Source organism: Spermophilus citellus (assembly GCF_964194105.1).
Source record: "Spermophilus citellus genome assembly, chromosome: 2".
In the NCBI taxonomy this organism is placed as follows: Eukaryota; Metazoa; Chordata; class Mammalia; order Rodentia; family Sciuridae; genus Spermophilus; species Spermophilus citellus.
This window is the reverse complement of record NC_138183.1, coordinates 55447829-55519917: the sequence shown is the minus strand read 5'-3', so window position 1 is coordinate 55519917 and position 72089 is coordinate 55447829.

Sequence of the window (72089 nt, the reverse complement as noted above, 5' to 3'; positions counted from 1 at the left end):
GACAATCCATGGCAGATCAGTGGGGAAGATACTCTGGGAAATGTGACAGCCCTGCCATGTGATCTGACTGTTGATACCACTAGATTTGTAAGAAACTTTGGAACTTACAGAGCAATATCTCATAAACATTTCATTACATTTTCTTCCCAGGAGTTCTATGGGACTGTAGGGCAGATAATGTTTTTCCCAATTGAAAGATGAGAAGACTCAGGCTCAGAGTTTCAAATTTCAACTGGCTAGTATGTGATCAATCCAGGATTTGAATTGAGGTCTATATGATCCCATGTCTGGGTTTCACCATGCCTCCTTCAAGTGATGCCATTTCCATCATGTGGGTCAGTTAAATTCAATTCAATGTATTTAAACTTGAGAGAGAATATTTACCGAGTGGTTGGTGCATGGTAAAGTACTTGTTAAATGGTAGCTAGTACTATTATTATGTTTACCATATATCAAGTACTGGGAATACAGAGCTGAACAAGACTACACCTTTTCTCCTAAGGAACTGGGGAATAAAGTACATCTTGCTGAGGGAGATGCTTCAAGGATTGCCTTGAAAAGTCAGCCGCTTTGATTAAACAAAAAAAAAAAAAAAAAAGAAGAAAGAAAAAAAGATTACTTCTTGAAGTACGCATAGGTGTGGCAAACTAAGGCCAGGAGTGGGTGGGATGCCCAAGGCTATTCACAGGACAAAGTACTGTCCCTTCTCAGATTTATGGGTGAAGTCTGTCACCTCAGTGGAACCTACTCAGAGCTGGCACCCACAGCATGAGTTACTTGAGTCCTTATCAGGAACATCCTACTCTTAGTTTAGGCCACGGAGTAGTTTCCCCTCTTATCTGAGAGGAGTATATTCCATGACCTTCCACAGATGCCTGAAACTGCAGGGGGTACCAAACCCTATATACACTGTGTTTTTTCCTATACATACCTATGATAAGATTTCACTTATAAATTAGACATAGTAAAATGTTAAAATAATAGCAACTGGTGAAATTGAACAATTATAAAAATTATACTATAAAAAGTTCTTTAAAACTTATGAATTGCTTATTCCTGTAATTTTCCATTTCATATTTTATGGACCTCCATCAACTGCTGGTGATTAAAACCATGGAAAGTGAAACTGTGAATAAGGGGGCCTCCTGTATTTATTAGGCCGCCTTTCCTTGAGTCTAACGTGATTTACTGAGTGTAAGAATCAGCCAGGGCATTTTAGGAGAAAACACCCTGGGATGAGATCTTCTCTCAGCAGGAATGATTCAGGAAATGACTCCATTAAAATAACTTCCCAGAGTTCACAGGGCAGAGGAAAGGAATCGTCAGGGGTAGAAGGAGGCTTGTGGGAGAGGTGGGATGAAATAACCCACCTGGCCCATGGAGAGAGGGTGAGGACCTTGGCATTAGAGAATGGTTTCTGTGACAGTGAACACCCTGATGATAGGTAGCCATAAATTCCCTGGTGCCCCCAAAGGCTTTCCTGAGGGAGGGATGAGAACCAGTCCTCCTGGCTGGTCCTGTACAAGCACTGAGAATGGCCTGCTTTTGTCCGAAATTTCTCTTCTCTTGTTTTATTTTGTTTTTTGATAATCACTAGATTCCTGACATTCTTTGTATGCAACACCCATTAAACCTAACCCATTCTCCAAGACAAAGAAAACACCAGGTCTGGGGACACTGGCCAATAAGAAGTCCACGACCTTCCCTTTCTGGGGCACTGGTATTTTTAAGGCAACAAATGCATGATATCGAGTGTCCCATCAAGGCTCCCTAACTGGGCAGATCCAGCAGTTGTCCCAGAGAGGAAACAAACGGAGAAATGCCCCTATGTGATTATGGGATGCTCACAAAAACAGATCATGGAATTCCTCGCCCTAGTCAGGAAGGTGTGTGTGTGTGTGTGTGTGTGTGTGTGTGTGTGTGTGGGCAGGGAGAATGGGCATTGTTTGTCACAATGCTGGGAGCTCATCATTGTCTCCTTCAGGACACAGATGAGGGTGGTTGGACCTTTTGCTTGCCCTTGTGAAAATACAAGACACAACAGATTTCTCTTCAAGGACAGATTCCAACCAGAAGTCTTTGCCTCAAGGCAAAAACATGCACTATTTTGGCCCCACACAGGCTTTTTCTCTGCTGACCCCTACTCTGGCTGTGTGCACACTGAGCTGATGGCCAGGCCTAGGGTCAGAAGGAGCATGACCTGAGCAGGTGCTTCCAGGCCTGCCCAGATCCCACTGCCACCCTCTTCAGCTCCTCTGTGGGCCAGAACTGCGGCAGCCTGCTTTGGGTTCTTTGTCTTTTAGCAAATGAAGGCAAAGGCTGAGGAAAGGGAAATGTGATCTCCAGTGAATTGCAGTATTTTGCTTTCTCTAATCCTATTCAGGTGGTGACTGTAGCAAAAAGGGAAACCAGGCTAATATGCAGGATGGATAAAAACCCTGATTATTACCCCGATGAATGTGCGTTGGCTGAATTGAACTTGAGTCCCAGTGATGCATTATTAATGGGCCTCCAGTTCCAACCTGAGCTTGGAGATGGGGCTTATGTGAAGTGGGAGGGTCTCTCCCTGGAGGGGGCTGGTCGAGGGAGCAGCAGCCTCCCAGCCTGGCCCCACCTCCTGGCCACGTGCCAGCGGCATCCTCCAGGACTGCTTGCCTTGCACCTGCACCTGCACCTCCACTTCTTTGCTCTCTGAGAAGCTGCAGGTAATTTATTCTCCCTTGGAGCCTTCCTGAGGCCAGACTTGGGGAAAGAGTATGTGGAGAGGGTGTGGGAGGATCATGCTCATCTTCTCCATTCCCTAGAGAAGCGCTCCCCAGTGAGGAGGGTGGAAAACATTGTCATGCACGAATAATACACTTTTTCCTTTGCTTTCTTCGAAGAGTTCAGAGCACCTAGCAAATAGGATGTTCTTTACCCTCCACAACCCCCCCCCCCCCCCCCGAGGACGCATCAGGTTTTGATCCCCTCTCCCATTTTTCATTAACGGATAAGGAAATGACAACCCAGAGCAGACAGAGTCTGCGAACCAGCCAGTCAGCAGACTGCAGCCAGGAGCTGTACCCAGTTTTTATCCATCCTGCATATTAGCCTGTTTCCCTTTTTGTGTTGAGCAGAGCAGAGTTGGAGAGTCCTCACAAGGGCAGGACTCTCTGGGTTGACCCCATGCCTACTCACTACAGGCTCCTGAAAGAGATCCCAACAAATCTAAAGCCCAGGCGCAGGCAAAGCTTGTCCCACAAGCTGGTCAGCTAAAAGGGTTTAGTTGTTGTAATTAGCGAAGGGGTTCTCTTCTAAGAGGATGCTGCTAGGTCATGTAGAAATATCATGAAAACTCTACCAGAGCAGTCGCAAGGTGGGAAAGTGTTGCTTCTTTCAAAATGTAATCCTGTTGAGTCTCAAAATGAAGGCAAAAATTCCCTCTCAGATATCGCCAGGAGATGATTCCCAGGTTTTCCTGCTAAACGAATTCAACAAGAGGAGAGACCCAGTTTTCCGTGTTAAGGTTTTCTATGTGGAGGACTTGCCATTGAGTGACAGTGACTAGCTCCTAATTCTCTTTTGCCTTTATTTTTGTATAGACTCTTGTTAACACATCTCACTGTCTCCACTCTTCCTTCTGCAATATGACAGTAACAGTGATCTTTAAAATAAAACAAAGTCTGGGGCTGGGGGTATAGCTCTGTGGTAGAGTGCCAACTTAAGCATGTGTAAGTCCCTGGGTTTGATCCCAGCACCAAACAAACAGAACACCAAACACTGATCAGGCCACTCCAGTGCTGAAAACGCAATGACCTTTGTAAAAAAGGCAAACTACTTAGCACAGCATGAAAGGCCCCTGTCTATCCCACCAGACATCGGAAATTGCCTCCTTTTTTTCTCCATCCCAAGCTCATAATTCATTCATTTGTTCAAACATTAAACTGAAATTTATTGAGTGGTGACTATTTCCCAGCCAGTTTGCCAGGCTCCTGGGAACATATTGCTCCTGACAGTGCCCAGAGCATGAGCTGACCAGGACTCATGGAATCTTCCTCTATCCTTAGAATTCATTTCTCTCTCTGCCTATAACATCCTCCTTCCCCTTTTCATCGGCTGTCTTTACTTGCTCATGCCTCTCGTCCCTCTTAAATGATACTCTTGAGTGTTCTGATAGCACACGGTACAAGAATTGGGTGTTATTTTCTATTTCTCTACTTTATCTATGTGCTCTTTGAAGGCCAGGACTTTGTTTTATTCATGGCACCTGGCACAGACCCAGCTCTGTGACTGTCGAGGTCATGATTCCACTGGTCTGTTGGCTTTGGCCAATGATACTTAAGGAAAAGTCATCTGGGAGCTTCTAGGACAGACTCCTTTAAAAAGTAACCATGCCTTGTTTTCTCTAGGGTGTCAGATCTAAAAGTAATGCCTGAACCAACTGCATCCCTCTTGTTATCCAAATGGAAGTAGCTTTAGAATGAAGCCAGTAAAGAGGATAACAGGGCAGAGAGAAGGAAGGAGTCCAGTCCTAGAGTTTCCACCTCTGTACTTAAGTGATGAGAATAGCAAAGTTCTCATGGTTTAGCCATTTTGACTCAAGGTAAAGACCCAAATGTCTCCTTGTCTTTTTCCTCTCCCTTTTTCTTTTCCCTCCTTCTTCTCCTCCTTATTTTTCTTCCCAAATCTCCTGACTTGAAGCTCAATATCTGTCTTTTATAGGGCCCAGCATCTGAGTCCAATTGACAGCGTCTGGAATTGTCCTCTTTGCTAATAAACTATAGACTCTTTTTAAAGAGGAGGAAATCTATTTTGATCAAAATTGTCCTATTTTTCCCTTCTCCCAAGGGATACCCAATATCTTTTACATAATAAGGAGCTACATAAATGTTTGTTGAATGGAACTGAATTCTTCAACTACTCCCCGCCTCCTTTTCTTAATTCCAATTCATCACTTACTTTAGCACCACATACTTTTATTCTGTTATGTTATTCTTACACTGTTCCCCACTGAAAGTCTTGCATTCCTTAAGATATTAAGGTCCAAGAGAACAGCACTTGAGTCTTATCCCTTATGTCTTTGGTATCCCACATAGCTCTCAGTGTTTGTAGGGCTCATAAGAAGCACCCACTGACTTCCTGATGAATTTGTTCACTGAAACCTGAATAACACAGACAGTGCATCCAAGTTCATAATTATGCACCATGTGCCTGCACGAACCACTATTGCATGCTTGTCTCAGTTCCTTGATAGCAGAAGCTCTTACCTTTTACTTTCTGCTATACTTTGGCAGTCACCAGCATCAATAAAGACCCTGTGGTTAATGTATGAGAATATTAAGCTACCGTCTCCCCACAAATCACAACCTCCCTCACAGGCTATTTTGATTCAGTTAATCTCTCAAGGACTGATGTGATGAGGGTGGAACTAACATTTTCAAATATCTAAATTTTAGGAGGGCTGTTTTTGGAAGTGACACCATTCATTGATATCCTTGTCCAGCCATTAGGCCACTTAGATGTTGTTTGGGCAGGGATGGAGCCCAGTTTTCTTTCTCGCTCCGCCAGGCATTACTATTTTTTAAAGCTCTACCTCTTAGGCACATCCCTCTGTGTCTGCAAAGAATTGTGTAACCACAGCTGCTGTTTGCCGGGAGGACCCTTGGCACCTTGAGTTCTGTCCTTAAGAAGGTCTGCTGATGAGACTGCTGCTGTGCTCACGCCTGACCACGTGACATATTCAAGAACAAAACCCAGCACTTTAAATTATTTACACCAACTCCCAACCAACAACCGGCCAGGGAGAGGTAAATACAGGGCTTTCCTATTCCTTCACTGCTACTTTTAGCAGAGTTTCTCCTGTCCTGATGATGGATTTTGAGCCTGGTTATAATACAGTATCTCTCAGAGACAAGATTTTAAAATCTTAAAACCAAGAGAAAGTAGGGATTGGCTGTGAGTCAACAAATCTGTCTTCAGTTTTCTTCTCCCTATTTTATTATCTGAGTGGTCTAGCTTCTCTCTCTAAATCTGAAGAACAGTTAGACAATCTCTGCTTTTTGTCCCCTGGCACTCAGAGATAGTGGTGGTGGCGAGGCGGTGAGCTACCTGTTTGTTTCTGCATCAGGAGCATCTGTGATACAGAGAAGGGGATGCAATATCAGTGCTCTATGACCAATGAAAACATCCCAATTTAAGATGACACTTGACATGAGAGGTAGCATATGGCCTGCCCTGCCAGATGCAAAGGTGCGTAGGATATTTAGACCCTCTAGGAACACATTGAAAAAGAGGGGAAAATATCTTTTCTTTTTTTAAAATTTAGTATTTTTATAAAATAATTTGTGGTCATAAAGTTGATAAAAAGTAGCAATGTATTTAGTAAAGAGAGTACAATTTCCCTTCCCTATCTCTGATTCCAGAGATAGGTATTATTAAGAATTCTGTTGTGTGGCTGGGGATGTGGCTCAAGCGGTAGCGCGCTGGACTGGCATGCGTGCGGCCCGGGTTCGATCCTCAGCACCACATACCAACAAAGATGTTGTGTCCGCCGAGAACTAAAAAATAAATATTAAAAAAAATTCTCTCTCCCCTCTCTCTCCCCTCTCTCACTCTCTCTTTAAAAAAAAAAAGAATTCTGTTGTAAACTTTCAGAATTTTTACACTTATAGAAATAGGCATTCTTATGCAGTTGGGTCATATCATACGCACTCTTCTCTGACTCTTATCATCACACTCAGATACATCTTATCCTTTTTGTATACTTTGTTGGCTGCATAGTATTCACATAGTGTTTCCCAAATGTCACATAGTGTTCTCCATTGGGTGGACAAGGATTTTTACTCCCTTAGTCCCAGTATTTCAGTGAATATCCTTGTTCATTTATTTTTGTGCACTTGATGAAACAGGTTCTGCTTAGGGAGATTAAGGAAAATTTCAGAGAAAAGGCAGAATGTTATTAATGCCTAGGAGAGGGAATGACATGAGGGTCAAAGTACAAAATATATTCCGAGCTCTGCAAATGGAAACTTTAGGTGGATATGTTAGTTGGATGGTCTCATCTTGAATAACTCATTCAAAAGGAAGGATTTGGGATGAAGGGACACTTTGCAAAGGACCATAGTTCAGGCTTAGACATTTCAAGATGGTGATGATGTCATAATATCAATGTTTATCTGGGAATCCAGGGTTCGGGATGGGTGGAAACTTCCAGAATATTGAAGGCACCCGACTTTCCAGGAAGCATTAAGAAAGCTCAGACACATGAAAGAGGCATTGTGAAAGATGACTTGACAGGGCTTGGCGACCGACTGTGCGAAGGAGTGCAGGCGCCCATCCAAACCTAGGAACCATCCCCACACCCTGGTGTTGTTAGGAACGTCAAGCAAAATGATGTGTGGACTTTTGCTATGTAGCAACTACCACCATAATATTATTTAATTTGATTAGGAATGTTTTCTGTAGTTTCTGAGGTATCGGTCATCCCAACATGGCTTTCAGAGTTGCTAGTTTATGGCGGGAAGAGGGTGGATTACAATGACCTTTTCAAGCAACCACTGTGAAGTCACCAAGGGGGGTTAGCTGTGTGTTTTTTCAGTGATTCAGTGGAAACTGAAGAGTTACCTCCAAAGATGTGTATCTGAACTAAATGGTTTGAGGCACTTTCACATCTGTGGTTACTGAGTTAGATTTTTTTCTCTTATCTAAGTCAAGCCTCAACCCCCTTAAATTACAGAGACCTGTTTTTGCTTTTAGAGCAGAAAGAAAGGATAGGAAGACACACTCCAAATATTTAGTTAGTTTCAAAAGTATGTGTTATGCAAAGCACCTTCAAGTACTGGGTTTCTTGAAATAAGAAACTATCATCTTGCTCTGTGTGTTCCCTTTGGCAGAAGCTTCAACGTTAACCATCTACTTCAAGAGCATAACACTCAGCTCTTTGCAGGGAAAGAAAAACAACTGAGAGTCAGGAGAGCTAAATCCTGGGCTCAGCTCTCCCTCTACCCATCTGTCATGACTTCTCTGGGCCTCATGTTATTTACTGGTAAAATGAGAGTTGAACATGATGTCATTGGTTTCTTGTTTGTAGAACATCGCAAAGTCCCTGTGAGGTTTATGGGACAGTATCCTGAGACTCACTCTGCAGATTTGGATATGGAGAACCAAAGAGGTGAGTGGTCTGGCTAAACTCAATGTGTTTCTCCAAAGATGAGACCAGAATCAAGGTCTGCTAGCTGCTTTCTGACAGGTAACACTGGCTTCTACGAGTCCTGTGTGAGCTAGGCTGGGAGAGATCAGTCAGGTATCCAGCTTCCTTCCACCCCTTGGTACCTCAGCTCTCAGGCAGCCCACGGAGAACTCTTCACTTCTTAGTGCCTCTTCACAATCCTCCCAGAGGTCTGAGCCCCATTGCCTCTCTTAACTCAGGGTCTTTGCCTAAAGTGAGTTTATTTGCAGGGGCAGGGCTTGGAAAACTCTTCCACTTTAATCCTTTCCCCTGGTTACCCTTATGCCTACTTTGAGATTTCATTTCATTGTTGCTTTTTTCAGATACCTTTCCCTGACCCTCTCTGTCAGCTGGGTTAGAGACAATGTCTCTGGACTCCTCCAAATTCTGTAGGTCCTCAGTCATTGTGATAATAGTATTTACCAGCCCACATGGTAAATGCCTGTTCACTCATGGCACAAATAATATACTTGATGATGGTTCCCAAATTGCAGTGATTTAAACAAGATAAATGTTTAATTTCTTTCAGAAAACATGAACTTGGGGATTGGCTGTCTAGAGCTGCTGTGGTATCTTTACCAACAGAAACTTAGGTTCTTAAAGCTTTTCCTCCAATATCTTTAGTCTTACCTCACGGTTACAGAATGGCTGTTGGCATGCAAGCTATCATATCCTCAAAAGGGGCAGGAGCAAAAGGGAATGTCTCTTAGATGACTCAGCCTCCTTTAGGAAACTAAGCTCTACCAAAATGCATCCACTTGACTCTCCTCAGCTGATAACTGTGGTCTTTTAGTGCCCTAAAAAACACTGAATGCTCTTGGTAAAGTAGAAAGAGAAAGGGCTGGGATTGTAGCTCAGTGGTAGAGCACTTGCCTTGCATGTGTGAGGTACTGGATTCAATCCTCAGCACCACATAAAAATAAATAAATAAGTGAAATAAAGGTATTGTGTTCAACTACAACTAAAAAATAAATATTAAAAAAAATAAGGAGAGGGAGAGTAGCTGTTGGGTAGGCAACCAGCACTCTTTGTCTCTCAAGCTAACTGAGGTGTGGTAGGCAGTCCCTGGCAGCCCGTAAGCAGATAACTCAAGGACTGTACATGTTTAGAGATGTTTATAGCAGCTAGACATTCCTGTGGCAGGCATCAGACCTCAGCGGATAGGAAATAAAACAACCATTTATCTCTGCTGCAGAGTATGGAGAGCCCTGTCTGCTAGGGTCCTGTGTCTTCTGCACAAGACTGCAAGCATCATGAGGGCAGGCCAGCTTTGCTCCCTGATGTGTGCACAGGTCCTCTGGCACTTGGTGAAGAGGTTCTTGATGAGCGTTGGCATCAGTGTCAGCAGCCCAGGTCCTGGTCACCACAGGGCCTTTGCTCTGCTCGCCTTCTCTGATGTGTTTGTCTCCTCTCCTGTATCCCTTCATCGCCTCCCTTTATTGCTTTTCTCTTTTCCTCCTGTCAGCATCTCTGTGGCTCCTTTCTCTCCCTTCCCTTGAGTGTGTCAATTCCCCGGCCTCAGCCCTGAGCCCTGGGTTGCTCTCTTCTGCATCCTTTCCCTCGGGGGTGGCCCACTTCAGCAGAAGGGCTTCAGCGTCCCAGCCTGGCGGGGCTCTCTCCTGGCCCCAGGTATTTCCCAGGTGCTTGCTGGAATGCATCCAAAATGGACCTCCCCTCCTCCCCTAGGCCAGCTGCTGCCTGACTCTTCCCTTTCCCAGAAGGGAACCACAGCTCTGGCCTGAATGGGACAGTGCTTGGCTCTTTCTGTGGCCTCTTCCTCCTTCCCTTCTACTTGGTTTCCCAGGGCCACTGTGGGAAAGTACCAAAGGCTGGATGACTTGGAGTGACAGAAGTTTCTTCTCTCGTGGCTCTGGAGGGTAGAGGTCTGCTTCGAAGCCAGGAGGCTCCCAGGGAGGACGTTCCTTGCCTCTTCCAACTTCTAGTAGCTCAGGCCATCCTGGGCATGAGGTAGAGAAACTCGGACCTCTGCCGTCTTCACAGAGCCCTCTTTTATACTCCTTCATGTGCCTTGGCCCTCTGTGTCTCTTCTTAAAAATACCCAGCCATACTGGGTTAGGGGCCCCCCTTATTCCAGGATGACCTTAACTAGTATATCTACAAAGTCCTTATTTCCAAAGTCCCCATTCATAGTACCACATTTTGGGGTATAACATTCCCCTTCCTTTCTCTCTCTCTCTCTCTCTCTCTCTCTCTCTCTCTCTCTCTCTCTCTCTTTTAAAAATAGTTATTACTGAACAGAAACATCAGTTGGGGCCTTCAGGATGCAGACTCTGAAGTGGAGATCGAGGTCTTCATGGGAGGGGGGTTGTCTTTAGGATCAACAGCCCCCAGGGCAGGGAGGGCCAGAAACCAGTGGCTGCCTCACAGGAGCAAAAGTGGCCCTAGAGAGTCTCAAGTGGAGGCTTAGTGGCTATGCCTACTATGACCAGAGAAGCCGATTTGCCAGGCTTAAGAGAATGTCAGCTAAGACTGGGTGACAGGGATAGTTGTCACCCTTCCTTGTGCATCGCTCAGTCCTGGGTGGGAGAGATAGAGGCTGCCAACTGCAGATGTCGTTGATGCACCTCCTTCATAACAGTGAAGGGAGAATCTGATACAGATTTAATAATCTCCAAGAGCTTCCCACTGATACTTTTTAACAGGAGAATGACAGCATTTTCATCATCACACTCCTCTGAAAACTCTCCCCTTGTCCCTGCGTGGCTCCACATCCCAGCCCTCCACAGTCTGTGCCGGCCCTGGGAACGCTGGCATAGTGATCCTGCATGGAGGGATTTCTGTGCTCTTATTTCTTCGCCTCTGTCACAGGATTGCCCTGTGGAACTCGTATCCATTTCCCCAACTGTTCAGAGGGTCCCAGACCAAGACCCAGCCCCTCTTGGGACTGTGTTGAACCCCACCAGATTTGTGGGCCTGGTCTCTCTGAAGATATGCCAGTCCTGCACCCTGATACCAGGCCAGGACGGGTTTTCTGCATTTGAAGGAGGTTTGGGAAATCCCTCCAGCAAGGATGCACTCAGGGTCACTTGGGCATTTGCTCTTCCCTGGGTACCAGTCCCACTCCCCCCAACTGTGAGCTCACTCCCCAGACCCCAGTCAGGACTCACTGGCCTTCTCAGCTTGCTTCAGAATCAATGGCAGTTTTACTCACTGAAGTCACAGATCAATGAAACCAGATTTGCATATGAGCTGAGTATATAAATTCTGGGGTGAGGTAATCCTTTGTCTGCCCTGCTCCCTCCTCATTTCCCCTCCCTCCAGCTCATTCTCCCTGCTACTCTTTGGTCCTGCTCTTGACTGATGATGCCCTTTTCCTGCAGACTACCCCTTTCCCCCAAGCCCCTTAATCCCAGTGTGGGAATGCACCCGGTAGATACTCCTAACAGGGCAGGGCAATTGTCTGTTAATTCACTTCCCTCCAGGCAATCCCATCACTCTATGAACAACTCCAGTGCAGATGGCATTTCTCTTGGGGTCCCCAAAATGTGACAGAGGGCCTGCCTCCTGACTGAGTCTTTGGCCCCCTTTTCTGCTGTTCTCTACCCTCCTCTGGTTTCATTTACTTTCCTTAGGGAAAATCTCAAAAGATGCCTGGAAAAAGAAGAGCTAGTGCCTTACCACAGTTGTGACTTCCCAGATCCCAGAGGTCAAGGTGCTACGTGGGGTGATTTGGAACTTCTTATTTATTTATTTTTTTTGGCATGGCCACATCATCTGCTAGAGGTGCCCAGTGTGCATACACACCCCCGTGGGACTTTTGGAACATGAAAATCACTTGTGCCCTTCTCTTGATTAAGGCGTTTGAGCCTCATTTGGAAACAGAGGCAGAGCGTTTGCCCAAAATGGTGTTGGAGAAACAACGAGAACCTGTCTGCTGTCGACCTCTCCAGGAGATGGTGCCTATGGGCTTCCTCTATTTTTATTTTCTATCTTGATTAAAAATTTGTGATGCTTGTGCTGTTTCAAAACAGACATGACTTTGGGGTTTATTTTTGGCAGTTCTATCCTGTTTCCTACTGTTCTTTCTTAAACTTGCTCTGGGATATTGAAAAAAGTAGCACCGGCACAGATGGGAGCTTCTCCTCCAGTCTACTTTCTATTTAGAGATAGGTCATCTTTTTTTTAAAAAAAGAAACAATTGGCATGGATAACTGCCAAGTCAACTTCCTATATTATTAGGGATCAGAAAGCAGCCTCAGAGGCTATCTTGTCCTCTAGGCAGTGGAGATTAGCACCCAGGGGCTGTGTCATTGTTGCTTATAATCACAGCAGCTGCTGACCTTCCCGCAGCATGTCACAGTGTGCCTCCATAAAGAATCTTATTTGAGTCTTACATCAATTCTCAGGAGGTTATAGTCGTAGCCATCACAGGTGAGTGAATCAGGACCCCCAGATACTACACAGCTTTCTTGCAAATCCACAGTCAGGAAGCAGCACCCAGAGCTCCAACTAAATTCCCTGCTCTTCCCATAGGGCCACGGGGTTCAGGAATGATCATGTTCCAGAGTGATGAGCACCACTGGAAGGCGCTTGGCTAGGGGCAAGTGTTACTTTCCTAGAATGTGGGAACTGTCCCATGATGAAGTCCACTCTTCCTTGGACAGAAAGCCAGCCTCTTGGTGAAAGTCGTGCAAGCAACTGAGCAACTCTCAACTTTGACTTTCCAGAAAAGCTTCAAGGGGGCACCCACAGCACCACCTCAAAATTACCCAAGCCTTCCTTCTTCTGAGCATATCCCCTCTTTCCCCAGACCTCTCAATTCAGTCTCCCTGCTTCCTTCTGCCCTCCGACCAACCAAAGCCCATTAATACCCGTTGTCTTGCTTTAAAATATTGTGCAGTTACTCTCCTGTCCCAACATTTGCTGAAAGAGAATCTGGTTAATTAACATTGATTACAGTCCACCAACTGCAAGCCAAATCGATTCCCAGGGTCCCTAATTTGAATGCCCTTCTCTCTCCTTATCTCCTGCTAGAAGGAAAGAGACAGAGAGTGTGAGGAAGAGAAGAGGTGAGAGGATGGAGGATATTTTTTAAGCCGTGCAATTTCCAGAGTCCCTGGTGAGGGACATTAGTGATGTGCTGGTCCTTAGATCTCACGCTCTCTCCTTCAGCGTGGCTATTTTTCAGAGTGACGTCTAATTGCTGCAAATAGTCATTGTGCACATTTGGGCCTTGTCCACAGCTCCCTTTTTTATTGAGAGAGGAGTGATGGTATTGATTCTGGATGGCCAGGGAGAATGCCAGAGAATATTAGTAAGGAGCGGAGAGAACACAGTACATAAACTTTTATGACACAATGTCAAGCTGGATTGTGAAGACATAAATGAAAAGGACAACACGGTCTGTAATTACCACAAGCCCCCCCCTTTCTGCTGCTGGGGCTGGCAGCCTGAGTTGTCCAGGGTGAGTGGCAGAGGGGATGAGTGTGCAGCTCACAGGAATGGTGGCCTGTAGTTGTTGCTCCTCATTGTTGAGAAGGAGTAGATCGGACATAAAAAAGCACTTGTCCTGGAGGGCAGCATGGCCTCCCAAAGAGTGCATGGATTCTAACACCACAACCACTGCCGCTAGCCACGTGATGTGGGGGATGGTCACGTCAGTGATCTCAAATACAGTTTCCTCCTTGCAGGATTGATGTTAGGATTCGGTGACAAGGTGCATGCAGACCCTGGATGCCTGGAAAATAGTTGGCTCTTGGTAGACAGTAGATATGATAATCATTGTTCAGGGTTTTTTTGGATGCCATGAATATTTATGAAGTGCCTGCTAGGTGCTAGCAAAGGGCTGGATTCTGGGGGTGGAGCAGTCCCTCAGCCTCATGGATCTAACAGCTCTGTGGGGAAACACTTTGATCAATCCAAATAAATGTGAAAACACTGTGATGTAGGCACTGGAAAGGAGGGACACGATGCTTACCAGTGACTCACACAGGAATTTCTATTGTTTGTGCTTTTTCGAGTACATTTATTTATTATTTGACTCTTCTACTCTCATGTTTTCTGGGGACCAGGGACTAGGTCTCTTGGATTTACTACTCTGTCTCCAGTGCCTAGAATAGTGAATGGCACATAGTAGGCACTCAGTAAATACAGACTAGATGAATGAATAGGCACACACTTAGGGTATAAAGGAAAAATGAATACCCAGCTTTTAAGAACTTACAGTAGAGGGCTGGAGTTGTGGCTCAGTGGTAGAGTGCTTGCCTAGCAGGTATGAGGTGCTGGGTTCGATCCTCAGCACCACATTACAAAAATTCAAAAAAAATAAAGGTATTGTGTCCATCTATAATTAATAAAATATTTAAATAAAAATTAAAAAGAACTTATAGGGGAATTGGGTGCAGAATAAATATGTAACATTTAAAAGTTCATGGAATCATGAGCATATTTAGCCACAAAATCAGTTCAACTTATTCCTTGTAAACTTTACCTAGACACTAGCTTCACAGAGCCACCTGGAGACTGCCATACAGCGGACATCTCATGGCCAGTAACGGAAGGAAATGGGCGGACAAGAGAGGGGACTGCTCCTCCTCCCTTTGCTTTGGTTCACACAACATGAGTGTTTTAGAAGGAGCAGGGTACCCGACTGGACAAGGTCCATGTCTCGGCAGTGAGGGCGGCAGAGGGGCTCTCTCTACACAGTCTGCAGGCAGGTGCCCTGTTGGAGGGGCTGGGCTCCTCCACTGCACCCCCACAGGCAGCTGGCAGGTGAGGGGAAACCTCGAGTGTGGGGTCTACACCCACTCCCTACCACATCAGCCTGGTGGCTAATGTTGCAGAGAATAAGCCACACGGCCTCGCCTGGGTGCTGGGGATCTGGGGGATGTAGACAAGTGGTGTGCTCCCAGGGAGAGTTGGTGGGCACCACCTTCTGCACCCCAGGGAAATCAGCAAACACCCTGGAGACTCCAGTGTGCCAACCCCAGGATCCAAACTGACCAGCACTCAGAGCCCTCTAGGAGATCGCCATCTAGTGGATGAAACATGTAACACATAAATGACTCTCCTGAGGGGCACAGTAGGTGGACTGAGCAGATGGAGGTGAAGAAGAAGCAGGAGGAATTCATTCCTCAGACTGCAGGACTCTGTGCCACGGGCACAGTCAGCTTGGATGGGAGGGCGGGCATGCCGTTGCCTTTAGATGTGACTGAGATGGCCAGCTGCACACCAAAGCCTGGGCACCCCTTCCCATCCTCTGGGCTTGTGGTAGGCTGTTGAGGTGTTGAACGGACAACTCTGCCTTGTGTTGAGGTGAGACATGGGATCAGTTCTCAATGGGAAGTGTGGGTCAAGGGGATGACGGTGACCTCTGGGCCATCTGAACAAAAAGAGGTGTCTTCATCCTCTCCTTCCCCTGCCATTGGCTAAACGTTGGTGCTCAGGGTTACCTTCAAGCCTTGTCTGGCTTGGCAGAATTGCTGTCTCTAAATGTCTGGAATAAACCCACTTCTTCCAACACCCAGCTAACAGGGAACTCCCTTGGATGCTATGTGAACGAGAAGGAAACTTCCGCTAGTATGAAGTATTAAGTATCTTGGGTCTATTTGTTATAGACATTGGCTGGCTTAATACAGATGGCTAAGTTGAAGCATCAGGCAGTATCCAGGGGGCTTTTCATGTTTGGGAAACAGTTTAAACAAAGACCTAGAGGCAGGAAAATAGTGCCTTCAATGTTATATTGTGGGTGGAACTGTAAAATGGGACAAATGACAGTGTGAAGATTTCTTAGAAAGTTAAAAAAGCACCTATCCTGTGTTCCATCAATTCCACTCCTGGGAATTTACCTAAAAAAAAAAACCCAAAACATATGTCTACAAAATGATTTGTACTAGGGTATTCATAGAAGCATTATTGGTAATAGTTAAAAACTGTGAACAGTTCAATTTTCTACCAGCAAAGGTATAGATAAAAATATTATGGTGTATTCATGTTATGGAATACTATTTAACAATGAAAAAGAATTGCCAATCATGTGACAACATGTATAAACATCATTTATATTGTATGAAATGAGCCAGATACGAAAGAGAATATACTTTAAGATTCCTTTATATAAATTTCAATTTACTCTATGATGATAGAATCAGATAGTGGCTTCTCATAGGGGAGAGGATTGACTAGAAAGAGATGAGGAAATTTTCTAAGATATGAGATACTGAGGGAGCAGCTATGTGTTGTATATACGTATTAAAACTCATCAAAGTATATGCTTGAGATCCAGGCATTTCACTGTGTATAAATTTTCCTTTATTGGAAAGAAAACAATAAAAGTATGTTCAGGAAAATGTACAGGTAATTTTTACTGGAGCATGAAGTTTTAGACAGGGTAATAGGTGTAGAAATCAGTAGTATATAAGACTGGTATAGAGTTTGGGCTTTTAATGCTAAAGAAATTTGGGTTTGTGACTTAAACAGTGGGGAACCATCCAAAGCTTTGAACAGAGGAGAAACAAGGTCGTATGCAAGCTTGGGGACTGTGTGCGGTGGCAGAATGGAGGAAGGAGGGGGAAAGGTGACGAGTTTCCATCCGGGCAGGGCCCCTGCAAGCAATGCATAGGCAGGAATTTCCCTATCCCTGTCTGCAAAGGCCAGCCCAGGGGCCGCTGGGACCAGTAGCCGTGTTTGCCAAAGGTCGAATCATGAAACAAGCAGTTTCTTTCATACGGAGAATATTTTAATCCTTCTGACTCTATAGTAAGATTTGCCCCGTGTTATTATTGGAAGTGGTGTCTATTATTAGTTACTGTTACTCCTCCTGGACTGTGGGATGCCAAGGCTTGGGAGGAGCTGGGCAGGACCCAGAGAAAGAAATGGTCTGTGAAGTCTGCATTTTCCAGAGCTCAGCAGACAGGCGCTCAGCCTTGCAGCTACTTATTTTATGTCCGTCCACTCACACCTCGGGCTGTGTTCCTCAGTCTGCATCAGAAGCCTGGAGAACCTGGGAGTCACCGTGGATGGTGGTGAGGGGTGGGCTGGGCTGCCAAGAGGGGCCTGCTCCCCAGGGCTGCTGGGAGGGCAGAGCACAGGGCACCGGCTCAGGGGGTGCTGCTTTCTCAGGCACGCTCTTGAGCAGCCAGTGTGCTTCTCACATATTCTGGGAAAGACCGTGACAGAAATGCCCCTGCACCACCCTGATTTAGCATGTAGATTAACTCCACTGATTCTAGGGAACCTGATAGAAAAGATGAGAGATACCAAAGTAGCTCAGAAAACTCTTGTCTGTGAAGCCCAACATTTCAAGGACATTTTCTGAGCGTGGGCTCCCCATCGGTGCTGGGACAGAGTGGACAGGACAGGCAATGTCCCCTCCTGGTCTTCTGTCTCATTGAATCACCCAGCAGCATTTCCATGAGGGTGTTTTCCAAAACAGTCCTGATTTATGTTGTTTCTTTTTCTTTTATAGCAAGGATGATTCATTAAATGTTAAGCTAAGTGTGGCCTTACTTGAATATTTTTGTCAGACTTTTAAAAATACAACCAGAAAGCAGAACAACAAATTCTTTGTCCGTCTCTGAAACAGAGCATACTAAGTAGTAGTTAGTCATGGTACTTGTATGTACATAACAGGTGCCCAGTTAGTTCTCAAAAAGGGCCTAACCTAAGCCCCATGAGACCTTCTAGAAGTTAAAACCAGGCTGCTGCCTCCCAGGGTCCTTGTCATCCTGGCTGTGAACCCCTAGGAGTTCCCACCCTGCTGGGGTCTGCGGGTGCTCAGCCATTTCACGGTGATAAGTTGCTACTGAACTGTTGCAATGTTTGCAATCCCACGGTGGCGGGTCTCTCAAAGGCCGCGGGGCCCAGCCCTCACTCAGTCCACCAGCTGTCCTAACCACGTGATGCTCGTCAGGCTAAGGGCTCTTCAGGGGAGCCTTGCACAGCAGCGTCTCGCACTCCATGACTCAATCTTCTGGGAAGTGCAGATGACCCAACTTCCTTCCAGAGAGGCTGATTAGCAAAGACAACTGTTCTTCTCTGGCAGGGAGACCTTGTTCCCACTCTGGGAAAACCTGTGGACCTCAGAACTCTTGCCACACGTGGGCCTTGGTGGGGAAGAGTCAGGGACACAGAGGGAGAAGCTTTGGAGGCCAACAGGCCTAGGTTTGAATTCTGGCTGTACCCTGTACAAGCATTGATGCCTAATCCATGAGCCTCCAAACCTCAGTTTCCTCATCAATAGGTGAACGTAAGAATGTGACTGCCTGCATTATTCAGGGTCAGTAATGCTAACCAAGTGAGTGTCATTGTCCCACCAGGAGAGAACTTTCTTTCTCCTTTATGCAAACTCTAGTGTGGAGTTTTTGATCAGTGGCTCTTCTAGGAGGAGTGATTCCTTCCATTGTGCGTGTTTCCCATCTTCTAGGGACCTGGAGTCTATGTTTCCTGACGTGGAAGAGAGAAGAGGGGAAGAAAGGGGATGAGAAAGACAGAGACAGGCAGAAGAGAGCCAGTGTCCTTGCAGAGATAGTCCAGAAGAATGGCTGTCAGCCGCTCTGCTCTGAGATGCACAGAAAAGCAAGAGACCAATAAAGAATTGTCTCCTGACCTTTGATGGCTTTGAATTGGCCATGACAGGAGTATCCACACCACAGAAATGAACAAGTGTTACACATCAGAAAGCAGATGCTATTCCCCGCCAGAGAGTGGGTTGGTTGACATTCTAAGAATGTCACTGATCCCTTGTGGTTCTGAGTGGGGGGGCATCCCTGGGATTGGGCTCTTTCCTTGGTGGGAAATGATGTCAAAACAGGAAGTGAGCCTATTCCTGATGCTTCCATAGAAGTGGGACTTGTGGAAATCATTAGAGTATGTGTCCTCTGCCAGGAATCACACTCTGTTCTGCTAGTCTTACAGGCTGGGTGCTTTTTGCTAAGTTCCATTTGTCTCAGAACTTTGCCCGTGATGAGAGACATACCATCTCAGATTCTCAACAGGGACAGAAATGTTTGGGTAGGTCAGGAGGAGTGATTCCTTCCATTGTGCGTTCCTTTCCATTGCTCCCAGTTCTCCCTAATCCTGCATCAAATTTTCCCCGTTACTGACCCCTTCCTTAAATGTACTTTGTGCAACCAGAATCAAGAGATCTCGTGGAGCTGGGAGGGGGAATCGCTCTCCAACAGCCACAGAAAGAAGAGCCATCACCTAAAGTGATTATTAATCACTCTGGCGTGTACCTACACATCTGCCCTGTTTCCTAATATTCACATTTCCCACTTTTGCCATTTTCTTTTCTGGTGCCTCTGGGAACCGTTAACAGGGTTTTCCTCCTACCCCAGATTTGCAGGAGAATGCAGATGGGCCCAGAGTGACCCAAGTGACGTCTGGAAGGATGTGACAGAATTTGCTACTGGAACTTCTGCTTTTCTTACCTGAGGCAACCATTAGTCATCATTTCCCTCAAATTGTGCAGACAGAAAAAAGGCTTCTCTGGGTCTGTGGGCCAGCCGTGGCCCAGGTCTGTATCCCCTGGAGGAGTGGGCTGGGCAGAGGGGACAGGAGGTAGCCACACTCATCATTCCGATGCAGGAAAGGCATGGTTCAGTGCGGCTTTGTTTGTTTTTACAAATCCAATGGGACCACCTCCATCCCCACCACCACCCAATTTGCAATTGGATCTTCCCCAGACTCTGGAACACAGCCTCGCATGGCCACAAGCTCCAAGCGGCAGTGGATGAGTGGCAAAGCCTGAGATGACGTCGACGGCGTGTGCTGAAGCCAAGGAAAATATGCGGGGGCCCTGGGTGGCTTCATCCCTGTGCTTGTAGCAGTGCAGCTGCGAGTCATAAGTTTTCCTTCTGAGCCGAGCGCAGCACATCTGAATCAGACCCTGAACCTCGCAGACCCTCCCAGGCCTCTTGCATCCTCCCCTGCTCCCCGCCCTCCTTGAAGAACTACAGTTCTCTAAGCCAGTCCAAGAGGGGCATGGGGCAGAATGGGAGCAGGCAGGCGAGACCCAGCAGTATTTGGGGGAAGAGCTTAATGTCCACATGGTGTAGCAGTAGGGATGGGGAAGGCATGAGCAGACCGGGGCGGGGGGTGGGGGAAGTGGAGGGAATTCCATCACCAAAGTGGGAAGGAGGAGACAGCTGTCCTGATCCCTCAAGTCAGGGCACCCACTTCTCCTGATACGCAGAAGGGCTTGCATTTTATTTTGTGCTTTGACGAGGCGGGGGCTTGAGTGCCTACAATCACCGTTCCCATCTTCCCCTTGAACCTACCCATGAAAAATAGCAGAGGGTCTCTGAGAACTGCTACCCACGGACCCATGGCTGGAGGGTTCAGAGAGCCCGGTTCATCCTTCAGGCCACTTGATGGTAGAGACGTCTCCGAGGTCAGGAATGCTGCCTGTGAATCTGAAGCACACAGATGCGGCCCCAGGGGGATCTCTTAAGTACCCCAGAAGTGCATTTTATGGATCGGATGACAAGTCAGTGGAAGCTATATTATTTTTCTGAGTCCAGCAAGACCCTGGAGCCTGGGAGAGGGAGCAGTTAAGCATGACTCCCTGCTGCTGCCTCCTCCTCCTCCTCCCAGCTGCCTCCTCCTCCCTTGACCCTCTCTGAGTTGCTCCAGCCAAGTGAGGTTTGGGAAAAGTCAGGCGGTGAGGCCTGACAGTGTGATGGGATGCAGGGCCTCTCCTCCTCCACACTGACCGCGGGGGCTGGGCTGGGCGCGACTGGCCATCGCCGACACTTGGCTTTCATTTTATGATGGTGTTTATACAGCAAACATACTTTGGAAAAAGAGGAACTCTTCCATGGCTGCCGGCCATACCACCTTGTGATTGCAGAAGTGAAGAAGGGCTGGCCGGCTTGCTGGGGGCTGCAGAGCCCACCCACAGGGACTCACGTCCTGGCATCCCCTCTCCTGAGTCACTTGCCCCTGTGAGAAAGAGACCGGGGACTCAAGTCCCCCAGGAAGGTGTAAAGCTGAGCCACAAAGTCATAATGCATATATGAACCTCGAACATCCATTCTCTTTCATCAACTATAAAAACAAAACTTAATACCATCGGCTTAGAAGAACACAGTGAGTGAGGCCCCCCCAAACTTCAGCTGCTGTCATTCTTATTAATGGACTGCTCTTTGTCACTGTCCTGGTACTTTACATATTTCTCTATTCCTTACACCAGACTAGCAAGAAGATACCATTATTACATCTTAAAGATCGGGCTCAGAGAAGTTAAGTAACTTGCTCAAAGTTACAGAGCAAGGTGGTGCTAGCAGTTCTCTAACCACTAAAGTCTAAACTCATAACTTCCTAGTACTTATTGTCTATCCTCATTTTCCTGTTTCTACGGACTATATAAGTAGTGCTAGATCTTCTGGGTCCTCTGGGCTCTTGGCCTCTTCCTGGAGAGAAACTTCTTCCTCCCTTCTGCTTTCAGCCTGTGCACTGGCATCTGGGACTCTGTGGGGACCCCTTGACATGTGTCTGAGCAGCAGTGCTGGGAAGAGTAGTAGTCTTCTGGCCAAGTGCCTTTTCCGTGCTCTGCATGGAATTGTTGAACATTTCACTCAGGGGTGAGGCCGACTTGGACCTCCGAGTGCTGCCTCCCAGGAGGGAGCGCCTGCTCACCAAGCTGACTGCACCTCCCTGTCCTCCCCACCACTGCGGGGAGGTGAGACCCCGAGCTCTCACAGCTGTGAGATGAGGGGACATGGCCAGGAAGGAGGCAGAGGCTGTTCACTTAGGAGGCAGATGGAGGGAGGGAGGAAGCGAGAAGAATGGTGCCCACACAGAGTGCAGCCAGGATCCCTGAAGCTAGAGCTGCCGCAACCAGTGCACCTCAGGCTTAGTGGTCCACGGAGAGGAGAGGGAGAGAGAGAAGCCTGTGAGCCTGTAGCTCCAAGATCCTGGGAAGAAGCGAAGCCCTCACCTGCAGCAGACCATCAACCCTGATATTCTCTTCTTCAGGGTGTGGGTTTCATCTGGCAAGGCAGGGTTGTGTGTGTGTGTGTGTGTGTGTGTGTGTGTGTGTGTGTGTGTGTGTGCTGTCACCATTCTCAGGACTCAGGCTTCTCAGGCCTGGAGTGTGGGGTCAGGAGGTCTGCAGGGTAGAACCCATGATACTCTTTGATGGCGCTAGATACAGCATCCCCAAGGACCCATCACATAATTAAAGTTTGACTCATGAAGGAAGGAATGGAAAGATGAGACAGGAGCACATGTCAGTCTGTCCTAGCCTTCCCTCTCCTTTCTCTTTCTCTGTGCATACAGATTCCACAGGCTACCAGGTATCCCTGACTCCTAATTTCTGGTTGAACAAAAATGGAATCAATCTATTACTGACCCTCTGATATGATATCCAGAGTGAATGCTCATGGTGAACACCGGTTCCATGGTCCATTCTGTACCCTCTATGGGTGCCATAGACTGGAATCAGGGGCCCACATTCAAATGACCCCAGTTAGTCATGTGACCACATTTAGTTCTCTTCCCTTATCTGGACATTTGCTGCTACCTCTGTGGAAGGAAGCATGGTCCTGTTAAGGTGACTATTATCAAAATGATGATAATAACCTTGCATAGCATATGTGAGGCCTTGGGTTTGATTCCCCAGCAATGAAAAAAAAGCGCCCTAAATTATAACTAAATCATATGAGTGAGCTGTCCCTTACTGGCTATGTAGCCAAAGAATATGACATCAGTAGGCAGAAGAGGCATCTGCACTCCTGTGCTTACTGTGGCACTAGTCACAGTAACCAAGATACAGAACCAATCCAAGTGCCAAGAATGGATGAATAGATAAAGAGAATGTGGAATGTTTATACAAAACGAAATACTATTCATCCTTACAAAAGAAGGAATTCTTGTCTTTCGCAATAACCCAGGTGGACATGAAAGACATCATGTTAAGTGAACTAAGCCAGGCACAGAAAGACCAATGCATGTGATCTTACTTATATGTGAAAATCTTAAGAAGTCAAACTCATAGAAGCAGAACAGGTGTTACCAGTGGCTGGTGGGAGGGGAGCATGGGGGAGATGTTGGTCACAGGATACAAAATTTCAGTTAGGAGAAATGAATTCCAGAGATCTATAGTCACATCTGACCTCAGTTAATAACAAAATATTGCATACTTGAAAATTGCTCAGGGTTCCCACCATGAAAAATAATGAAGAGGCGAGATAAGGCCTATGCTCATCATCCCCATTTAGCTATTCCACTATGCCCACGTGTATTAAAACTTTATGTTTTTGAATGACACGAATATTCTGAGTTAAAAAGTTGAATATTGCTCAAAACCAGGTGTGATATAATAAATTTATTTTTATAAATAAAAAAAGTCCTTCATGTGGTACGTTAAATGCACACAATTTTTACTAGTGAATTTAAAGAATATTTTAAAAAGCAGGGTGTGGCCGTAGGGTCTGTGGGTGGCCTCTGAAGTTGCCCACAAGCATCACACATTTGCCTTCCTGTGGAGGGCCACTGTCCCTGGAAGCCACAGACTCTGCAGAAGGGACAGATGAATTCCCAAGGGTCTGATGCTCAGATCTAATGTCTTCCGGCTCATGGCCTTGAGGCCCTGAGGGAGCCTGGCAGGGCAGCTTCCGGTCCCGTGGGCAGGGCTGTGCTGGAACCATCATCAGAAAGCTGGCAGGGAGGCATGGAGACCAAGGGGGACCGCCCCCAGAGGTGAGCTACAGGGTAGGGGTCTGCTCAGATGAGCAAGGAGAGCCACGGGAGAGAGGGGAGAGGGAAAGCAGCTTTCCTGGGCTCGGGAACAGAAAACAGCAGGCTTTTGAGTGCTATGGGGTCCCCCTCTCCCGGACCCTTCACTTGTGGTAATGACCCCAGCAGGGAGGGGGAGTCTGGGGAGCGGGCCTCTGTCCCGTGTCGGCACTCCTCCTGAGCTGACGATTCCCATGATTTAGTGATGACAACAGAGTCAGAGAGACTCTGGGGTGAAGGCAGGGCTTCCCAAAAAGCCTCCCTGGGAGTTTGGGTCAGAGAAGGGAACAGAGACTGCAGGGATCAAGGCCAGGAGGAAACATCTGCAGGCTGGCTGGTGACACGGGAGGAGAAGTCAGCATCCATGGGCAGCGGCCAAGGAGCCCACACCGCAAATCATCTCCTGGGGAGGCCTGGACGGGGAGGGAGGCCTGGATGGCCTGGGGACCTACAGGCAGCTTCTGTCCCCCCAGATAGCAGGCTTCAGCCCAGGTCCATTCCCAGCACTGGTGCACTCTGAATTGTGCACTGCAGGACAACGAACAGGGCTCCTGACCTCTCAGTCCCTGCCCGCTCATTAACCTCCTGCAGGCCCCTGAAATTTCATCCAGGTACGGAAAGCTTTATTATTTGGGGAATTAATGATAATAACAGCAAAGATTTATTGAGTACAGACGATGCCAGGAATTGTGCTCCCTTGGTATTTCGTATCCTCTGCATTAGGATTCTCGGTAGAAACATAACCAGTGGGGTCAGAGGAAGGGGCTTTTAAGGAATTGACTCAAGATGGTGGGGACTGACAAGCCCCAAATCTGCAGGGCAGGAAGCCAGACAGGAGACTCAGGGAAGAGTGGATGTTGCAGTCTGAAGGAGTCTACGTATGGTCTGGTGGCAGTATTTCTTCCTCTTCAAGGGTCTTTTAAGGCCTTCAACTGATTGGACGAGGCCCACCCACATTATATGTATTATCTGCTTTACTCAGTCTGATTTAAATGGTAATCACACCTTCACAGCAAACATCTAGACTAGTGATTGACTAAAACAACTAGGCACTATAACCCAGCCAGTTGGATGCATAAAATTAGCCAGCACACATATTTTACCTCTTTGAGTCTTTGCAAGAACCCTGTGAAGTAGGTGCTGGCAGAGTCCCCATGTGTGGGCGAGGGAACTGAGAATAGAGTGTTAACAACTAGTAAGTGGCAGAGCAGGGATGTGGATTCAAGATCACTTGATTCTGGAGACCGCCCTCAGCCATCCCGCTGCACCGCCTCCTGGCTTTATTTCCAGAGACCTTACTTCAAACCCTCAGGCCTGGGAGGGCAGCAGGTCAGGTGATGATCAGGGAATCCTTGCTGGGCCATCGTTCAGATATATTGGAGGTATCTGAGATGAGCGGCTGCGTTGGTGAATCAGTCCAACTGTCTTTGGCCTCCTGGGTCAGCAGCTTCCGGCACTTCCCGTCTGGAGCACCCACGTCCGTCCAGCATTACTGCACACACCCTGCATTAGGGACAATGCCCAGGGCACTTGTGGTTTCTCCACTCGTTCGTGTTGCACTTCAAAAGCACTTTGATTCCCAGATCACAGCCTCTCTGAGACCCTTCCCAGAAGTTCATTCACTCAGAAATCTCCAAAGGGCGTCAATTGGGGTGACGGTTTTCCCAGACCAATCACGGCAGTTGTCTGAGAGTCTGGTTCCCAGGAACTGCAAACCAGGGTGCCTGTACAGCTCCAGAGGACCACTGTTATGATCAGGACCAGGACCCCATTACTCTCCTGCCTGCTCTCACGAACATGGGCATCCTTCTAACTCCAAGTTAGAAAAGAGAGAAAAGGAAGAGAAATTTAAGTTCTCGTGAAAAAAAATCTGAGAAATAGTGAGCCTGAATTTGAAGGCAAAATTTTCTTCCAGTTTCAGGTTCCCTAGAGAAAGGTGACAAACCCCAGCAAATGGAGCAAGATTGGGCTCATTGGCTGAGTGCCTCCTCTGCTGGCGGCCCTTCACCCGGCTAGGCCTTCAGGCTTCTCTCTCTCTCTCTCTCTCTCTCTCTCTCTCTCTCTCTCTCTTCTCAGTCTCCACTTCTGCATTAAAGCCAGATGAAAAGGGTCAGGAAAATGACCACCTAATTCCTATTAACCACTGTCCCTCAGACTGTGTGCAAACACAAGACAAATGGTTCAGTCACCAGGAATCACAGTCCTGACATGTTATGGACCAAAAGTCGAGTGTGTACCCATTGCTGAGAGTCCCATGTCATCTCTACGGTGGGAGAAATTTTCCTAATACATTTCCTCCCCACTGTGTGAAGGGAAAGGAAAGGGAAGCCAGGCCCTTGGACACGGGTCCCGCCTGCTGGGGCATGGTGTTCTCTGCCTTGCTGGGTCTCCCCATTGCAGGTAGCAGCTTCTGGGACTGACTCTGCTCCCTGGTAGTGCCACAGAATGGTGTAGGAGAAGAAGAAAAGCAGACTGACTTCGCATCTAGGTTTCAGAGTTTTAGGAACCACTGGCTCCGTGAGCTTCAAATGCTATAGGTGTTTCATGACTGGAGCCAAGAGGGTCAAGTTACACAGGGCGCTGGAAGCTCATCAGCGTCAGAGACGTGCTGTGTGGGTATCTCAAAGTTCCTAATTAGGTCCTATAAGTCAATTGATGAGTCTCATCTTCTGTATAGAAACTTTGGTTTCCTTTCTACTTTCTTTTTTTTTTTAAGTTTTAATTCCAACATTTTATTTAGCATTTTTGTTTCCAGGGAAGGGATGTTCAGAGTAAATAATTTGCTATACTGAAGAACAGAGAAGTCCTGTTATATTAATTATTAGGTTTTGTATGCTTGAAGTATTTCATATTTATTTATTTATTTTAAATTTTATTTATTTTTTTTACATGAGCTTTATTATTATTATTATTTATTGGAGAACTAGTTAATATAGCCTTTGATCCCAGTAATGACATCCCAAGAGGATCCCTCAGATCACCAGATCCCCTCTCCAGGAGTTCTAGTTAAGGGTAAGACAAACAGAATAGCTGGAGGGCTTCCCGTGGTGACATGGGGAAAGAGCATTTTGCATGTGATGATCCACTGAAGAAGTGAGCCCTTTCCCCATGTTGAAGAAAACACAAAGCAAAAATAAAGAAGGTTCCCAAACAGCTATTCCTGTGGGCAGAGAGGCTGATACAATGGTCAAGGCCACGAAGTGTCCCAAACCCTCAATACACAGGGTATACTGGAGGACAGCAGAAACTGGTATTTCTCCTGATTATAGGAAAAGAAGGCTGTCCTCTATCTAGTGAATAGCAATTGCCTTGTTTTAGATCCATCCCTACTTTTCTTCCCTCTTTCCTTCCTTTCTTCTAATTTTATGTCTTCATTTCCTTGATGAAAATAGAACAATATCTGCAATAAACTAGGTGAACAATAGGCAAAAATTATTCAAATTAAATCTTGGAATTCATGCTTGAATTTCTATGTTGTGAAACTAGTCCACTGATCTTAGAATTTATTGGTGTGGATTCTCTCTGTGTGTGTTCTAAGAAACACATTTGAAGCTAAATTGATCATGATAATTTATCTACTCCAACCCACTTTTATTTTAACAAACAAGGAAACGAAGATCACAGAAGTTAGAATTCTTAAACACCAGCACACGACCAAGATAAGTCCTGAAGTCTGAGTTTGGGAAAGATGCCAGTTGCATCTTTTGTTTGGGAATTAGCTCTTCCTTTTCCTGGTGGGGCAACATAAATGCCTTCAGAGGCCACAACCAGTTCCATGCATTAGCCCGCTTTTTGTTACTGTGACAAAATACCTAAGAAAAACAGTTTAAAGGAGGAAAGGTTTATTTTGGCTCAAGGTTGCAGTGGTTTCAATCCAAGGCTACTGGCTCCATTGCTTTGAGTCTGAGATAAGGCAGAACATCATGACAGTGAGGGTATGGGGCAAAAAAGGGTGTTTATCTCATGGCAGCCAGGAAAAGGGGTGAGCAGGGACCAGGGCATGTTCCCAAGGATCCACTCCTTTCAACTGGGCTCTATTTTCTATAGTTCCCACCACCTTGCAATTGAATCCATTCAGCTTTGAATCCATCAATGGACTGATACACTGATGAGGTTAGTGCCCTCATGATTCAATTACTTCCCCATGTCTCACCTCTGAATATTGCTGCATGGGACCATGCTTGCACACAGAAGCCTCTATGGTACATTCTAGATTGAAACTGAAACATCCATGGACTCACTTCCTTTCACGAGTTGCTTCCTTTCCCCTCCAACTCTTGGTCTCTCTCACTCCAGCCTTGTGCTCTAAAAACAAAGTATCTGGGGATCTCTTATATTTTGCAAAAGACTGCAAATTTATGCCAATATGGCAAACTATCCTGTGAGGTTCTTAGTGACAGAAGAAAAATTTTAACAGGGAATGCCCTCAGAAACATTTTATCCATCCTTTGAAAATGGCTTGGCACCCACTCAGACTGGTAAGGAGCCAAAATATCAGAAGTCTCCCTTGGTGAAAGCCCCCAACTGGAGATTCTGTAAACCTGGACCTTATTCTGTGTCCTTGTTTTCCAGAGCTGAGAATGATTAGATATAGCATTTAGGGAGGAAGAACTAGGAGAGTGACACAAATTCTACTCTTATCCCCCTTCCTGGGAGCCCAGAAATTCCCTCCACATATTCTTAAACCCATATGGAATTATTTTTGGTAGACTGGCTCTGTGATCTTATTGCAGTATTCCCATGGTGAGATTCTGAGACAAAAAGATGGTCATACGAAGGCAAGAATCCACTTGAAAACTCAACACGTAGGAGCCTGAGGATCACCCTGACTTGAAATAAAATTCTGTCCATACTCTCAATCATGAAGGATGGAACCCAATATAACCAGGAATAGCTGGCCCGTGCAACCTGCAGGAAATTCTCCATTCTCTAGCAAGAATACTTTTTGCAAAATTTAAGTTGGATCACATCATTCTCTTGTTCAAATTCTTCTAATGGCTTTCCTTCTCTCTCTGAACAAAGTTCTTACCATGACATTCAAGGCACTCCATGATCTTGCCCCTGCCCACCATCATGGACTTTCCACCTTCCAATCTTCATCCTTCATTTTGTTCCAATCACTTTGGTATCTTTGATTCTATAAAACACAAAACATCTCCTGCCTCAGGGCCTTTGTACTTTCTGTTTCATCTTCCTATAATGCTTTCTGCATAAATAACCCTAGACCTAACTTTGATTTAGTTATATATCTGTTCAAAGAGATTTCTTTGGCCCTCCTGTGCATCCCATTGATTGTTCTCCATTCCCTTATCTGGCTTTGTTTTTATTAGAATATTAATCTGCTTATTAATCATTTATTTTCTGCCTTCTTCATTCAAATATAGATAACATGAGGCTAGTAATTTTGTTTGTATTCCCAGACTGGTCCCTAGCACATAGTAGGTATTCAGTAGATATTTGAAGAAGAAATGAATGAATACATTCATATACATTCTCTCTCTCCCCCAAGTACACACACCAACCCTCTACTCACCTAAATACATATACACACACAAACCACATCACATCATACATCACAAAACCTTATGCATGAGGTCAAATTCATTAAATTCAAATTCATTATGCATTAATTGAATGCCCTCCTAATGCGAAACCAGGTGCAGGTGCAAGAGGAAAGACCTATAAAAGGGAATAAGACTGGTTTACACCCTCTAGCAAAGCCATCTTTCCACCACCTCTTAACTAATTCTGTTTTATTTATTGTAACAAAAATTTTATATTGGAAATTATTCACATTTACATGTTCTGAAACCTCACTTTGTGTTTAAGCATGCGCACGTCTTTAAAGTTTTCCTTTTTTATGTCATCATGTCTTTGGGATTATAATTATCCTTTTACAGTGAGTTGCAATTTTGGAATTCTTGATGAGGAATAATCCCGGTACTGATATGGCACAATTAATTCTTCAAAATAAGATTAAAAACTCTGCATTCAGGATGGAAGGCTCTGTCTGGTGATTAGTTGCGGGGAAGAGCTTGTTACAAGCCAAATAGAAGGAGCTGTCATCCTGTTGATGGTTTCCAGGGACTAAGGCTCCAGGACCTGCGGTAATTTCATTTGTCATCATTGCAAAACCAGATAGTCACGTGAGCTGCCAGAGTCTGCATCGGAGGAGATTCACTTGCCAACTGTCCTTAAGAATCAGAACACAAGGTAGACAAGGCAATGGCTGGAAATGAATTATTTCTAGCAGTTATATTACCATCATTGTGGAAAAAATGAAGAAGCAGGGCGGTTGGATATACTTGTAATAATTTCCCAACTTCAGGCAAAATCTTCCAGTGATGAGGACGGCTCTAGAAATTGTGATGGTAACTATTCATGGTCTCTGTGCCGTTGTGAGAACAGGCTCCGAGGGAGCTTTGATCAGACAGAAAAGCAACATTGGGCCAGAAGGAGGAAAATGTGTAACCCGGCAGAGCCTCCCCACCAGAGGAGGTGTGAGCTGGAGGAAATGCACCTAGTAGGACAGGCAGTAAGACAGACAGGGGCACAGGTCCCCAGGGTATCAGAATACATGTGACATGGAGTCAAGCAGGAGGGCTGGTCAAGGTGGGGAGAACCATGACCCCCAACAGGCAGGCAGGGCTGTTCTTACTGTGATCAGTCTATCTGTTGAGTCAGGGAAGTTTCTCAGATGATTGCTTGAGATTAAAGGAAAGAACTCAAGTCCCAGAAAAGGAGATGGCTCACGCCATGTGCATTGTACATCGGCAGAGGGCTCAGCTCATCATTGTGGCTCAGAAACACAGGCTGGTGGGACAGCCACCATCCCACATAACGGCAGTCACCCCCTGCCAGGGAGGAAAGAACGCTCTGGGCGTCTTGCATGTGCAATTAAATGTTCTAGCCCAGAAGTGACCCACATAAATCACAAGGGTCCATGAGAAGAGGAAAACTGGAAACAATTGGGAAAGAGCATGGGTGGCTGGCACAGCCCCCTCCTGGGCCGACAGGGTTCTCAGACCCTAATGAGGAGACTGCTGTCCAAGTCAGGGGCCCAAGACATGGGGCTCTGAAGATAGCTATCTCCATGACCATTGTGAGAACAGGCTCTGAGGAGCTTTGCTCTGATGGCTAAGGAGAATTCAGGGAGCCATAGCAGAAGCCCCAAATTTGAGGTGGCAGAGGCAGGTTACAGGTCAGCAGTCATGCCTATCTCAGGGGGACCCTGGGAGTCAGGATGGATGGCAGATAACTTAATTCCAAACCCATCCTCTCCTAGTGTGTGATGAGGAGATGGAGACCATGGACATCCCCTTTCCTGCAGTCCTGATTGGCTATAGTTCCTCCAGATCTGGCAGGAGGTTTCCATCAAATGATATACCTATGAGAAAACAGGTTTGGAAAGTTGAGGAGGGTGGCCAGGGGCTGACACCTGGCTCTTATCTTCCCCTGACTTACATGCATTTATTTTCTTTTCAAGCAGTGTCATCATGAGTCTCAGACACCCACAGGAATAATAACTAAAAGGGAAATTTTTCTGAAGCTTTTGAAAGTCCTGGACAGGTTCCTAAGGGAGGTGGCAGACTTTTGTTTGTTTAAGATACTAAAGCAGAGTTTCACAGAATGTAGTTCAAGGCCACCTGCGTCTGACTCACGGGGGAGCTTGTCAAACATGTAGTTCCTGGGCTTCTCCCAGATTTGCTGAGTCAGAACTTCTGGGGTTGGAGTACCATACATTTGCATATTTGACAAGTTCCCCTGATGCAAATTAAACTTGGAGAATCATTGCCTTATAGGGAATAAGATCTCCCTCCAGGAGGCACAGGTTGGTCCTCCCTAGAAAGGGAAGAGGAAACCTTCCTAGCCCCATGGTCTAATACTCCAGTGGAGCAGTTTGAAGACTCCAATGGATGTCACTAATTGGCTCTGTTTTTATTGTGGTTCGTCACTTGATTCTGACTCCAATCTCTAAAACGGCTTCAACTTTCCACAGTGTTTGTTGGAGTCTGAGCTACCAGTTGCTGAGATGAGAAAGGCAGGTGGGGTAGGGGGCTGCTCTCCCCAGGAGACAATTACATGCTCAGCAAAGGACGACCGTGGCTTGTCCCAGGCAACAGAGGGGAACTCTTGTCAGCATTTTGAAAGGCTGGCGCCATGCTTGAAAGGGGTTGACGGGAGCCACTGATGGGCTCTGGCTAGAAAACAATTGCTTATGAGGAGGATCAGTGTCAACTTTGAAGTGAGCCATGCTCGAATTAGCACCGTCGTGGTAACAAGCAGAATGAGCAGGGCTGAAATGACATATTTAGTCAGGAAAGAGGCCTGTGTTGAACGGAAGGACTCTTTCAAAAGGAAAACAGGAGCCTTGGATGAGAAGCTGCTGGCTCCTTTTTTGTCTGGCTTGTAAAATCTCAGGAAAATTGACATTTAGTTGAGTGGCCTTTCCCTGAATGGAGTTACGTGTGTGGCTTCCGTACTCCTCTAGCATATGTGACCCATTCTTTCTGGATTGTTGTGCTGGGCCCATCATTTACACGTGGGGTGTCCTCGGGAGTCATGCGGCCTTTATGTGCTCCAACGCTGGGCTGCTCTGCCTGCCCTGCTGAACTCTGGGAACTTGGGGAAGGAAACGTGGTGTCATTCTCCTTCCACCTCTGTGCCTCTCCTCGGCCCATTCCTTTGACTCTGCTGTGACCCACCATGCACTCAACTTTTGACCTCGGCTCTAAACGCCCAGACTGCTGATCACTTCATCTGAGGTTTTTCTCTCTCCTCTTTGCAGAGGCCCCCAAGCAAAACTCATCATGGCCGAATTGAAGTCCTTGGACTAGGTTTTCCTCCTCGCTCTGGGTGGATAAGGAAATGGAGCAGGAAGTTGGTTATTCTTCTGATCAGACCTTCAGAAGCCTTGACTTGAATCTCTAAAAAGCCTAGCTCCATGCTTGACCCCTCCTTCCCCCAAATCAGCATGCAACATGCATTTCTTGAATTAATTGGACTATTTTTATTAATATTGCAAATGATACTATTATGATAGTTGCTTCATATTTTGAGGCAGCGTTGGTTCAGGCTCCTACATCAGTCACATTACAGATGCCACAAAAGGCAGCATTTTAATTCTCTCTGTGGCATACAAAGCGAACAGCTATCTTTGTCTTCATTTAGGAGCAAAGTGTTTTTGCCTCTTTTCTCTTGAAAGCATTCTTTAACAGAGCTCAAAGTGTGCAGCTGGAATGCATTGTCCAGTTTGTGACTGGAAGTGGGAGTCTATTGCTAGTTCCCTGTGCACACACAGACACTAGTCATGTGACACTTTCTTCACCCTGGCCTTCCCTTCTGTAAAAGAGGACAGTGTTCACCTCCTGAAGGTCATTTGTTTCTGTGTTGCAAAAATGTATAAAATAAGATCCTTCAAAGGCTTTCAAGTCCTCAAAAGAAAAAGTCGCTTCAGTAACCTAAAGTGTGACTCAAGGAATAGTTTTTGAATAGGGGAAAAAGGCATCAAATGAAAACTCATCCCTTTAGTAACACCTGGAAATTGCATACAGATGTGGAATCACTTCTGGAAGGTTAGATTGTACTTACGCTTAGGAGTAAGTTGCAGCAAAGAAAAAGCTGAGCACAGGCCTTTGCGGCTCAGCCATCTGGTGACCTCCTGCCCCACCTCATCCTCACCTGGTGGTGCTACTCCAGGTGATGGAGAGGGGTGGGTTTGCTGCTCCACACCAGGCTGGTGTTGCAGCAGCCAGCACAGCAATCCAGCCACGAGACAGGAGAGCCCATTAATTGGCTAATTCTGCTTATAATGTTTGGGCACTGGTTGGCAGGCCCCAGCTGCCTGTCGGGTGGTGTTTACATGGACTCATTTGGAGAACTGGCCTGGATGGAATGATTTTTTTGAATGGATGATGACATCTTCTAATGGCCCCACTCCTTTGCTTCACTCTTAACACCAATTCTGGCTCAAGGAAATCTAGAAAAGCCTGTTGAGGGGTGAATCTCAGTGAATTTTTGCTCTTCCCTAACCTCAGACTCTCATTTCAGGTAGAGGAGAAGACTGGGAACTTTGACCAGGATTCCCTGGGTGCCTTGGGTGTTAAGGGGTTAACACCAGCTGCTTTAGTCAGATGCATTAGTACCCTGTGGACACCTCAGGTGTCTAATAAAATTATCCTGGGTCTCTAACCCCAAAAGAAAGTTCTCTGGGGGGGCTTACTAGAATCTGAATTTCAGCACTGAGGTGTATGTGTGTTCCTAAACTATTTGTGGATCTTAGTGAAAATTTACTAGAAACTGCTGAATGGAGATGAGCACCCCTGGCCCCAGCATTTATTTTAGTTCAGTGCCAGTTACCCCTAGATGTGCTTCCTATTTGTTTAGGGCTTAGTTTTTCAAACTTCTCACAGGCCTTTTAAATCTCTTCAAGAGAGCTTCATCCCATGTTCCACTGGCAAGTTCTCTCTCCTTTAGACCCAGCGAGGTAGCAAGTTTTCCATCATCAGCTTTAAAACCTTTAAGAACCTCCTATCCTCATGCTTCCATCCCACTCCCTAAGAAAAGGGCATTACCTCTCTCCTCCCCTATGCTGGAAATGACTTTGTAATCTCACAATTTGCTTAGTTCCCTCTTTTGCTTGTCAAAATTTTCTGAAATCGATTTCCTTCCTGATGACCACTCTGCCATTGGAGGAGTGTGAGACTTAACGCAGACACTAACGCACAGGTATCTGCTCGTCCTTCCAGCCCCCTCTGCCTTCACACAGTGGAGATTGTTCAGCTTTCCTGTTTTCCCAGTGCCTGCAACTTGGTGTGACTCTCCATCCTTTTGGGTTTCCAGGGTGTGGAATCATCGGTGTCAGAGGTTTTCTTTACCTAACTTGGTCGTCTCACTGCTCTGGCTTCAGGTACCTGGGATAATTTAACTTTCTGGCAAAGCGATGAGGAACTCTGGTTTACAGAGGGGGAAATGAAGTAAGGATAGATTGCTTGCTCAGAACAAATTAGTGGGCTGATCTGATGTAGAGTTCATGTCCCAGTGCACGAGTTATTTGGCCACATTCTCTAGAGCCTTCATTTCTTCTGGATCCCACAGTGTCTGGGCACCCAAGAGAGAAGCATTCTTCCAGCCTGCGCTTTGCTCCATTTCCCTGACACTTGGTGGACATTTTATAAATGCTATTTGATGAAAATGGAAAACTTACATTTCAAAAAACAACATTTGAGCCTTTATCATATTTTAAAATTTCTAATAAGCCCTCAGAATGCAACTTGTTTTTCTTAGGGAAATAATTCAGTTAACAGTTACGGTTCTTCTCAAGGGTAAGATGGAGTCATTGAAGCCCAATTCCTTTTGAAGTTTTTCTTTTTAATGAAATTGTGATGCTGGGGCTGCTCTGTGTGGGGGGGTGGGGTGGGGTGGGGTGGGGGTGGTGGCGGAGAATGTGTCTTGGGGTCCTGGCAAAGAGAACAAACTGTAAGCATCTTGGAGGAATGTCCATATCGAAATTTGAAGTTAAGAGCTCTTCCCGGAGCTCAGGTTTCACTGCACACCCAAAGCATGGGCCAAATTCAGCAAAAGGCTGATTTGCGGTTGTGACCCTTGAGGACTGGGCAAATTTGATAGTTCATCAGGATTGGTTTCTTGGGGACCCAGGTCAATTTGTGGGAGAGAGTCTGTGTCCAATTAGGACTTGGTGTATGAAGAGGGTTTATTTCTCTGCTCTAAGGAACAATTTGGGGTTCCTCTAAAGTGAAGCCACACACACATGTGCACACGCATACAAACACACACGGTAACCCCAGAGTCACAATTTCATTAAAAAGGAAAACTTCAAAAGGAATTGGGTTTCAATGACCATCTTATCTGGCTTTTATAAGCTTTGCATATGACTCTTCTGACTATACTGAGCTTTGATACTTTTGAGACTCAGAGAACTATACCAAAAAAATAAAAATAAAAAATAAAAGAGAGAAAGAAAGAAAGAAAGAAGAAAGAAAGAAAGAAAGAAAGAAAGAAAGAAAGAAAGAAAGAAAGAAAGAAAGAGGAAACAGTCTGTGTAAGAAACTCAGAAACCTGAAACAAGGGGGAGGGCTGTACACTGTCCATGGGTGGTGTTGGTCCATCTTGACACCTTTCACCAGGCCCCTCTGGGATGGACAGTGATAATCACTAGCCCTCACTTGGGACTTCAGCTTTAAAGGAACATTTCTGACACACAAATAATTTGCAAATGCTGGAGCTGGAAAAGCCTGGTGTAGCTTCCCACTTACTAAGCACAGATTGACACTCCTGCATGCTTTACTCCCTGGGAATCTTTGTACATAAAACAATTATATCTGCCTACGTATCTTGTCACCAATCAAGTCATTGCTCTGTGCTAAAGCAAGACAAATGCAAGCCTGCATTCCATGTGCAGGGAAATAGCCTAAGTGAATTATTTTGAAAATTTGATTGTGAGATATGTCTGTTCCCTGTAAGGGAGGGAGGGAGGGAGAGGGGGAGAGAAAGAGGGAGGAGGGAGGGGGGAGAGAAAGAGGAGGAATGCATGAAAGGACAGAGTTGAATGGCCATCCTTGTCCCATAAAACCCCAGCTGTAGTGAAATAAGCTTCTCATGTTTGCTGACACATGATGATAGAAAACAATTAGGCAATTGCTGCTTTTTTGAAATACTGTGAAAAATAATACAAAAAAAAAAAAAGCCAGTGGGAGAAAATAAAATAAAATCACTCTTAGGTAACACTTGGAAAAGAAATACAAAGAGTAGCATCTTTCTCCCTGAGTTTTTCTCTTTGTTGTCTCTCTGTCCTTTCCCACCTCTGGTCTGATAAAGAGCAAGAAGATCCATTCTGCCACATGGCTGACATCTTAAGGGAAGTTTCAGTTGCATGGCAGGAGTTTAGAAGAGCTTTTTGTTATACAGAGGGGAGATGGGGGAAAGCCTGTGTGTTTGGGGTGTGTCTGCTCTGCAGAATTTTTATTTAAAAACAAAATCCTGTATATCTGGAAAGAATTGTGGGCCTCAAAGAATATATAAATCAATGAAGGAAAATGTATAAACAATCCAGACAGCAACCAAGAAATGGATTAACATAAGATAATACAGTTCTGTAGCATGTTGGCTTCTGCCTTCTTTTTAGGTAGTGAAAACGTATGCTTGTGGAGACTGGTTTCTAGGACCTTCCCTTTAAAACGTCTTCAAAAGCATTATCTTATCTCTGGCACACTCCAGCCTTAACCCTGTGTCCAGTGTGTCTGGGATAATGATGGTGAATGCTCTTGAGATCCAGAAAGCAATATGTTAGCCATACGGTGCTCCACACTGTTCGTCAGAGGGAGACACCAGAACGTGCATTTCTGCAGAGCAACAGCAGAAAGGACGAAGCGCCTTTATGTTGTCTGATAATGCAGCTCTTTGAAACATTGCTGGCGGACTCTCTTCACATCATGTCACACAGGACAAGAAATGGGACAGGCCCTCTCTGCTTCTCGATTCATCGACCTGCCATACAATACAACAAACCAGCTTTTTCAAGGCCCCCTGAATGAAGGCCTGTGCCTGCAAGGGAAATTTAATTGGATTTCTTTATGGGTTGCAACAATCCAATGAAAAATTATGTAAGAATGGCATGATTCAGTTTCAGCATGCGCTTGAATAATAATAATTTTTTTTATTTATAACAAGAATTCTTTAAAAAATAATAAGGAGAATTTTTAAATGAAAACACCCTGCAACAGCACTTTTCAGCTCAACTAGACCAGGCAGCCCAATTTTATCCACAGCAGCTTGTGTTGTAGGGATGTTTGTGTCATTGTCCCAGCTTAGAAAATGATTTTAAATGCATAGATTGCAAAGCATTCAGAATGAAGTCAGAAGCTTTCAAAAGCACTTGGTTTGGCTTTCTGAAAGAATAATGTTGTCTTTAACAATGTCCCCTGCTTTGAACCAAAGTGCATTTGTGCATCTCGGAGAGTAGGAAAAATGTCTATCACTCCATCCATTCTTAGGAACATATTTGTCACATACGAAGATTAAGTCCTCTGTTTTGACGTTTCTAAATTGGTTAAAATAACACTGAAGACTATTTCTCATCCTTCTCTTGGAGATGGGCATATGGCTAGTAGGTGCCTAAAACGCTTTTCTTGGTGTGCCTTTGCTAAGACCCTTCTTCTTGATTCCATAATTCCAGGTGTCCTTTGCTGTCTTCTTGGGTGCATAGGAGTTAAAAGGAGTTAAAAGCACCCACCTCCACTCACCAAGATCCACCCAATTGAAATCCAAGGTGGCAGATAATTTAGGTTTATCTCCTTTGTGACCTCAGCTTTCCTTTCACTCATTCATCCTCCTTTATTCAGCAAATCATACGCTCTTCCCAATATCTGAATCCATCGTTTTCATCTGGTCCAGCTGGGAAATTTGCACTCATCCATCAAGATGGGGTTCAGATGTCATCTGCTCTGAACGGCATCTCACAGCACTCCACCCCTCTCCACAGGCAGTGCTTCCTCCTGATGCTCCTGTTGTCCCTTGCCTCTGTGAGCCTCTCCACTGCTGTCCACATTGCATTGCTTCAGCTGTGCCCCCAGGAGACAGTGAGCCGAGTACAGGGTCACTGCACATATTTGTCATTTTGTCCTCAGCACTTAATACAGTGCCTCCCTCAAAACAGGCATTCAGTTAAAAGCTCTTAAGTGTATGAAGAAGTTGACGGATGGATAGAAGAAGATAAAATCCAGGTATCCCTCACATATAAGGGCTCAGAAAGTCTTCTTCTTTTTTTTTTTAAACAGGATATAGAATTTATTAGGTATTGACTATAAAAATAAAACCATCTAAATAGAAACCCCAAGAGATCCCTTACAGATCCCTTCAGGTACCTGTAGATCCTCCCACCCTAACCCCGATAAAAACACCATTTTGTATACACAAGGGCCAGTAAAGACTGAGACGCAAAACAGCCAAAGATGGCAGATGCTTAGCTTAGAGGGGTGACTGGGTCAGATGAGACGTTTCCTCCAGGAAATGTCTGTTTTGTGGTCACAAAACAAAACAGAAAGTCTTCTTAAGATGTATTTTTCCAAAGCAGCAATATTAAATGCACAATTTTGAGCTCTTGAATCAGAATTCTACGCTCCATTTCCATAGAAATGACTAAAAGCATAATATTCATTTGAGTAGAAAAGATCTGCCTGAAAGTTGTATAGCAGAAAGCTTTTAAATACATATAAATTGGCTGAACAGGGCAACCCAGTAACCAATCACTTGATATGTACATGATGTCTCATAATAATAATAATACTTGACACTGGGATGTGATTTACAATTTTCAAAGTACTTTTTTACATCATCGTTTTTTTGCATTTTCCAGCAAGTATTCATTGAAAGTCTGTCATCTTATCACTCTGAGAAAAATTGACCTCAGGGAGCTTACAGTCTCCTGGACAAGGCAGATTTTAAACAAATGGTGTTTCAGATGATTATAACCACAATTGCAAGTGTTGTGCACAAAAGGAACAGATTACCAGGAAAATATTTGAAATGTTTTGTTTTACTTGAGCGTCATACCTTTATGAAGATGGAGAACAAGTAGCCATCACCACCTGTTTAATTTAGAATGGACAGGATGGACAATGGCTGACAAGAGCAGAAGCAAGATTTGAATCCAGTTCTTCTGCTGGGCATTGAGAAAGGCTCAGTGCTGAACCACTTGAGTTGCTGGTCTGGGCACCTGGGAAATTTTCTGAGGCAGAATTAAAAGGGCTCAACTTTGTGAGGACTTGGAGGCCAGAAATCAGGCCCTTAGCAGAGTGTACCTTACCGGGTAGGTTTAGCACTTTCATTGAGTGTGTGTTTGTGTGGGCAGCTTTGTGTGTGTGCAGACAGGAGGGAGTGGTATTGGTAGGGGCAGTGCCTCTGATGTCCGCTAGTCTTCTCATACTGAAATAGTAATAGCCACCTTCTGAGTACATATGATTTGCCAGGCACTTGCAATATATCAATCTCCATTTTAGAGATGACAAAAGGATAGGACATCATGAAAGCTGATGCTTATAGAAATTAGGGAAGCTGTCCAAGAGCACAGAGCTAGAAGATGTCAGATCTAGGATTTAAACAAAGGCCTGTGGCCTCAAAACCTGTGTGTGTTGCTCTCACCTCCTGTGCCTTCTGTCTCCTGCCCCTCAGACCTATCATCCTGTTGACCTGTCAATGGAGCATTTGCATCATCTTCACTCATACACTGAGCTCAGACATTAGAGGAGTCTCAGGACAACCAGGTTGGCTGCTTTTAAGACTTGAATTCTCAAAAATGGGTTTTAGATTTTAGTAAGAAACTTCTACCTGTACACACACACACACACACACACACACACACACACACACACACCTCTTCTCTAGAGTTTGTCTTAATAGTTCTACTTTCTTGTCACCAAAAAGAGATATCAAGTGTGTTGTAGCCTCTCTGACTTCGATGGGATCCACATGTGAGCATCTGGAGATAGCATTTGGCTGATGGAGAAGAAATGACTTGTCATTTTCAGTGACCATAGAGAGAAAACCTGATCCAAGGGCCTCTTTTTACCATGGGAAGTAGCTTTGTTAGTAACAGTCCTAGTCTCCCTTTCAGCGGGCGAACAGGGTAATGATGCTTTTTGCCAAGGGTCATGGGGAAGGGTGGCACCTAGGGGACTAGTTGAGCTTTCTGGGAGGAAATTCAATCACAGGAGTTGTAAAACCACTGCCGTTCAAGCCCACTCCCAGCAGCTCCAGCCCCTCACATTTCAGTCACTCATAACTTTACGACAAATTCTCTTTTTGGGATAAAAGTTTCCAAGTTCAGTGTTTGCTCCCCGGAGGCCAGGTTTTTATGGGAAATTTGTGCTAAATCAGCAAAACGAGGCTCAAGTTGGAGAAATACAAGACACAATGCACTTTCCCTCTGCCAACTTGAAAGAGACCATCCAAAGGGAACATCCCATCTCTTGGGGTTGTCTCTTGTTTCTAAACGTTCCAGGCTGGGAGATTATCAGAGCAATGATGAGAAACAGCATCACCAGTTTTAGAACTCCCTGGATCAATGGCAGACCAATAAATGAATATCGCAAGTGAATGGAGTTAAATGTAAGAGAGATTGGGAGGAAGTGATGAATGAATAGAGGTATTTAACACAGAAGATACTAGTGGAAAGGAACTTCTTTGATTCTGGGAAGGTGGGGGCAACTTTCAGGTTTAAATAGGAAAACACTGGGCTAGAATGCAATCACTTGTGCCCAGGTCAAAAATCTTGAGAAGCAGTCTCTCGAATTGGGTAGGTCATATCTTCTGAGCATCTACTAAGTGTCAGACAGCACAGGAGGCCATTGGCATGAAATCCCCTCATTATACACAAGCCTAATGGCAGAAATTACTGCCCCCATTTTACAGATGAGGAAACAGCAGCCAAAAAATACTTTTGGAGAGGGTAGGTGTTTTTATAGTGGTGAACAAAACCACAATGTTCCTTTCCTAGGAAGGTCACATTATAGTGGGTCAGAGCAAAGGCAGACAACAGTTATATGTCAAGTAACATTAGGAAGCATTAAGAAAAATAAAACAGGTGTGAGGTGATATGGGGCAGCCAAAGCAGAGATCCCCAAAGAGGTGACATCTAAGCAGAGCCCCAAGAAGCATGTCTTTCATATATTTGAGGCTGAATAGGCAGACCAAGTGGTGCAGCATAAAGAAAGGGAGAGGGGGTAAGGTACAAAGTACAAGAGTTTGTCAAGGGCAAGGTCAGCTGGGGCTCTGTGGTCCTTGGGAAGGGTTTAGATGTTTTTATAATTGCAAAAGTAAGGCATTGATGGGTATACAACTAGGGCACAAACGCAGCTGCTATAATAATTTAACACACTGGAAATCAAGTTCTTTGTCATGGAACATTCAGAGGTAAGACATCCAGAGTTGTTAGAGGCGTTCTTGTCTCTGTGCAGGGTGTGATGGCGGGCAATGGCTCGTTAGCAAAACACGGGAAAGAAGTGGAGGGGCTTCCCCTCCTGCAATACATGACCAGGACATTGTACGTGTTACCATGGTTTGTGCCCCATTGGCTACACCCGGGTACATGGGAGCACCAGTCTCAGGGAGAATTGTATTCTCCCTACAAATTCATATGTTAATGGAAAATAGAGCCAGTCATGAGTCACCACCCAGGTGAGAGCTGGAGGATCTAGTATGAAAGGAAGGAAGAAGAATGGATGCAGGGGACAGCTAGGAGTCTGTCACAGAAGATTCTGAGTGTAGGATGACATGATCTGACTTACTGGCCTAAACCACAGATTGAAAAACAATCTGGAGAGTCTGGGACAAGAGTAAAGAAACTAGTTAGAAAACATATGCGTATATATATATGTACATATATATCTATATATGCATATATAAGTGTGTATATATATATATATATATATATATATATTTAATTGTGGATGAACCTTTATTTATTTATTTTTGTGTGGTGCTGAGAACTGAACCCAGTGTTTCACACATGCTAGGCAAGTGCTCTACCACAGAGCCACAACCCCAGCCCAGAAAGCACTTTTAATATTCCTGGTATTTACAATGATAGTATGACCATGTACAAATATTCCTCTATAATTTATACTGTACATATAATACACTAATTAAATTAATAATGATAGGATCTCAGTACAGCAGAGCAAAAGAATCAGGGGAGGGAGTGGGGGAGGGAAAGGGAAGATGGTGGGAATGAGGTTTTGCAAATTATGTTGTATGCATATAATGAGTATGGCATAATGAATCCCACTATTATGTATAATTATAATGCACCAATAACAAAATAATCCTGGTACTGAATTATGATGGCACAGGCTAAGATGACAGGAATGGAGATGGTGGGAAGTGTAACAACTTCCAGTATATTCAAAGACACAGAAAGATTTGCCAAAGGACAATGAGAGGTGTTTAAGAAAAAGAGGCATCAAAGAGGGATCAAATATTTGGCTTGAACTCTGAAAGAGAGACTTACCATTTACTGTGATGGAGAAGACTAAGTAAGGGAAGATTTCTGGAGAACATGGAGAGTTTGGTTTTGGATACACTGAGTTTGAGATGGTTATCAAACATTCAGATAGAAACATCTAGAAGGAAGGTGGAATCTGATCCTTCAAGGAGGGAGGAAGATCAGGTCTAGAGATGCGAATTAGGGAGTTGTTGATGTTGAGATGACATTTAAAGATACATACAGATGTCTTGAACTTGATCCAGGTACAGGTGTGGCTAAGATCCCCAAACCCTTACTCATCCTCTTACAAACTCTATGCTCTTTCCAGGAGCCCACAGGAGCTATGCCACTCTCCTTTACCTGGGAGTTGCTGATCTTCCCTTTCAGGTCCCTCTGCGCCCTGCTTCCACTTTAATTTATGCCTTGACCATTTCACTAGAAAAAGAAAACAAAATAGACTTTAGTCCAGGACAGAGGCTATGCAAAAAAGGGGTGTCCTAGGGCCCCAAGCCCCCAAAAGGCAAACCTAAGGATTTGAATTGAATATAGAGCTGAGGCCAAAGGCTGATGGAATGGGGTCACCAGGAAAAGGGAATTGTGAGTTTCTGAAGGGCACGTCATAGATAATAGTGGGGTAATATGGTAGTAGGGAGGGTGGTAGATGTTGTCAGGAAAATGGAAAGAGGAATCCTCCAAGAGTCTGTGAAGTTAGGCAAAGACCAAATTATTGAATGCTGAGCCAGAAGGAGGATTGATCTTTATTTCAGAGCTCTACGTACCTGCCCAAGGTAGCTACACAGGGGGCCTGTTCATTTTCAACCATTTAGAGGAGATTTTGTAAAAACGTCATTGGAGTGAAGGATGACTAGAGCAGAGTTATGAGACTTTCAATAAGCTTCCTTTTATTTTTGACATCTCTTTGTTCTACTATGTCTGTTAGCACAAAGAGAAGAACAATATTCTAGAATAGAGAAATTTGAGAATGTCATCATTAAGTTTTGCTTCTATAGACTTTGTCCATGAATTCACTTTCCTAGCGACCTATTTTTATCTGACTTATAGAGACACAGGAATTTTGTCCTCTTGTCCCAGAAGACTTGTTGCAGGTTGAATTGTGTTCTCCCTGCAAATTCATATGTCCAATTCCTGACTTCCTGTAGCTCAGAATGTGACCTTATTTGTAAATTAGATCCCTAAAGCTGTAATTAATTAAAATGAAGTCATTAGGGTGGGCCCTAATCCAATATGACTGGTGTCCTTATAAAAAGGGGAGCTTTGAATAAAGAGACACACACAGAAGGAAGATGATGTGAACAGACCCAGGGAGCAGACAGCCATCTATAAGGCAAGGAGAATAGCCTGGAGCCCACCTGTCCCTCAGAGCCTTCAGAAGGAACCAACTCTGTTGACACCTTCATTTTGGATTTGTAGCCTCCAGAACTGGAAAACAATTTTCATTATTTCAGTCATCAGTGTGTGGTACTTGTTTATAGCAACTCACTTCTACGTTGTGGCACAACCCTGTCCTAGGTCCTCTGGGTTTTTCTTTACTGATGCTTTTGAGAACCCAAGAAGCATTTTTCCAGTTGCAGCATTGGCCCTCGTGAAATGGAGTCATTCGATATACATACTTCTCGAAGAAAGACACCCACACTGATTCAGGGGAGCAAGAGAAAAAGAAGATTAGATAATGCTAGCAGATTCCCCTCATACCAATCCTACTCAGAAGATCCATGCTTCAAGAATGAGTCTGAGCTAGAGACACATGCCTTCATGTTGGAGTATCTTTCCATGGCCAGGTGACTCTACCCATTAAGATTCATATGTCAAGGGTGATTTGGGGGTTTACATTACTTTCTCCTTGAAGGAAGACTCTAACTCCCATCTAAACCTGAAGGTTTCCTCCTGGTTGATCCAGCTGGTGGGACAGTGTGGAGAGCACAGAGGCAATCTTGGTGGTGACCCTCTCACAGTCATTGTGCTCTGCAGCACGGCCTGGAGCATGCGCAGCATGAGAATTAGAAGACAGCGCCAGGTGTGATTGAGATACTGCTGCTTCTGTCATTCAAGTCAGATGTGACAACCTAAAAGTGGAACTGATGTGAAAGAGCAGGAAGACCATCTAAGCCAATTAGGCTTATATTTTGAAATATGTGGTACCCAGGGGAGAAAATATATAAAGATGGAGCTTCCCCCAGGCCTGAGTCACCTAGGCAGGTGTCTCAGGGGCCAGGCTGGTAATGTAATCAAGGGAAGTGGGAAGGGCACAGTGCTGGTAACCTAGAGAGAAGAACTAAAGATACAGCCACTAGATAGCTACATTCATGCAAGAATGGATCCCATGTTAGCAGTGACCTTCAAGTTCCCAGGGTGGCTCAGTGGTATAGTATCCAGACACTGTTAATAGTGAGAAAAACAGGTGTATTGGTAACACTCCTGTAATCTTATCTCCTAAGGAGTCTGAGTCAAGAGGATCACAAACTCAAGGTCAGCCGGAGCAATTTACCAAAACCCTTTCTCAAAATAAAAGTAAAAGTAGGGGCAGGCTGGGAATGTAGCTCAGTGGTAGGGCACTAGTTAGAATGCACAATCCCTATCCTGCAAAGAAAAAAAAAAAGAAAAGAAAAAGAAAAAGAGTGAGAAAATAAGATACAGGCCCTGAGAATATTTTCCAAAACATACTCAATGCAGAACTTGTGTCCAAAAATAGACAAAAGATTCAACAATAAGAAAAAAAAACTTTAAAAAATGGGCAAAAGATCTGAACAGACACTTCAACAAAGAGGATATAGATGGCAAAAAGCATATGAATAACTGCTTGACATAACTCATAGGAATTGTCAATTAAATTTACAGAAAATACCACTACACATCTATCAGGATGACTAAAATCCCTATCTGACAACATCACAGGCTGGCAAGGCTGAAGAGCCACAGGAACTCTGTCATTGCTGGTGGGAATGCAAATGGATGCACTAACTTTGGAAGACAATCTGACAGCTTCTTACAAAGCTATACAGTTTTATCATATGATCCAGCAATTGCATTCCCTGGAATTTATCAAAATGAGTTGAAAACAGTACACACAAAAATCTACACATGAATATTCATATCACCTTTATTAATAATTGCCCAAATTTATAAGCAAACAAGATATCCTTCATTGCGTGAATGGATAAGTAAAATGTTATACATCCAGGCAATGGAATATCATTTAGCACTGAAAAGAAATGAGCTTTCAAGTCTTGAAAAGACATGAAGGGTTTGGGCTGGGGATGTGGCTCAAGGGGTAGCACGCTCGCTTGGCATGCGTGCGGTCTCTCTCTCTCTCTCTCTCTCTCTCTCTCTCTCTCCCCCCTCTCTCTCTCTCTCTCTCTCCCACTCTCACTCTCTCTTTAAAAAAAAAAGAAAGAAAAGACATGAAGGAACCTTAAATACAAGTTGCTAAGTGAAAGAAGCCAATCTGAAAATGCTACATCCTTACAAATCCAATTATATAACATTCTGGAAAAGAAAAAACTATAAACATGGTTAAGAGATCAGCGGTTTCCCGGAGGTAGAGGGGAGGAAGGGTGAGCGTGCAGAGCACAGGGAACTTTTTAAGGCAGTGATACCGTAGTGATACTGTGATGATGGGCACGTGACACTGTGCATTTGCAAAACCCACAGAATGTATAGCACAGAGAGTGAACCCTAATGTAAACTGGATTTTAATAATAACACACCATTGTTGGCTCATCATTTGTAACAAGGACACCACACTAATGCAAGTGCTAATAATAATGGAAACTGGAGTGAGGTAGAAAGGGTGAGGGAACTTTCTGCTCAATTTTATTGCAAACCTATAATTACAATTTTAAAAACTATTCATTTTGAAAAAAACAGTGCCTTTGAAATTTTAGCTACTACTTCAATATTAAAGGAAAATGAAGCCATTGTAGAGGCCAGTTAAAAACTCATCTGTGGGTTGTGACCATGAAGTACTTGACTTTGACTTCTGCCCCAGTCTCCTATGCAGCCTCAAAGTCACTGCCACAGGGCACTGGGCTCCAGGGAACATGAAAGACCACAGAGCTGCTCCAATTTCCTGTCTTGAGGGAGGAGGGAGTTGAGGTCCAGTTGAGTTGACACAACCTACTCAGGATGGCCTGGCTCACTGGGGACAGAGCCCAGATTGAGGTTCCAGTCTACTTCAGTGTTTCCCCCAAGATGCCCTTCCCCATGACTTCAGGGCCTCAGTTTTGTTTTTCCCTCCATTCCTTAAGGGCCATCTGAGCTTTTTTCTATTTTATTTTTTTTAATTTATTTTTTTGACAGCATGCCTTTATTTTATTTGTTTATTTTTATGTGGTGCTGAGGATCGAACCCAGTGCTTCACACGTGCTAGGCAAGTGCTCTACCACTGAGCCACAGTCCCAGTCCCTGAGTTTATTTTTAATAGAAGCTTGGACTTGGAAAAAGAGGCTGGGGAAAGTGGAGCACAGAGACTAGACAAATGGATAAAGGAAGCTGTGGAAAATGCACCAACACTGTCCTCAAAATGACTTAATTGCCAGTTCCAGGCCAGAGTCCCATCTGGGCAGCCCCTCAGAGAACAGCAGAAGAGCTCATATGCTATATTTCCCAGGCTGGCAAATGGTCTTCTCTGTCCTCAGACTTGGCCTGGTTAAGTTAGCCCTTTTCTTGAAAATATTCTGACGACTGGTCTAAAATCTCATCTGAAAGCCTTGTTAAGATGCTTCATAATCAGAGTCTCTCAAGGCAAGCCCTTGGCTTTCCCAGGCTCCAGTTTGAATGGAAAAGTATTCCTGACTTGGAAAACGTGCAGAACCCTTATCACACATGTCTTCAGATGATTTCCATGGAGAGCTATGGGAAGAAGGGACATCTGTTGGAAACACAGCTTCATAGTACTGTTTAGTTCTCAGAGCATATAGTGTGAGTGGAGACAGTGGTATTCTAGATCACAGAGGAGGAAGCTAAAGCAAGTATTAACGTGAAGACCTGAAACCACACAGCTAGTCAGTGGACAGCCAGAGCTCCCACCACACCTCACTCCAACTCTTGTCACTTCCTTTGTCACCACTCTGCTTGAAGCAGGCCTTTGAAGGATAATACCGTCTCTAGATTTTACACGCACTAATGATGGTTTGGGGGGCTTGGGAAGAAAAATGTAAAGAGCCACCATTCAAGTTCTTCCTTCTTACTCTTCAATGCTATCCTTGGTGGGAATAGATCAATTCTTCCAGCAGGGTTTTCCAGCAAGGCCATGATAGTTGAGGTGGAATTTGTGTTGGAGATACCGATGGGAACCCAAAGGGGTTGGGGCAAGGGAGCTGTGCATTTATGGAGTGTCTGTTATTGACCACAGTCACTGTTATGGAGTGTGGATTGGATGAGAAACTACCCTGAGCTCTGTACATGTTGGAAGCTATTTTGTCCCCACCATCCTCCTGCAAGGCAGGCACTGCCCATCGATATTTTACAATGAGGTAACTGAAGCACTTACAGGTTTGTCACTGACCCAAAGTCAGATAGGAACTAAGGGCACAGTCAGGATCTGAAGCCAGACGGGATGACTCCTAACCCTTTTCTTTCATGCCTCATTAGTACCTGCAAGTGCCAGAATTGGTATTTTGGTACTTCGACCATGTTCTTGAATCTCCACACAGCCCTACATGGCAAATACTATTGATTATCAACATTTGTAATCTGATTACCTGGCTTCATCATGTACTAGCTGTGTTATTTGGGGGTAAGTTTCTTAGCTTCTCCTAGTCTTGGCTTTCCATCTGTAAAATGGAACTAATAACAGTGCCAAGCTTCTGGGGCTACTGTGAAGGTTAAAAGAAGTGATATGCATAAGGCACCCGATACTTTCAATCCCACATTTAATAAATGAGAAGAATGAGCTTCAGAGAGATTAAGTCACTTGCCAAAGATCACACAGCTGGTGAGTATATTGCTTTCTTGGACAGGAGGGAGAAGGGAGTCGGGGGCTGCTTCTGAAATGAATGTAATTCACTCTAAAATGAATGTAATTTGGACACTCTAAAATGCAGTGGAGAGTATCAGCCTCTAATAGAGAAAATATGATTTAGTGGTTGGTTTTTAAACTAAACAAATTTACTGTGGTCTCTAAATGAGTCTCATGACAAGACCAAAACATTTCTTTTGCTCCAGATTACCAATATCATATGTTAAGGAGAAAAAACCAGATGGCTCTTAAGCTGGTGTCGGTGGAAATATATATAGGTGGGCTGTTTTTTATAGCTGTTGGCATATAAAATAAGTCATTATTCTAAATAGAAAAATATTGATGATGTCATCGAGGCCATTGAAAGACACATCAACCTGATCTGATGAGCTGGAAAATCAATAGATACTTTCCAAACAAGATGACATGCCCTTTTAATTGGTTGTGTGAGTGTGATATACTGTGCACTGCAAAGGTTCAAAGTTAATTCTCATTGGTTTGGGGTTTTGATTGTTGTTTCAGTATGCAGGCACTTTTGCATCCACTTAATATATTATTAATAGCAATAATAGTACCTGCTGTGTGTGATTTCATTCCAAGAAGGGACAAATTGATGGGTTATGTTCACCAGTATTACAACAAGGAGCTTGGCATTTCCACCTACTTCCTGTGAAGGCCAGGGGTAGATTGTGTGGGGTTGGTCTGCATTTCATGTATGGAAATTAGCCAAAGACACCCCATTTCTCATGGGATGTTAATTCCAAGGTAGGCAACTTATTAGTTAAACCTGACCAATTCTGGTTGCAGATCTCTGAGTTATTGCATTGGCTCCAAATGCAGTCCCAACCCCAAGCTGGGCAAACACACCCTTTTTGAAACTCTTTGTTGAAAAGGCCCGAGGGAGTTTAAGAGCAAGAGAGGTGGCATCTGGCTGCTGCTCTGAGAGGCTTCCACTAGAGAATGGAGTGATATTTTTCTGATGTGTAACTTCCAAAGAAGCAGGCCCAGGTAAACATGAAAGGCTCTGCTCCAAAAGGACTTGACATCCCTTTGTGTATTTTTGGTAACTTTCTTGATTTCCTTTTAGAAATTAACTGCAAGTCTAGAGAGTCCTGGTGTAGGAAAAGGAGCCAGTGGATTCTCACTGCCTGGGGAAGTGGAGCTGGAAGGCACTTCAGAAATCATTTGGAAAGTCCCTTTTAGATGAAGAGGGGATTCAGCTCACAGTACAAACTCATAAACATGAGCTGTATACTAAACTAATATAAAAGGTTTTGGAAATGATGTTTACTCACCTGATATTGACTGGGTGGCAAGAGCAAACAAAAAAACTTGGCCCTCTGTGAAACCCCTTTCTGGAACACACACATTTTTGGAGAAATCTGAAGGAGAAGGAGGAGAAGTCAGAGGAAAGATCAGAGTAGAGGAAGAGGCAGGGAATGGGAAGAGACTGGATCCCACCCTCCACTTCTTATGCTGCCCAATGGGTGTGCTCCCATTGTACCAGCAACCATGGGAAGGCCAGCAGCCCATGTGCAAAGAAATGACCCGTGTTTCAGGCTCTGCCACATGTCCTTGGCATCTCTGGATAATACCTGATTATCCTCCCACAGGAAACAAATGACAGTACCCAACTGTTGTCTGAAAGGCAAGGGGGTGGGAGTCCAATTGTCACGAGGTAGGGAGAGAAGCTTATGGATTGTGAAAAGGTGAGAGGTCAGAAGCCTGGCAGTGTGGGTGGGCTTAGAAGTAGGCCTGGACACTTTCACACTCCCTTAAGGAAGTTCTCCTGCCTCTGCAGAGGCTCTCTGCACCCAGACTACTCACATTAAAATAGAAAGCAGCTGTCTTGCTCCAGAACAACCCCATATTTACAATGACCAACACTGACTGAGATTTATAAACCAGCCCCCTCGCAGGGAAACCCCCAAGAACACACACCAACCTTGAAATGGAGTGGGCTCATCTCTCCACACCTTATCACCTCTTCATCAATCAGAATGATGTGTTTTATGGTTGTCTTCCCCGTCCAGGGTCAGAGATGGGGCAGTTGGGCTGCTCTTGTTTTCTTTCCTCCTGAGCATGTCGGGTGACCTGGCGGCCTTCTTACCCATTAGGCCTCCTGGAAGGTTGTTCTGCTCCCCCTGATCTGAGCTGCTCATTCTCAATACCTAGCCCTAGCTGCAAGATGCCAGCCCAAGTTATAGGGTACCGAAAGTACTGGGCCTCATTTCAGTCCAAACAACTGCAGTTTCCAACCAGAGATGCATTGTCCCTCACAGACACTCTCCATGCCAATCGGGTGGTCCCTGCCAGTGTCTGCCAAGAAGAAGCACCACTTCATGGTACAGAAATTGATTTAAATGCAATGAATCGTTCTGTCACCTGACATTATACTTTCTCTGTGGAATTATGACCTTAAATTTTCCAGGGACTGAATTTCCTCATCTTGGATAGCAATAACAAAAATAACAATAAGAAAAAGCTCTAACATATATTGAGTTCTTATGATGTCAGGCATTATTACCAACTCAGCACCTTGTGAAACAACTTGGTGAAATCTCTCAAAATTTACCCTGTCATGCAGGTATTATTATTAACCCATTCCACAGCTAAGGAAACTGAGAACAGGGGGATTTTCTGACTTGATGGTAGTCAGCTTCTTCTACCACAGAGATGCTCCCCTAAGGTACTCAGTGGTCTGTGGTACAGCTGGACTCAGGCAGTGTGGTTTTTATTTACAGACTTAGTTTACAAAAGATTACACAAAAACAATTTCACGGACTTCTCAGTAGACATCTGAGAAAGAAGCAGGGTAAGAATAATTATTCCCATTCTGTTATTTATTTATTTTTCCAAGAAAACACAATCTCAGAGTTTTAACAGTGTCGAAGGACATTTGGCCAGGGCAGAGTGAAGGTTTGAACCCCAATTTCTTTTGGCCAATGCTAGGTCCCTTCGCTCTGAGCCTCTGTGAAGCAACATGCTTGGCCTGATTCTTTCCTGCTGTTTTTCTGACCACAAATGCCTTCCCTGCCTTTCTTTAATAGTGGTTAAAATACAGGAAGAGTTTCTTCTCATTGAGGCTAAGCAAGTTGTTGTATGTAGAATAATCTTGCTCATTCTTCCTGAACAAAAACAAAAACATTTGGTTGGGTATTTTGTTTTTTAGCAGAACTCTTTAATAAAGAACTAATATTTACTCAGGATTGCCCCGTTGGAATGATATTAATTAGGAAGTGATTAAAGGATATTGGATCTCCTTCCATGTATTGCCTTGGTATTTATGAGAAATGCATGCTTATGAAAACATTCATTGGGTAATCTTTGAATTTACTCTATGAGTTTTGTATACTTGTTTGAATTTTGTCAGGTTTTCCCAAAATCCAGTTGCTAAATAGGACCTAAATCTGTTAAATATTGACTCCAGTTTTGCCCCAGAAACATTATTCTGATAATAATATGGCTCTATTAAAGATCATTGATACTGAGTGAGATGACTTCTCGGTTTGAATGGCGGGGTGTACTCTCAGGCAGGAGAGCAGGGAAGGTCTTTCTGGCTTGATGTTAGCCAGTTTCTTCTACCAGGGGGATGCTCGTGAAAGAAAAAAAATTGGCCAAATTAAAATTGGCCTGTGGGCTTTATTTTTTATTTCCTGTGGCTAAAAGTGTATAAATTGAACTGCACTAAATAAAACACAATAATTTGTTCTCGAAATTAGCAAGCACACGTTCCACCCATAAAACCGTTGCTCTGTGATGTGAGACTGGATTTCATTCCACTGGTCTTGATTTATTGTTTGGTTTGTTTTATTTTGAGGGGGTGGGGATAAGACCTCTGCAGGACAAATCTATTAAAATGGTTGACAAGAGCAGATTTGCGAAGGTTTATTAATCTTTAAAAAGTCTCGGTCAGTGAGCTGAAAAATTTTAAATGTTAGGAAGAATTGTAAAAGGCCTTAAAGATGTATATGTGCTGCTTAAACCAAAAAGTCTGATGAGAGCTTGGAGAGACGAGTCCCCCTAGTATTTCATGGTCTTCTGGAAGGTTGTTCTCTATGCACTTGCTTTTTATGCTGAAAGAACAGTTTCCTGGTCGTGCAGATTGAGAACATGGTGACTTACGACCCCTTGGCTGGCCTTGCAAGAGCTGAGATGCTGCTCAGACAGCCCCTTTCCCAAAGTCCCCACAGCTGTGTGCATCCTCTGACAGAAGCAGGCACACATGGGTTCAAACTGGGAGGCAGGAGCTGGATGGCATTTCTTTAGAAAGGTAGGTTAAAGGTAAAGTCATCAGAACAGCTCAAAAGAAACTTGGTGAATATGGGAGTGCAGATATATGCAAGGGGATGATTTCATTTCCTTTGTGCAGATAAACACAAGAAGGATTGTCTTATCATGTGATAGCATTGTTCATAATAGCCAAGTTATAGAAACAAACTGAGTGACTCTTGAGGGAGGCATAGTTAAAGAAATTACATTATACACACACCCACGCATGAGCACACACACATACACACACAGGAATATTATTCAGCCTTTAAAAAGAGATCACGCTATTTGGGACATTATACTGATTGGAGTAAGTCAGACACTGATGAAGAAATACTGCATGATCTCTCTTGTATGTAGAATCTTTAAGCATTAAATAAAGAAACAACCAAAACAAAACCTTAATACATAGAAATAGTACAAAGGTGGTTATCAGGGATGGAGGGAACAGAGGAATGGAGGTCAAAGGGTACAAACTCACAATCACATAGGATGAATAATCTAGAGAAATAATGTTCAGCACAAGGCCTGTAGTTCATTATATTGTATTATATCCTCAAAATTTGCTAAGAGAGCAGCTCAGGAGGTTGAGATAGGAGGATTGAGAGTTCAAAGCCAGCCTCAGCAACAGTGAGGTGCTAAGTAACTCAGTGAGACCCTGTCTCTAATAAAATACAAAAATTGGGCTGGGGATGTGGCTCAGGGGTTGAGTGGCCCTGAGTTCAATCCCTAGTACCAATCCCCCCAATTTTTTTTGCACACACACACACACACACACACAGATAACTATGTTGGTTAGCTTGACTGTAGTAATTATTATACAATGTATATGAAAAGATCATGTTGTAGTCCTTAAATATATACAATAAATTAAAAAAATAAAGAAATGCTAAGGAAAACAGAGAGTGACTTAGTAAACTCCTGAATACAAACATAAAACTTCTTTGGGATCTGGAGAGCCCCTCACTGCTCTGCCAACCAAAGAATTCAGTGAGTATGTTTGGATCTAGTGACAACTAGACTGGCCTAATTGGGGGGGGGGGGGGAAGAACTTATTGCATGTGACCTAAAAGTTCAGGAATAGACCGGTTTCACCTCTATGGTTGTTCCAAGGATCCAGCTGATGTCAGCATTCCCCTTCTTCTGGCCCTAATTTTTACCAGTTGGCTTTATGACTATAGATTCCAAGAAGTGGTTGCCAGCATTTAAGTCCAGTGGAAAGAATGCTAGCCTCTCTCCCAGCAGGCCCAGAAAAAATGTCATTTTATCTTATTGCCTCTTCACCATCCTCGAGCCAATCAAATGGTCCAGGGGAATGAATGGGCAATCAGGCTTGAGTCACAGGCCCTTCTTTGGAGTCAGGAGAACTGTAACATCTACCCAAGTACATGAATCAAGAGGGAAGGTTCAGGCGGCTCCCCAGAGCAAAAGAAGATGGTTTTTGCAAACTAGATGGCAGAAACAACAGAACTCTTGGTGTTTTCTAAGATGCAGGGTAATAAAAGAGACAGAGGAGGAGATAGCCAACAGGGCCAACTCTACTGGTGGCAGCCCCTGTCACAGGTTGGAACACACAAGGCATTGCTTTGGAGACTTCCAGAAATAACTGAGAAACGCTTTGGGGAGGTCTGTTTCTGATAATAAAATGGCTGGGAGACTTGTGCCATTGTGATTTGGGTATAGAAACGATGTGTTGGTTTTCCTTCCACAGGGAGGCCTGGGGCACTTGACGACACTTGGAATTCTTAGAGAAGACACATGGCACTTACAAGAGAGTTGTAGAGACTTGGGCAATAAAAGCCCCACAGCACTCTTAAACTCATATTATGGTTTGCTTTCGTGAGGTTTTTAAAAGGGTTGCATTCTGGTAGAAATACAAATTCATTTATAGGCTGATCCCAAGGACCTGGAGACAAAGAAGTCTTTAAGGTGGTTATTAAAGTGAAATTTCCGGAGACAACCTCAGCAGCTAAGAGGTGTGATTTCATCTGTGTCCCAGTGTGCACTTCTTTTCTTCCATGTCTGCAACTGTTCCTTTTCTTGCTCATTCCTCCTGAGGTATGTTTGTGTTTCCTCTTTATTTCTTAAGCTCCTTGGGGGTGGGTCAGTTTTATTTGTCTTTTTAAAGAGTAGACTGTAGTTTTACTAGTTATTCACACTTTGCCATTTGAATTTCTAAAAGTGACCAATTTCAGCTTTTATTTTTATACAATTTATCTTTGAACTTTAGAGGTTTTGCTGTTACTTTTCGATTTAAGTCATGTTTAGTTAACTTATTTGCTTGATTAATAAAGCCATACATTTTCATTTGAATACAACTTTGGCCATGTCATTTGTCATTTTCTGCTCATTTTTAGATAATTTATCATTCAATTTGATTTTTCTTTATTCAGAAATTGTTTAAAATTTTCCTTTTTATTATCAAATAAGTAGGCTTTGTTGGCTATCTTTTCATTATTATTGCTGGTTTCTAGCCTTATTTCATCATCCTAACAGAATGTGACCTCTCTGAACTCACATTTTGTGTTTTAAATGTTTTATTTTGGCCAAATGCACTATTTTTTTTATACATGTGTACATAAGAAGAAAAGTGAATCTTTGGAACACACTCGATAAATGTGCATGTGCTCACATACTTGAAAATGTCAGCTGGGCACAGTAGCATACATCTGTAATCCCAGCGGATTGGGAAGCTGATGCAGGAGGACTGTGAGCTCAAAGTCAGCCTCAGCAACTTGGCAAGGTGCTAAGCAACTCAGTGAGACCCTGTCAGTACCAAAAAAAAAAAAAAAAAAAAAGGAAAGGAAAAAGAAAATACTAACATGATTATACGAATCCTTCATATCATTTCTCCTTTATTTTTTTTAGTTGTAGTTGGACACAATACCATTATTTTATTTATTTATTTTTATGTGGTGCTGAGGATCGAACCCAGCACTTCACATTTGCTAGGCCAGCGCTCTACCACTGGGCCACAACCCCAGCCCCTTCTCCTTTACTTTTTCCAAAAATGATCTGTGGAATTCTCAGAGAATTAAAGTCCCCCACTAAGATGATCATGGTCTTATCAAATTATTCTTATATGACTAAGGTTTTGTATAATGTATTTTGTTGATTTCAACAACTCAAAATATCTTACTCAATCGAATTTCATGTTCTGGCCTTAGGTAACCCTCCTTTAAAAAATATTATGTATTTATTTATTTTACAGAACAATGCATTTTGACATATTGTACCCAAGTGGAGCACAACTTCTCATTCCTCTAGCTGTCCATGGTGCAGAGTCATTCCACTAGTATAATCATACATCTATACAGGGTAATAATGACTGTCTCATTCTACTATCCTTCCCATCGTCACAGCCTCATCCCTCCCCTCAATCCCCTCCACACAACCCCAAATTCCTTTATTCTTCCCTACCTCCCCATCACACTATGGATCAGCATGTCCTTATAGGAGAAAACATTTGGATTTTGGTTTTTTGGAATTGGCTTATTTCACTTAGCATGATTTTCTCTAGTTCCATCCATTTACCTGCAAATGCCATAATTTCAATTTTCTTTAAGGCTGAGTAATGTTCCACTGTGAAAATGTACTACATTTTCTTTATCCATTCATCTGTTGAAGGGCACTTAGGTTGGTTCCACAGTTTAGATATTGTGAATTGAGCTGCTGTAAACATTGAGGTGGTTGTGTCCCTGTAGTACACTGATTTTATGTCCTTTGGGTATAAACCAAGGAGTGGAATAGCTGGGTCAAATGGTGGATCCATTTCAAGTTTTATGAGGTATCTCCATACTGCTTCCCATAGTGGTTGCACCAATTTGCAGTCCCACCAGTGATGTCTGAGTGTGCCTTTTCCCTCACATCCTCCTGGCCCTAGGTACCACTTTATCTGACATTAATATTGCCACTCTCCACCAGTTTCATCTTTGGATGATATAGCAACAGCTATTCTTAACTTTTAAACTTTGATTTCTTTAAAATATTCTTTTATATGTCTCTTATCAATAGTGTCCAGCTAACTTTTGATTTTTGTGAGTTGGTTTGTATTTTTAATTTGTCATCTTTGTCTACTAATGGGAAAAGTAAAGCCATTTACATTGTGATATTTGGGATGTTTGCTCTGATGTTTTCCATATTGTTTTATATTATAATTCACTTTTCCTTTTTTCCCTGATGTCACTATTTAACACATTGCATCCTTTTCTTTATTATGAAATTCTGCTATGTATTTTATATTGTTCATAGATTATATTAATATTTTTCAACATCATAAACATATCTGTCTGCTCAAATTAAATAATAACTCTACCTTGGCCCCTTTTCTCAAAAAGCTCACTATAGTTTCCTCACTCTTAATTCCTACACTTACCTCCTGCCCCATGTCTGAGTATTATAACTAATATAGAATTTTAATTCTGACCAATATTGAATTTTTATTATAGCACATACCTTGGTTTTCAAATATCCTCTCATTTATATTTTAGGTCATATTACCATTATTGTGAGGCTATTTACATTATAATGGGAAGGCATGTACGCTGATTCTGGAATCAATCTGTTTGTCTTCAAATCCAGTCTGTATGAGTTTGGTAACTTACCCAAGGAAAAGTAATTGTAAAATATATTTTTTTCCTACGATATAGAGTTAGCAATAGTAGTAGTTACAATGTAGTTAGAAAAATGCTTCACAGATGAGAGGTAGTCAAAACTTTAAGGTGGTATCATCACCAGCCCATGAGTGTTAATGTAACTTCATTGCATTATTGGGTTTATTCTCCCCTAATTTTTATACCCCATTATCTGCTCCCTTGAGATTTCTTTTTTTTTTCTAACATGCACATTGTACATTTTAATAAGTAGTTCCTTTAGGAAAGGTACAGAGTCTTTGCATGTATAGAAATGTTTTTCTCTGACCCTCCCAATATTTTGGTCTCATGGATAATTTTGAAACTATCATCTTTGTCTTATAGAAAAGAAAACCAATTTCTTGTCTTATTCTGTTCTCTGTTGTAAATAAATCATCCTCTGTCTTTTAAAATCTGATTTCAGAACCTTTACCTGGATATGTCTGGGTTTATTTCTTTTTTTTATTACCAAATCTACTTAACAAGCCCCTTTGATCTGAAAATGCAAGTCATTTCTTAGGCCAGAGAAATTTTCTTCTAAAATGTATTTGGTTGTTCTTCTTAAATTGCATCATTTTCTCTTTCCAAACTGTTCCTTTCACATTACATTTCCTGGGTCTATCTTCCATATCTCTTACCTTTTCATTCATCACTATCATTTTTTAAAGATTTTTGTTCTGTTTTGTGAGAAAGTTTGTCCATTAAACTTTTCAAATCATTACATGAGTACTCATCAGGGTCCAGTCCTTTGTTTTAATTTTTCTGTTCTATCTTAACATTTAGAAATTAGATTTTTGGGAGGATGGTGTGTAGCTCAGTGGTAGAGTGTTTGCCTAGCACACAAGGCCCTGGGTTCAATCCTCAGTGATGCAGGAAAAAAAAAAGCAGAAATTATTTCAGAAACATTTATGTTTTGGGGTTGTTTCATTGCAATATCATCTTGTACATTTTAAAAGTTTTCAGGGATCTCATTTTCCTCCATAAGTGACAGAAAAGAGTCCCAAGTCTATGGGAGGGAATTTCCCTGAGTCTTATTCAATCCAAGGCTTTGCCCTTGAAGTCAGCTAAGACCAGTGGGATCAGCAGACCCTTCTCAGGGCTGCCACAGCAAGCAGATAGGGCCATTTCTAGGCCTGTGCTGAGAGCATCCTTGGCTCAGCTGGCTGGCCTCACTCAGGAAGCAATAAGAGAGGTGATCTTAGGAGCTGGGGCTGTAGCCCAGTGGCAGAGTGCTTGCCTAGCTTGTGTGAGGCACTGGGTTTGATCCTCAGCACCATATAAAATAAGTAAGTAAGTAAATAAATAAATAAATTAAATAAAGGCATGCTGTCAATCTAAAACTACAAAAAATTAAACAAACAACTAACAAAGAAAGGTGGTCTTTGTACCAGAGCCCTTCAAAGGTAGACTATCCCTTTGTCTATCCTCTTCACCTCTGACCCCTAGTGTGAATAGCACACCTCAGAAACCTAATCTTCACTGGCTTCTCATGTATCTCTTCTCAAGAATCCAGTCTCAGTGTGGATTCCCTCCAGGCACCAGTTACAGACCTGCATCAGTCTACAGGTTGGATCCCCAAACCAGGAAGTTATCTATGGAATTGTATTTGAATTTTAAGAACTTCTTAGACACTGCTTTCTGTTAGATACTCCTGTTGAGAAGGTATTTTCCCCCTCTCTTTTGTGACAAAAAAGTAGAACATTATTCCTTTCTGATTTGGAGGGAGTGGGTAGGGGGAAAGGAAGAGAGAGAGAGAGAGAGAGAGAGAGAGAGAGAGAGAGAGAGAGAGAGAGAGAGAGAGGGAGGGAGGGAGGGAGGGAGGGAGGGGGAGGGGGAGAGAGAAATTTTTTTCTTCTCTGGTGCCTGAAAAAGAACTCCCTACCTCTGTTTTCCCAACTGAATGTGGCAAACCTTACTATTTGTTTATTCAATAGATATTCCCATATCCCTAATTCCAGTTAGCCATACTCCAGTTAACGTGAGAAGTGAGCCTGGAGCTATGGCAGTTATTTTGTAATCATGAACAAAATGAGACAATCATAGAAATGTATGTAAGATGGTTGATCTGCTGATGATGGGAGAAATCAAGTCCCTGATGATAGAGTTAAACCACTTACACATGTTGAGTATGAATATAGGTGCTAATGGCTTAACCCATTATAGCTGAGCAATCTGTTACTTGCAACTGAAAGCATTTCTAACTGATAAACTGATGTGTTGGGCTGCGTGCTGGAATGATGCAAAGGCAGAAGACAAACATTATTTTGTTTTTAACAGAAGTACCCATATATTATAAGGTAGAATTCAAAACCAGATGAATTTAAAAAATAAAACAGAAAGCATTGAAGTAAATTTTTATTTGCTGGGAGCCTCTTTGGTCTAAGCCTATGGACACCCCGTGAGCCATTGGGAATTCTTGGGGAAAGAGCTTCAGAAACAGGCTGGAAAGGCAAACCAATGTTCTCCCTTGATAAGGATCAATAGTCAAGCAGATTATTGCTGCTGTTGTCACGCTATTATTTTTCCACCAGTAACTGAAGAAGAACACGCTGCTGACAACTGCGAGACATTTTGATGCCAAATATGTCATCCTGGGAAACATCTGATTTTACCATTAAGATTCAGGGAGAATTATAAATATATTTTTCAATTGAATTAAAGTTAAATGAGATTGTGATTAATAACAGCTAGGGGGTTGTGTTATTTATTATATTTTGAATTTTACCTCTGAGGTAAGCTGCTCTTGAAGTACTTTTTTTCTTTCCAAAAGGAAAAATGAGTAAAATAATAAGGAGTGCTACAAATTACCAGGTGCATATCATGTTCCAGCCACTGTGCTAAGGACTTCATAGGTATAGTCTCATTAAGTCCCTCCAAGAATTCTAGAGCAAACTGCCACATTGTTTTACATATAGGTTTAGAAGAGTTACATAATTCTTAGAGGAAATTTTAATGTGCAAAGCCCACATTCTTAATGGAACATGCTTCTATCTTCCAAAAAGTAGTTTAATGCAACTTTTAGTCCATCACACTTACAGTTAATCAGCCTAGACTAGATCTTTTAACCAGGGTACTTGTTTAACGGTGGTATTTTTGAACTTTGAATTTAGTTTTCTATACATCCTACATCTTTAATTGAACTGGCAGAATTAAACCAGTTGATTATCAACAGACTATGATATGATTTGTCTTTTCATCATCAAGCAGTGCACTGTTTATTAGTAACCACAGGTACACTTCCATTAGACTAAATTCCCAAAGAATTCAACTTCAATACAATACTGAGAATTCTTGAGCCAAAGGTTAAGTGAGGGTGTAGTGGAGCATGCCACAGATAATTTAGATATAGTGCAGTCGTTTTCTTCATAAGATGGTACATATAGTCTCTGGATTTTAAAAAAAACACTATATTGACAAAAATGATTCCAATTTTTATACTGTCACAGTGCAAATAGAAGAGTGACTTACATCTCACAATTTGCATAGCTGATTTCCTGTCCTCTTGACCATTCCATCATCTGTCTGACAGTTACAAAATTGTTTTTCTTTGGGACATCAGTGGTATATGCTTATTCTTCAAGTAGTTTCCAAATTAAAGTATGGGTTTATTATATGACACACGGGGAACCTGATCCCAACTAGTATAATCAGACTCGGCAAATCAGTCAATCAGGCTTTGCTGATGCTCATATCTGCAGCCGCTGTCTCAGGAATCGTTCTGGGCATCAGGTGCTCAGAGGGCTCATCATGAATGGTGAACAGACACTGCCGGGGCCTGGGGTTACCTAGCTCAGGATCCTATTCTCCTGTCCTTCAGTCCTGATAGAGATTTAGTTAGAACACCATGAAGCTGCAAAGGGTGCCTGATGAAAAGCCAAGTTTGGGATAGTTTAAGGGTCTTAACTTTTGAACATGGGGATAATGAAGGAAACTTGAATGATTCTGGCTTGAGGCCATCTTAGCCACCTGCCTCACCTTGATTATATTCATACAGCACTAAGACCGCTGGCCATGCCCACATTCCCTTCTTTGCCTACAGCTCTGGCTTAAAGATAGCCCCAGGCCATCATCTTTTATATCACACGACTTGTCCCAGGCACAGCTGACTGCAATAGGAATGGGCACTGCTCCAAGGAAGCCAAGCCAAAGCTTATCAAAGACAAAAGTCAAAGTCTGGCCCCTATAAGCCCAGCTGAGTTAACCAAGGAAACAGCGAGGCTCGTCATGGGAATGGAAATAGGAAGGGAGAACAGAGCTAGACAAAATCCCAGGGAAACAAATTCTGAGTTAGACCAAAAAAAAAAAAAAAAGCAGGGAAATAGGAACTGTAAAGTAGGGGAAGGATGATGTCCAGGGTGAGCAGAGGTCATTGAAAACAGAAGAGAAGGGGGGGGGGGGAGGGAAAGAAGGAGAGAGAAAGTTCTCAAAACTCTCCAGTACTAAAGGTTTTCCAATTTCTGTCCCAGATAGTGTGTCTTCACAATAAATCCTCCTTTTCATAAGAGTTATTCTTTTCCACTGGGTGTATTGACATACGCCTGTAATCCCAGTCACTTGGGAGACTGAGGCAGGAAGATCAATTCAAGGCCAGTCTGAGCACCCTAGTGAGACCCTAAGCAACTTAGTGAGATCCTGTTTCAAAAGAAAAAAGGAAAAAGGGGCTGGGATTGTGGCTCAGTGGTGGAGCGCTCGCCTAGCATGGGCGGGTCCCGGGTTCGATTCTCAGCATCACATAAAAATAAAGGCATTGTGTTGTGTCCATCTGCAACTAAAAAATAAATATTAAAAAAAGAAAAAAGACTGGAGATGTAGCTCAGTGGTAAAATGTCCCTGGGTTCAATACCCAATACAAAAAATTAGACTCTTCCCTTGGTGGGGCTCTTTCTTTAAGGTGTCTCAAAAGTCTGGCTGTGCAAGTTGTCCCCACTAGGTCTGAGCTTATCTGTGATCTGGGAATAGTTACTATTAAGAACTCACCCTGAAGAGGAGCACATCTAGAAACCTTGAATGGAAGGTCTTACTCAGACAGGTAGAGATTTTGGATTTCCAGATCTTAGGGGAGCAACTCCCCGTTTGCTTCATTGGGAATCCTCTGAGTTGCCTATAATCTAATTCTGAGAACAAAATCCCAGAGACCAGCCACTGTCTACAGCTGAGGGAAGTATCCATTCACTCAAATAGGGCCCGACGTGCTGGTAATTCAGTGCTTTGACAAGGGGGAAAGGAGGAGTGAAATTATCTAAATGGCTCTCGCTATTTATCTATATATTGTAAGTGCTATATTTCCTGGAAAGAAGCAGTGAGTTAAGAAAATAGTTTTAAATTCTTCTCTCAACTTCCTGGCTGCTGTGATACTCAAACCACATTTCAATATTTCTGGTTTTGTCTGACAAAGTAGAAGCATGAGGAGAGGGAGTGGGGAGGGGGCGACGTGGTGGAGACCAAAATCACGAAACTGGAAGGAATTTCAAGGGATCAGATGCTGCAGAAGGGCCAGAGGGTGGTATATACTTCCTACTTCAAATTGGCAACGAGGGTATCATGGATATTTAAGCCACTCTCTCCTCCCCACCTTTCTTACGTCATCAAGTTAAGGAGACCTGAACTATCTGTGATCTATTTGAAGGAGTTGGTTGCCCTTCCTCCAGATCTGTTTTTCATCTCTGTCTAAAATTTTTTAAGTTAAAAGTCATTTGTTTGGGTTACATATCTCCAGGCACTCTCTTTTGATCATTATATAAACACACCGAATAATATTTCTCTAGGGCTGTAGGGGATTACTGAGCACATGGGAGATTGCTGGACATCTATGTGAGCTGAGGAGGAAAGCAAAACAAAACGCTGATATTTCTATAGCATCCCAAATCTGTGGTCTGTGAAATTCTTCAGGTGTTATTTCATTCCATCCCCATGATAACACAAGATAGATGTTTTTATTACTCCCATTTCTCAGATGAGAAAAAGTGAGACTTCCAGAGATTCTGTGGCTTTCTCAAGGTCTATGTGTAAGAGGCAGATTCCAGATGTGATGCAGGTCCTGGGGTTGAGGGTTTTTCCTACCCCAGGGGACTCTCCAGCAGACTGAAGATATCTACAAACTGTTTTAGGTCATATTTTTAGCCAATGACCAGTGGTCAGAGAGGTGCAAGAACAATAACAGGAAATGTACCCTTCCCCCCAACGAACAGACCAAGCCCTGTCCTTGAGGGGAATCTCCAGGAGCCTTGGTACCTCCAGGTGGGGAGCAGCTGGACTGCCCTAGTGAGAGGTGGTATGAGCTGTCTCTGTCCCCAAGGCATAAAATTTTGTAGGAAATTACCTCCCCTTCCTCTCATTTTCTACTCAAAGTATGTCACTTTAAAAACAAACAAACAAAAATTTTTGTTGTTGTAGATGGACAGCATGCCTCTGTTTTGTTTATTTTATTTTTTTATGCAGTGCTAATGATGAAACCCAGTGCCCCACACATGCTAGGCAAGCATTCTGCCACTGAGCTACAGCCACAAACCCTGGCATGTCACTTTTATATCAAAATCTGATCCCCAAAAATATATTGTTGACTTAATCACCATCTGTATTAGTTATCTATTCTGCAGAACAACTCACCCCCAAGTTTGGCAATTTAAAATAATAGGCATTAATTATCTCAGTTTCTATAGGTCAGAAATTCTGGAGCCGATTAGCCTCTAGCCCTGGCTCAGGGTCTCCTAGGGCCTGCAGTCATCTGAAGGGCTGACATGGGCTGGAGCACCCACTTCAGAAAGGCTTGCCCCCACTGGCTCCTGCAAGAGGCTCCAGGTTCTTGCTGGCTTTGGCAGGAAGTCTCCCTTCCTTGCCACAGGGACCTCCCCATGGGGCTGCTTGAACATCCTGGTGACATGGCGTAAGTGATCCCAGAGAGACACAAGGAGGATGCCTCAATCAATGCCTTTTATGTTCTAATTGAGGAAGTCCTCACTGTCACTTCTGGCTGCTGCATTCACTAGAAGTGCGTCACCAAGTCACCTCACATTGAAGAGAAGGAGTTAGGGTGTGATTTTTGAAGGAAAGCATATCATAATATTTATCATAATATTTGCTATTAGAGATCACCACCCAGGCCCACTGGAGCACTGAGGACTCACAGTGACATTCAAGAAATTTGTGGCTCTGACAGCGTTCAGTTAATGAAACCAGACGATGAGTGCTTCTCTTAATCACACACCTACTTAAAGCTGAATCATAGGATTGCTCTGATGGGGCACTGAAGAAGATCCTAAGAAGTGGGCAGATAATTATAGCCCATTGCACGCAGGACTGTAACAACCCTGGCCAAGACGCTGAGCACTCGCCACCGTGCGTCATTGTCAGAGAGGTTCTCCTTATGTTAACTCACTTAATACAGCACTGGCTGTGAGAACACTTTATGGGCAGGGCATTAGGAACACCATGGCGAGGATGTGCAGAGCTTCTGAAACTTCCCCACAGGCCTCTCACACATCCTCGGAGATGTAAACAGACCTTCTAGAGGCTCCCATCTGAGTTTTGCACAGGTCATGCTCACAGTCTGATTCTGGACCATCCATAAGTGGAAATTTTTGCATCAAGTAGCCCTTTAGGAGACAGTGGTGCATATGGTAGAAAGAGGACAATGTTGTACCTGTACCTTACCAGCCAACTTGCTCAGAGTAGACTGGGATTGAGGCCTCCCTCTTATTTTCATGTCCCACATGAGCTGGGTTACTTTCTTTGATACTTGCCACAGTTATGGCCTCCAGCCTGTGTCCCATTGGTATTTCTGACTGGTCACTGATAAGCTCCATCAGCTTGGCTAAGGGTAAACAGGAGGCTTTAAAGCATATGTCTTCATGATAGGAATGGTTCTTTATTAAAAGTCACATCTTGCCACAGCAAACTCCTTAGGTAAGTAAGGTTGTAGTGGTTAGCTGAATATTTTGATTAATCAAGAGTTACTACAGAGGTTATCCATTCATTACAAATTTTCAAATAATTAGAATCCGGTTTCTTCTAAAATAACTCCATGCATGAGTTAATATTTCTATGAAGACTCAGAAGTCACTGCAAGTTTTATGTTTTTATAACGTCTTAAAAGTCATTATTATGATCCATTCATCTATTGAAGGGCTTCTAGGTTGGTTCCACAATCTTGCTATCGTGAATTGTGCTGCTATGAACATCGATATAGCAGTGTCCCTGTAGCATGCTCTTGTTAGGTCTTTAGGGAATAGACCGAGAAGGGGAATAGCTGGGTCAAATGGTGGTTCCATTCCCAGCTTTCCAAGAAATCTCCATACTGCTTTCCAAATTGGCTGCACCATTTTGCAGTCCCACCAACAATGAACAAGTGTACCCATTTCCCCGCATCCTCGCCAGCACTTGTTGTTGTTGGACTTCTTAATGGCTGCCAATCTTACTGGAGTGAGATGGTATCTTAGGGTGGTTTTGATTTGCATTTCTCTGACTGCTAGCGATGTTGAGCATTTTTTCATGTACTTGTTGATTGATTGTATGTCCTCCTCTGAGAAGTGTCTGTTCAGGTCCTTGGCCCATTTGTTGATTGGGTTATTTGTTATCTTATTATCTAATTTTTTGAGTTCTTTGTATACTCTGGATATTAGGGCTCTATCTGAAGTGTGTGGGGTAAAGATTTGTTCCCAGGATGTAGGCTCCCTGTTTATCTCTCTTATTGTTTCTTTTGTTGAGAGAAAACTTTTTAGTTTGAGTAAGTCCCATTTGTTGATTCTGGTTGTTAACTCTTGCGCTATGGGTGTCCTGGCATTTATACACAATGGAGTATTACTCTGCAATAAGAAATGACAAAATCATAGAATTTGGAGGGAAATGGATGGCATTAGAGCAGATTATGCTAAGTGAAGCTAGCCAATCCTTAAAAAACAAATGTCAAATGTCTTCTTTGATATAAGGGGAGTAACCAAGGACAGGGTAGAGACGAAGAGCATGAGAAGAAGATTAACATTAAACAGGGATGATAGGCGGGAGGGAAAGTGAGAGTTAAGGGAAATTGCATGGAATTGGAAGGTGAGCCTCAGGGTTATACACAATTACATATAAGAGGAAAGGAGGAGTAGGAGAAAAATTATATAAGTGGAAGAAACGATTTATAGTAGAGGGGATGGAGAGAGAGAAGGGGAGGGGAGGGGAGGGGAGGGGTGAGGGGACAGTGGAGAATGGGATAGACAGCAGAATACATCAGTCACTAGAAAGGCAATTTGTAAATCAATGGAAATGTAACTGATGTGACACAGCAATCTGTATACGGGGTAAAAATGGGAGTTCATAACCCACTTGAATCAATCTGTGAAATATGGTATATTAAGAACTATGTAATGTTTTGAACAACCAACAATAAAATAAAAAAAAAGTCATTATTATGGAGGTAGGTTAGGCATAAGAAGTTGTGAAGGAAAAAGAAGGCAAAGAATGTGTTCCGGTGGAAACCCCAGGGTCACTCTGGGTTTGAGTGTAGATGTCAACTTGCAAAGTTATTCATCTTTTAGGTTAGTCTTGGCATGGGCAGACTTTCAAAGAGTTTCATGGGGCTAGTCCAGAGGACAGATGCCATCTCAGATAGCGTCTTGGGCATCCTCTAACCCATTTTCCAAAAGGCATCTATCAAAAACTTCTCTGCTAATCAAAACCAGCTTCAGATGAGGGTCAGACTGCAGCTTCCAGGGCCGCTGCTTTTTAAGGAGCACTGAAATCTTACCTGAGTACAAAATTTTACTGGAAATGTATTGAGATAAAAGTACTTATCAAAAGTATATGTGTAGTTGGAACATTTAAAAGAAATATTCTTTGCAATGAATTGGGGTTTCATGACAGTTTTGTATCATTTTGTCTTCAAAGGAGGACAGATATGGTTGGCTACAGAACTTTTGTTTCTGGATGAGGTATGTAAATTTGGGGCAGAGCTGAATTGTTCAGAGCATCACTTTTATCAGATATCCTCTTCCTTTCCCTCCAACTCCTCCACAAAAATATTGAGCAGATATTTAAAGCACAACAGCTTGGAGGGATGTTAAATTGCTGCTTCCCAGGAAGAGCATCATGCCTCTGTCTACCTTTGTTCCTAATGCACCAGTGGTTTAACATGCACTTGTCAACTTAGCTTCTGACTCCTCTCACCCTACTTTTTTTTTTTTCCTTTTCACTCTTGGTTATACTTCCATGAGGAAAATGGGAAGAAAAAGAAGTGACTTTAAAACAGTCAAGGATTCTACTTCTTGACAATTCTAATTTTTTAAAAGAAGGTAAAAAAAAAATTGAGGAAATTGGAATTGGGGGGTTAAAATAATTCTCCGAAGTTACCTGTATTTGACCATAAATAACTCACACTAAAGGAAATCTTATAAATTACCCAAGAGGCTTTGCAGATGTGAAGATGGCCATCCAAATTAACTGACTACACATAAGCCAGCACATACCCAACCAGGAATAATCTATGAGGCACAGGAAAAAGATTCCCAAGACTGAAAGAGCATGAAAGATGTGTCTGTCTAGTCATCATTCCTTTGTGTTCTCACCTTCTTTTTACCTAATGATGTATAGGGAAAGAGGCTCCCAAGCTTATTCATGAAAATAACACGATCAGCTTAGATTATGAACTTTTATTTGACAAACATTTATACAGGGGTTAGCATGTATTCCGGAGATTCTGACTATTTAACCATTTATGGCCATAAGAACCCTGTCATTATTCACATTATACAGAGGGAGAAACCAAGGCACATGAGTAGCACAGAGGTGAGGCACATGTTAACAATCTGGCCCAGAGTCCATGCCCTTAACACTAAGCCTCCCAGACTTCTGAATTCTGCTCCTTAAGTTTGTCCATAAGTTTTTCTTTTAATCCCCTATGAACTGCCTAAACTAATGAAGGTACAAAGATCTGATGCTGCTGAGAGCAAAGAGACTTTGCTGATTGGGAAGCAGTCCTTCAGGATGAAAAAACAGGGCCATATGAAAACACGCAGAGATGTCCTGAGTTTCATGCAAACATCAGCTTTGTACAGAGCAAAGGGAAGAAGGCAGGTGAGGGTGAGGCTGAGGAGGTAGATTAGTCCATATAGGATTGCAGAAAGACACCTGCACGTGTATGTTTAGAAGTCTGTGACCATGTAGTTCTGGTTGTGTGTCCCTGTGTGAGAATGCATCCATGCATTTATGTTTTTATACCCCCAGGTGCATGTGTATGTATGTGAATATATGTGTGTATAAATTCAAGGGCTTGATAAAATATACAGAAGGTGCCACAATAGACTTCCAATGTGACTTGGTTTCTGCCTGCTTAGTGAGTCCAAATTCATATTTGACAATTCTAAAAACAACACTTCTTTCACCCCTGAAAGAGCTCTTGTTTGCTCACAAGTGCATAGGATGAGCAATACACTTGGCATTTTTTCTCTTCTTTAAATGAAGCTGAGGGCCAGTTTCAGAAGATGACAGAATCCTCTGGTATGCCTGTTCCCCAAGCAGCAGCCCACCCCTTCTGGCAGCCAGGACCAGCATGGCTCACATGCATGAACCATCACAGCCTGAAGCAGGGACTATCGAGGGCTCCCCCAACTTTCACTTCCTCAAACCCTTATATTTTTAAGACCCCCTCCAAGGCCAACCTTGTTGTCCCCAGAAACAGCGCTTTTCAAGGGAGCTGCTGCCTTCAAGCCGCGGGTGTTGCTGTCAGTGCTGCTGCTACTGTTTCAGCACCGAGTGTGAGCACGTCTGTGGGCATCTGTCTGCAGAGGTGTCAGGCCAGACTTCTCTGCTGAAAGGTGATGGCTGGAATGAGCAGAGGGTGGAGAGAGAGGTCACCAGAGTGACTTGACTTGGGGCTTGGTCTAGATGCCTCCGAGGCTGGGAAGATGAGCGGGCCCAGCAGAGGGCGCTACCGCGCCGGCGCTCGTCGCACCGCGCAGACCAAGGAGGGTGGCGGGCGGTGGTGGTGGGGGAATTGTTGGGAAGACGGGGACGCACAGGAAGACCAAAGAGGAATCGACTGGATACTGTCCCCTCACCTCTGTCTCCCTCCTTATCCTGACTTTTCTCCTCTCCGCCCCCTCCTCTCCCTTTTCCTCTTTCTTTCTTTCTTTCTTTCTTTCTTTCTTTCTTTCTTTCTTTCTTTCTTTCTTTCTTTCTTTCTTTCTTTCTTTCTTTCCATCTCTAGCCCCCACCCCTCTCCCCAACTTGAGCAACTCACCCCAGGGAGCCTAGAGTCTAGTAACTGAGTGTTAATTATGTCTGAGTGGATTCTAGAGAAAAAGAAAACCATATACTGTATCAGCAGAGAAATGGTTTCACTATGAGGAAACTAATGATGCTTTTATCAGGAACAATATAAAGATTGCTTTTTTACTAGTGTGTGTCCCATAGGGCTCAGGGCTATGAGATATTTCTGTATCTGGCTTTAGGTTCCTCTGAGCTTTTACATAATCAAATCAATATAGCCATGATTCACCCTCTGGCAACAACTGCTCCCTGCAAGTTTGCTGTTGCTCCTTTAGTGGCTAAAGAGAAAATAAATAAATATATAGAAAGGAACTTATTATGAATCTGTAAACATTGATTTGTTCGGTCTTCAGTCTTCCTTTTTAATTGCTCTACATACACAGGCACACACACACACACACACACACACACACACACACACACAGTGATCTTATAAGTTCTTGGTCAGTTAGAAAATGAGGTGGCAAAGACTGCCAGAGGGTTTGCCATTGTCCCTTTGCAGGAAGCTGATTCCCTTGTTCAGAGAGAACAAAATCAGAGTTGGAGAGTCTGTGGCTTGCCTGTCCCCCAGTGTCCTTTTCATTCATTTTATTCACCTTTTTCCCCATCCCTGTGAATGTAATGTGCTATGTTGTCGATGCCACCATATGATACCCACGGGGGCTTGAAAGTCACTTCCCTTCCATGAAGCCCAAGCTGGAGCCTGTCTGTCCTGATGCCTGGAAACAGGACTGAGTATACTATAAGTTGATGCATTCCTTACATTCCGGCATGATTCTGGTCCTTGCCTTTCTCTTTGAATTACCTTGTTTTTATCAGGAATTCCCCTCCCCTTCCCTTCACTGGCAGAAATCATCTGCCTTGGACCTGTATGTATCCCCAGGGCTGTTGGTGAGGCCCCAGCCTTCTCTACCCCCATCCTTAAGCACAGCTTGTCTGGACCCCAAAGAGAACAGAGTATGGATGTGAGAAGCAGAAGAAAACGGACACACTGGGTGAAAGCAGTCCTCACCACTCTTTTGGGGAAACAGATGTGTCTTCCCTTCTCTGTCCTCCTGAGCACTGGCCCCAGACTTGACAGTTCATGGAAGGACAGTACCAGGAGCAAGTCCTGAATTCTTTCAGAACACACCCAGTTTGCCACTCCTTCTCTTCCTCTCCTTTCTTTCTTAAAGTAAAGGAACAAAGACATCTTTCAGACTCAATCATGGGGGAGGAGTCCGTGTCATCCTCCTGTGTCATCTACTCTTCATAGACACACTGGGAAGCCCATGAAATGCACCTCTTTCAGCATCACTTGCTGCTTTGGATCAACAAAGTCAACTAATAAGTGTGTTTGGCTGGGCTTGGAGGAATAGAGATGGGGCCGCGCAGGCAGTCCACTGGGCACGAGGACAGGCTAAGGATTGTTCTGTATTCTCAACTCTCATCTCTGACTTAACGGCCTCGTTCATAGAAATGCTTCATTTTTCCTGTCCCCTGGAAGAAGAAAAGCATTTGAAGTAATAACAGAGACAAGGCAGGAAAGAAAACCACTTATGTAATCAGGTGGCTGAGCCCCGAGGAACACAGCATCCTAAAAATGAAAGGGCCCCCTAATTGTGATGGAGGCTTCGTACTGAGGCATGTTCCCCTGACAGGCACACCACTCTCCTCTGGGAGGACAGTGAGAGCAGAATTCTGCAATGATTTCACTTCTTGGGGAAAATATTTGCTCCTGAAGAGCATCAACTTATAGTATACTCAGTCCTGTTTCCAGGCATCAGGACAGACAGGCTCCAGCTTGGGCTTCATGGAAGGGAAGTGACTTTCAGGCCCCCGTGGGTATCATATGGTGGCATCGACAACATAGCACATTAGCATCCAAAGTCTCAACCGGGGTCATTTATTGAATATCCACCATGTTCTGAAGACTGCTAGGAGATTTGTGTGCATTAACTACAGTAAAATTGACTTCTATCTTCAAGATGATACAGCAGCAAAAGCCTTAGCATTCCCATTTTATGGAAAAAGAAATTGAGACTCCAATAGTTTATGTAATTTACCCAGGATATAGAA